Raw genomic sequence first — 72089 nt, 5'->3', positions numbered from 1 at the left:
CAAGAAACATTGAACTTCAATCTTAATACAGTAACTCATAAATTAATTTTGTCATCAAGGTAGTTGTCTGCATTTCTATAATGAAAATATACCTTTAGTGCACAATTAATTGATTGGAGCCTGTAGTTATGATAATTAATCAAATTCATCTGTACAGTACAGATTCCTGAGCCATAACAAATCATCTAGTTGCCTAACAGAAACTCTCAGCCTGCCCTCATATATGTTCCAACTCCTTAATCACCTTACAGTGGCTCTTTGCTGAACTCGCTCCACAGTGTTCATAGTTTTCTTGTCCAAAATGCCCAGAACTGTTCACAAATATCCCTGATGTGGTCTCATCAATGCTGAGTAGAGCATCAGCTCCCTTCACCTTCTGGCAACATTTTCATTGATGCAGTCTGGATGCTGTTGGTCTTCTTTGCTACAAGGGCACATTGCTGGATCATGTCCCACTTGCTGGTCACCAGGATTCCCAGGAATGTTTCTACCAAGCTGCTTTCCAGCTGGCCAGCCTCCTGTGTGCTGTGGAGCAGGGGGCCTTTGCCAGGTGCAGGACTTTGCATTTCCTTTTCTGGCATTTCACAAGGTTCCTCTTTGCCTATTCCTTTGGTTAATCAACATTCCTGTGAACGGCAGCACAACCATCTGGTCTAGCAACCTTTCCCTTCACTTTTGCATCCTTGGTGAATACACTGAGGGTGAACAATAGGACTAGACCCAGCATCAACCCTCGGGATACTGGCCTACAGCTGTACTCTGTGATGCATCTGGCACAGCAGTTTGGCCAGTTTTCACTTCACCTCTACTGCACGCTTATCCAGCTCACACTTCATCAGTTTGTCTATAAGCAAGTAATAAAAAACAGTGATGAAATCCTTAAGCTGAGGTAGACAAAATGCACTGCTTTCCCCTCATCTACGAAGGTAGTCATCTCATCATAGAGGGTTATCAGGTTGGTTAAGCACAACTTCCCCTTCATATATCCATGATGACTATAAACAACTTCTTGCTCTTGATGCATCTGGAGATTGTTTGCAGGAAGATCTGCTCCCAGGGTTACCTTCCCAGAGTTTGAGGTGAAACTGTCCAAGCCTAGAGCTCCTCACGTCCTCCCTGCCCTTTCTACAGGCAGGAGTGAACTTGCTTTCTTCCCCTCCTCTTCACAGTCATCAGCATCCCTTTGCAATACCTAACCCTATCCTCCTCCATCAAGCGCAACTCTTCCTTGCTCTGGACTTTACGACTGATCTCAGGGACCTGGCATTCCTGCAGGCTCACCTTGCCAGTAAAGACCGAGACAAAGAAAACCATAGGCTATTTAGTGTCATTTGCCATCAGGTTTCCTGCCTCATTCAGCAGCAGGCTCTCATTTTCACCAGTCTTCCTCTCCTGCTGATGTAGCTCAAGAAGCTTTCTGGCTGCCCATCACAAAACTCACCAGGATCAACTCCTGATAGGCTCTGGCTTTTCTAACCCCACTGTGCTTGTATAAGGTGATCTTTGATAAGGTGGAGCTTGGATAAGGTGATCCTTGAAAGTCAAGCAGCTCTCCTGGACTCTCCTTTTCTCCAGATCCACGGCCCATGAGATTCTTCCAAGTAGACTGCCTGTACCCTCACGTGTTTTCTCTTCTAAAGGTACCAGGGTGATTAAAGTTGCTCATACACGCCAGGCCTGTGAAGAAGACTCCCAGCTGTACAAAGAAGGCTTCACTGACTACTTCAGCCTGATGAGGCAGTGTGCAGCAGGCACCCACATCATCACCTGTGTCAGGCTCTCTGTACAATGCCCTCCAGCGCCCACAGGCTGCTCTCACCTGGCTCACTATCCATTCCAGGTAGAGCTCCATCCAATCCAATTAACACTCTCACATAAAGGGCAACTCCTGCTCCTCACCTTCCTGTACCTGTCCCCCACAGCACACCTGCTGTGCTGTGGGAGCCTTCCTGCTGTGTCTCTGTGACTCCAGTAGGGTAGAAGCCAGGTAACTGCACACAGGTTTCTAATGAGTAAGACAGAAAGTCTGTTTACAAGCACTGGAATCAACAATTTGCCTCAGAAGCCTGGTGGGGGTACAGGAAGGAGGGGGGGAGTCTGAGCAGATGCTGTAAAATTGTTAGAGCCTCCACTTTCCTCACTCTCACTTTTCCAACTATAGCATTTTAACTTCAAAGCATTTTAATTTTGCATTTTCCAAGTCTTTTAGAAATTACACATGATATAATGGACTAGTTAAGACTGATTTCATCTATTTTTGATCTCTCCTTTTAATATTACAGCCCTATCTTGTGATTTATGCTTTAACTTTCTATGCTGGTTTTGCATTAATTGACTTCTGGTGAGGAGGGAAAGAAGTCATTCTCTGTGAGGAGCTGCTAGCAGCTTTCTCCGTGCCTGGCACAAGCACCTGCTGGCTGGCTCTGAGAACTGGCACACTGCTAAGCCAATTAGAGAAGCTAGCAATGCCTCTGTGGTAACATATTTCAGAAAGAAGAAACCATGGGAAACTCTCTTTCTGCCCTTGGAGGGGTGGCCAGTGGTGAAGCCAAACCCCTTCCCAAGGATCTCTGGGGGGACATCCTGGGGCCACGAGCACCCATGCGGCCTAGACCATGCGAGCAACAGCAAGAGGCAAAGCAAGTCTGATGAAATCAACTTTTCATCAATCTTTTCAATTGACAGAACTTGGGAACAAATGAACCTATGAGCCCCAATTCTCTCCCGAGTCAGGAAAAAGAAAGAAGTGAGGAGAACAACATGGTAACACTCAGGTCTGTGAAAAAGAGGGAGGGAGAGGAGGAGGAGCTTTGAGAGTCAGAGCTGAGATTCTTCTGCGAGCCATGGTGAGGGCTATAATACAACAAACTGTTCCCCTGTAATTCATGAAGTGCATGGGGGGATGCAGCATTCACCCACAGCCCATGAGAAAAGGCACTCGTGCTGGAGTGTGTGGATGCTGAAAAGCTGTGATCTGGTGAGAGGCTTGCACAGAGAGAGAGAGAGAGAACCCCTGCTTTGAGAAATAGAGAAAGAGGACCCTTGCTTTTATACTCTAGAACAGCTCATCCTTAAAAACTGCACCCCATGAACCAAGAGGCCCATGAAAAGCAGTTGTGGGAGGACTGCAGGTCGTGGGAAGGACTTCATGTTGCAGATTTCGGGAGGACTGCTACTCGTGACAATTAAACCATGTTGGAAAAGCTCACTGAGAACTGTCTCCTGTGAGAAGTACTCCGTGGCACAGCAAAAGAGACTCCTCTCCCTATGTGAACTGATGAAAGACATTAAAAGGTGGCAAACTGACTAAAAATCATTTTGTCTCCCTGTGCTGTCGGTGGGAAGGAAAAAAGGCTGGGGTGGGGTGAGAGGTGTTCTAAAAGTTTATTTTAGTTCTCATTATCATCTTTTAATTATGTTAATGATTTTTTTTCTTTATATCTTTTGAAGTTTTGAGCTCACTTTGCCCTCAAAGTGTTTTCCCCTAATCTTTATCTCAACCCATGAGTTTTCCTTCCCCCCTACTTTCCTTAACTATAGCAGAAGAAGGTGAATGAACAATTTCTTATGGGTGAGCTGGCATTTGGCCAGCTTCAACCTGTCACACTTTCTAAATCCACCTGTACCAAGAAGTTTGGTTCACTTTGGTTCACAAAGTGCACTTAAATTGTTTGTCTAATTCTTACAATCTCCCTGTGCTACTCAGTTTTTGTTTAAATCATGCTGCATCTAGAGTAAACTCATAATTACCAACCATTTTGTAGCTCAGGCTAAAGTGTAACAAAACCCAAAAATCCAAAAAAGCTTGAAAATAAAGAAATGCTGATATTTCCTGGATTTGTTACAGAAGAACATGTTTAATTATACAAGCACATTAAATATTTTTTAACTAAGGAAAGAAAACTTAATAAAATGCACAGGTAACTCATTATAAACTACAGGAAACTAAACACCACAGAGGTTATATTAGATGCATAATGGAAGTTAAATTATCATGAAATCTATAGGTGCAGGTGGCAGACACAATATCAAAAAACAGAGGGTGCAAAAGCAACATGGTTCAATAGTCAACTGGTATTTCTTACCTGGCAAAGAAGAATTTATACAACCCCACACTTCTCTCTGGAAAGTAAAAACACAATTAAGCAAAAGCAAGTCTACAGAATTAGAGTTTCTAGCAGACTCAAACCAGCAATTTCAGCATTTTTTCACTGGGTTTTAAACAGCTGATTGGAAGAATTCTTATGCTTAAACATCTTTTAAAGAAGTGCTATGATAGAAGCTGAGTACCATTTCCTTCAATGAGAGGGCTGCTATGCACAGACTATGGAATCAATAGCAGCCATTTTTGCAGATGCAGAACATAATGTAGTTATCTAGAATACACAAGCTACTCAACTCTCTCTATCAGTGTTCACAGAACTAAACTGCAACTTAGACAAAAAACAAGATTTGCCTAGGACTAAGGTATGTGGAGAAGCTTATTGCCCTGGCATTCCTTCCCACCAGCTTAAAAATACCTTAAACACACATAACCACACAGAAAACAAATTTTATAAAGGGTTTCAATCACACTGACACAGCAAACCATACTGTCACACAATAACACATCTATCTATCATCACAGGAATCGATGACTTTCCAAAGTTGCAATGGATATGTATTTAATGATCTAACACTGTCCTCTGTATCTGTGGAAATTTTCTATTTGGACAAGAGGGAAAGCAAGATCCAAAGAAGATGGTAAAGAGCTGCTACTTCTATGAGTTCCATCCCTTTGATTCAGTTGACTTCCTTTATTTCATAAGGAGATTAATGGTTGGACTCAATGACCTTTAGGGCCTTTTCCAACCTAAATGCATCTATGAGTCCATGAAAAAAATCACCTCTTGTGTTGACAGTTGTTTTTTAAATTAATATCAGGCAATACCCTTTCTATCATATTTCTTGAAGGAACATGCACAACACAATGTCTGTAACCAGTGCTCAAGAATATTGACTGTCTGATTAAATTTAAACCTGTCTGCTCATCTGTGAAACGGCACCAGAACACCTGTCCAGCAACAGAAGAGATATCTGAGAACAGCAAATATGGTATTGAGCTGAACAGTTAACTATTTTATATATCTAGATATTGTCAGTTCAGTGATATTAATTCAAGATCCACACTGGACAGATGACTTGTCATTTATAAATAGTTATAAAAATCATCGGGTCATTTTTCGCCTTTCAGATAATCTCCAATCCTGTCTTATCAGAAGCACTTCTATACAGATAAGATTCTACTTGTCTTATCAGGGAATGAAAGATAAAGAAAACCAGTATCAAACCAAATGCTATTCATCACTTCAATAGGTTTTCATGACAGATTTTACTCATACTAGGAGCTGTCTCTAACTTTCTGAGACCTCACAGCTATTGACTCACAGAAACAAAAAACTGAAGGAACTTTGACACACTGAAGGAAAGGATCTATAAGGGAACACAATCTTGTTGCTTATTAAATGTTATTCCCAGATTTACTACTCCTACTCATTGCCCGCTTGAGCTGAGCATGTGTTTTAGGCTTGCTGCAAACAGTACTGATACTGTTCAGAAGTAACAGAAATTACCAGAAGAAAGCAGGCTTTTCTGACTGCAAAAGGGTGCCAAGAGATAAGACTCTAAAAAATTTACGATCTGAATGACCATATTTATCTATTCCCTGATTAGATCATCCTTAGAAGAGGGAGCAGATTACACTCTTTTTAGTGAAACTAAAGAACTTTAGTGACACTACAGAACTTTCAGGAAACCATAATCTTACTTATCCAATAAAAGCATTACTTCATTTTCTCAGATAAGGCCATAAAGAATTTGGTGCAGCTATCAGGGCCTTCCTGTCTTAGCCCAAGACCTCATGGCTTTGTGCCATATACATGTTGGAATGTATGATCTAATTTAAGTCACTACCATTAACATCCAAGTGATAGTCACCCAGTACAGGTTTTTACAACATAGATATGATTTTCATTGCATTACATAGCTTCTACATGCCACCTTATTGCAAGTAATATAATTTATGATGGCTTTACAAAAAAAAAATAATCCTACTTTGAAGTTCAAGTCTCATTTGAAGAGCTTTTCTAGCTAGCCTTACCATTGATTCTGGACAATATTCAGGTGCTCGCTGCAGTAAGTGCTTCAAACGGGAGTCACTCTTAGATGACAAAATCTGTTAGAAACAAAACACACCTTAAAACATAGAATGTAATGGCACATCAAATACTTATTTAAATTGATTTCACTGTTTTTAGTTTCTCTAATATCTACTCTTTGACAAATTTGCCTAACAGTATGTACAGAATTAAAATCTAAGGTTTCTTTTTATGCATTTGTAGTTTTAAAAATATGTTTCACCTTTTACAGAGAAGCAATTTTTTCTGTTTAGAAGAGAATGAGAATTTCCTCCTCGAATATTTCAATCAGAAAGTTTCTACTGAATGTGGAAAGGCAATGTTAACTAGAGGATTTCTGCTGCACATATCAAAATACTATACAACTTAATTTACTTAACTAACCTTCTGCTACATATTACATGACCATAAGCAATTAAACTTAAAAAAACCCCTGAAACAAGTAATTTCTGTGGAACAAGGTAGAATAAAACCAAGACTAGTTAAAGAGACAGTCAAAAACAACAGGGGAATGCATAGTACCCACAGGTAAACTGAACAGCCAAGAGCTTGCTAGACCAGATGGAATACAACTGAAGATATTGAGGATGGTGTTCCTTTAGCATCCAATAAAGTTTTACTTCTAAATTAAAATAAGAAACTCAACGAGAGGAATGGAAACAGATCTATTAATGTGTGAAATGAAACTGGACAGGATATAACTGAAACAGATGAATTTCAGAAGGAAAAGTACATTACAGTTCTATTCTAAATTTCTTCTACTCTAACATGATGTCAGTTCTATTCTAACATGCTAAACTTATTGAAAGAAAATCAAGAGAACAACAGTGCTTGTTTCAGAAATGAGAGCAAAAAAAAGAACTGCATTAGAATTTTGACTCCTCTGAGATCACAGAATAATAAAATAATGCAGGTTGAAAGGGATCTCAGAAGATTATTTATTTCAACCTCATACTCAAAGAAGGGTCAAATATGAGACCAGACCATGGTGTCCATCTGTTATTCTTTCCATCTGTCCAGGTCATTAACAAAGACATTAAACAGGACAGGTCTCAGGGCAGACCCCTTTGGTATTCCACTTCTAGAGGAAAAGTAGGACCCTAACCTCTATCTCTCAGGCTGATTTTACAACTGTTTTTTTATTCATCTAATTGGCCATTCCTCAAACTCACCTGATCCTAAATGGAGACAAATACACTGAGGGAATTAATTTTTAGAAACTTGCTACACACAACACAAATGACATCCACGCCTTTCCCCTCATCCAGAAATCCAGCCTTATTATTAATCCAGGTCGGGCAGGAATGATTTATTGACACTAAATCACATGCTGCCTTCAGCAATAGCTTCACATTTTTTCTTCTTCAGTCTTTAACTACTACCATAAAATGTCTTGTTGGCCTTGACATCCTCTAGGAGTCTCAATTCCAGATGAGCTTTGTCTTTCCCTATATAATCTTACTTGGCTTGACAAAAGGTCTAAATTCTTCTTGAAAAACATTTCCCTGCTTCTACACTCTCTACACCGTATCTCTTCTGCATCAAAGCTTGTTCATGACTTCTCTGTTTATCTGAATCAGATTCTTAGAACATTAAGGTGTTTTTCCAGGAGCAGGGATGGACTGTCCTTATCCTTGGAAGAGGGTATGGATAGAGTTCTCTGGAATGGTACACAGATGAATGCTGCCAGGGAACTTATCACTGTGGAACTTCTCAGAAATGAATTTAGGGAAAAAAAGTCAATTAAAGAGAGGCCAAATTATTCCTTGCTACAGTATCTGATAGGCTTAATCAAATTAATAATGAAAAGGAGATGATACTAAAGCTAAGAGTGGAGTAATACTAAGAATGCAAAATAATTAGGTGTTTGAATCATGTTAGTTGACAAACAAGTCTGTAATTCACATTTTCTTTTTCAAAGGTCTCACAGTAGCTGATTTACTGGTTAGTAGAATTCCTTACCCTTAATCAAGCCTTTTTCTTTAACTGGCAGGATACAGGGCAACATCACTGGGTGTCCTGTGCCTTTCACCCTAGTCCCTGGGCTCCCATGCAAGGCCTCCCACAACACTATCACTGGTGTCCATATGGATGAGCAGACAATGGTTAACAGACAGAGGATCAAAAACCCTTGTGATTCCTCCAACATCCTAGATCTGAGTCCCTGAAAACCAAAATTACCTCAGCCAGAAAGCCTCATCTGCAGATGAGTGCCTCCATGCCCTGCAGAAGGGAGTGTTTCTCCTGGTATTGTTTATAATCTGTTGGTTAGGCCAAGATGGCTTCTCAACAAACCTCGTTCCTCCTCATCTGCTCTAAGGCCCCAAATCCAATCTGCAAGTGCATATCCAAAAACAAGGCCAAGAAACCTCTCCCTCCTGTCAGCTGCACAAAGTAGTTAAGTTACAGAAGATGAAAATCAGTAAAATAATAGCAGACAGCTCCTCCAGTCAGCCTGGTGGACCATATCAAAGGATCACACAGAAAATTATGCTACCAGCCTGATGTGTGGTAGCTAAGCTAGCTCCTTATAGAATACTTTGAGGGGCACCAGTCCTCCTTCAGACTTGTTCTAGACCTCTCACCACTAAGATTCTGGGAATGCTGATTATCCAAATGGAGAGAGATCATCCAGATGAGGCCAGATCAGAGTATCTTGCAAAACCCACAGAAAATTACGTAATAATTAGAACCAGTATAGCAGAATTGGGATGGAATTTGACAGTAAAAAGCTGGAGGCCTTTTATGAAGAGCCAATAAGAATTCACATGATAAGCTGGAAACTTCAAATCAATGAAACACAATAAAGAAATGGAGAGATGATTCCAAATGCCGTATCAATGCAGCTACTAAATTCACATTTTTTTAATATATATAAAGGAATGGCTATCTTTCTCTTATATCCAAGTTCAAACACGATTTTTAAGACTGTCACACTTTTTATAATGCCACGTATAGTTTTGCTTACCTGTATTCAAAGAGATAAACTTATGTTGCAAGAGCTGCAAGAATTATTATAGGAATTGCAAAGAGACTGTAAGACTTTTCCTTGATTGGCCTAACAGTATGAAAGCTGAAAGAAGATTTGGTTGTATTGTCTAGAAATATCAGGGAGGGAAAAGTGCAATTTAAAGTGAAAGTTTTGTTAGTACAATCAGATATAAACTTTATCATAACCAGGTTTATTGCTTGAACAGCTCCAGAGTGAGCAATGGAAACAAGAAAAGAGGGCAGGTATGACCTAAGAACGTAAATATAAAAATTGTATCTACATCTGTGTTTTACTGATGTAAAATTCTTACATAGATAAAGAAATGTAACTACACACACACAAAGCTGTACAAATTACTACCCACAGGTATAAATCTAATCACAGTTATGGAAAAAATACTTTCCAAGCTTGAATTCAGGACAAACAGCCTTATGAGTAGAATAAGTGAGCAGATTTTTGCTGCATTCACAAAGCCATTTATCATAATGAGATGTTAGTGGACAAACAAGAACTGGAAGGAAGAAAAAAAAACAGCATCTTGTTCTTCAGTTTGAACTCCCCTGTACTTAGAAACACAACATTCATAAATTCTGTAAAATACCTTCACCTCTCATTTCCCAATGTGCTTATCACTTCTTGACCAAATTGTGGCCTCAGGTTGGTATTTCTATTTCTCCTCAATTTCAGCAGAACCCACTTTCCACTACAAAAGGAAAGAGAACTATGGTTTTAAAACTCATAAGTTCTCATTTCCATACTCTTACATCTCACAATTCTCACATAGCCTCCAGACAGAGGATCATTAGCTTACAAACTTAATGTGGCTACATCATTGTCTAAAGGCACAATTTCAACTCTGCCGGAGTTAAATTTAAAACAAGCTTACCTGTTCACAGACATCACGGCACATTAAATTGTCCTTTGCATGGTAACAACAAGACAAACCTATGGAAAAGCAGGGAGAAGGAAAATATTTAAAGATTTATATTAAAAATATTTAAAAGATTTGAAACATTTAACCATCACTTCTGAACACAAGTACACACTTGACGTTCCATCAGGACAATTTTCTGGCCCACAGATAACCGTGGGAAATTTTCCTTCCCAAAAGGTCAAAAAAAAAACCAAGAGAAAGTTTTGTTCTGAAAACAAAGATCTTTACCAGAAGTCTCACAGACACACCTGAACACTCACTGCCACCAAAATGAGATCTCACTCCTTCTGCCTCTAGTCACATATCTGCTACTTGCACTAGCTTGGCACATGGCAAATTCTTTCATGAGATAATGCAATTTATTAACTCAGGGGAAACTTAAAAAAGAATAAATATGAAAAAGTAAACAAAAACTCCACCAAAAATCTCTGTAGAGAATATATGCCTTTGTAAATTGAATCATCTCACAAAATCTGAAAAGTGCAAGAATCAATTAGGAACAGGTGGCGAAGGAAATCAGAGCAGGGGCCTCTTTTCACAAAGCTGCTCATTGAACATTGAATTCTAAAAGCCTTGGAAAGAAACTGTAAATTGTTTCACTAGTGGTGGATGATTAAGACTGGATTTGTCTTAACTTACTTAACTTACTGGATGGAAGTCATAGAGCAAACACAGATATGAGCACATCAGGAGTTAAAAAAAAGAAAGAAAAAAGAACAAAAGAAAACAACCTGAAGCACCGAGAAGTCACAAAACACAGAAGCTTAAAGCAGCATTTTTAGCATTATACTCTGCTGTGCTTTGCACCTCCTACCATTCAAATATTTTGCTCATTCGTGGTTAAGTTTTGCAAATATAAAATGAATTGAACAGTGCCTTAGTATCCATTTTCATCACTTTCCTGTGTTTGGACCAGTGCTTTAGAAAACAGAGTTGTCCTTCAAAGCTTTTACTTCCACACACAGGATCATTTTATCATTACAGATTTCTGCTGAGCTGCATTTGAACTATGTATGAGACCGGGACAACAACAAAAGAAGTCTTTTTCACAACACCTTACTAAACAGATTTTGACTGAACCATCAAGAAGGAACTTGGGCACTGACTCCTTACAATATTAGTAGGTTTATCAATGATAAGCTGAGCCAGAGTGTGTCATATTTTATTCCACTAATTTTTACTGACTCTCTCCTGAAACTAAGCCTCAACAGAAAGCAGAACTATAGACGAACAGTGAAATGTCCATAAATACCTTAGTGACTGCAGTCTTCTGCTTAAAAGTATTACATGTTTTGTGGTTTCCATTCCTGTGACAACAATGCCATCTATGTATTAAAAGGTGTTTTCCAATATCTGTTTTGAGCTGCCTTCTTTTTCCACCACTATTTTTTGGTCTTGTCAGGAAGTTACAGACATAGATTCCTCAAATCGTTTGGGTTGGAAGAGACCTTAAAGATCATCTAGCTCCAAACCCCCTGCCATGGGGAGGGAGGGGCACCTTCCACTAGACCAGACTGCTTAGAGCCCCATCTAGCCTGGTTCGGACAAATCCAGGGATGGAGCATCCATCCTCTGGGAAACCTGGACATGACTGGCATTCTGGAATGCAAGCACACATGACCAAGACATCTGCTATCACAGCTTTAACGCAGGGAGCTATTTTACCACTATCCTCCTCGTTATTAAACGTCTTGCCCTCACATTTTAAAATTACTTTGTTCGATACCACTCTTCTACTGAAAACAAGGAATACGAGCCCTGGAGCACACAGCCTGTTCTGACACTGCGTATGGCAACCCAGGTGTCAGATTTTACCCATTTGGACTATTTCAAGCCACAATCCTGGGAATTCATCCGCCGGCAGCGTGACAGCCGAAGGCACACATCCCGGCCCCGAGCCACGGGACGCGCTGGGGCAGAGGAGGAGGTCCGTGCCCGTCCCGCTGCCGGAGATCCGGCCGCAGTGAGAGCTACGGCAGTGCCTCTGCCCGGCTCCGCTCCTGGCCGCCGGGACTGCGGCGGGCGCTCTCCCTCCCCGGGGAGCCCGCGCAGGCATCAGCCCCGACCGGCACCGGGACGGCGCCACTGCCGCTCCCCGGGCGCGGGGCAGGTGCGGGGCGGCGTCGCCCCTCACCCCGGCTCCCGCATCCCGCCCCGACGGCGGCCGGACAGGAGAGCCCCGCGGCGCCGCATCCCCGCGGGCGACGCCGCCCCTGCGCCATGTTGTAGAGAGGGACCCGCGGAGCCGCCTCCCCCCACTCCCTTCCCCGCGGTCGCTACTCACCGGCCGCCGCGGGGCACAACAGCGGGGCCAGGCACAGCAGGGCCCAGGGCCACCGAGCGGCCGCCGCCGCCGCCATGGCCGGGTCTCGAACCCGCGCCGACCCCGCCCCGCGACCCCCGCCCGCCGCACGGACGGACGGACGGAGGGACGGGCGGGACCTGCCGCCGGCAGCGCCCCCTCCCGTCGGCCCCGCGCCGCCGCCCGCCGCTCCCATTGGCTGAGCCGCCCCGCCAGGCCACGCCCCATTGGCTGAGTCGCCCCGCCAGGCCACGCCCCCGCCCGGCCGCCGTGGACATTCCAGCGGGCGCTGAGTGTTCCGGGCCCGCTTCCTCCTCATACTCCTCCTCATCTTCATCCTCACCTTCATCTTCATCCTCCTCATCTTCATCCTCATCCTCCTCCTCGGCCCGCTACCGGGCCCGCCCGCGGGCGCCTGTTCTGTGCTGCCAGGGCCGCAGGCACCCCGCAGCCTTCCCTTTCCCCCGGCACATGGAAAACGGCCAGGTCTGAAAAGAGGACTAAGGAGAGGAGAAGGGGGCACAGACTCGGTTGAATTCGTTTATTTCTATTAATATAGAGTATCTGAATTATTAACATAATTCTAGGTATCACATCTGGAGCACTGGTTGCAGCCTTACAGTACTTAAGGGGGGCTTACGAAGAGGAGGGAGAGTGTCTTCTTACCCAGGCAAATAGCGGCAGCACAAAGGGGGATAGTTTTTTAACTGAAAGAGGAAATATTTAGATGAGATATTCGGTAGAAATTCTATACTCAGAGGGTGGTGCATAACTGGAAGAGTTGCCCAGAGAAGCTGTGGATGCCCCATCCCTGGCAGTGTTGAAGGCCAGGTTGGCTCTCAGCAACTTGGTCTAGTGTAAGGTGGCCCTGCCCATGGCAGGGGGTTTGGAACTAGATGATCTCTAAGGTCCTTTCCAAACCAAACCATTCTGTGTTTTCTATGACTGCAAGACAACTTTATAGCGATGTTTTCTGCTTGAAATTACTTTGTGTATCCAGTGACTGCGAGGGAGAAATGGCCTCACTGGCCCCAAGCATGGGCTAATGAAGGGGAATGACCCCTGGGCTGGGAGGACAGAGGTGAGGAGGCTGTCGTGGCTACACATTGATGCTGATCCATCATCAGTGTCAGATTCAGCCCACAGGGTGTACAGTTAAAGAGTCTGTAACTGAAAAAACTTCTGTACAGGAGGGCCCCACCACTGCAGTTTACTTTCCATGTAGAAATCAAGCTGCCTTCCCCCCACTTTTTTTTTCTTTTTATTTTTCTTTTTTTTTCTTTTTTTTTTTTTGGTAAGAATTAAAGGGAATTGAAATGTAAGCTGTCCCATGGAGTTAAAATGAATTTAAATTACTGCTCATTTCACACTGGTCATGTGACCATTTTGCCTTGGTTGTTCCAAGGTGAATGGATCAGCTTCTGGCAACTCCAGGCTTTTTGGAGGAGCACCTTAGCATCCCACTATCAGATTTTCTGTCAATAGTAAAACAGGAAAAATTTTAAGAACCTATGGAATTCAGTGTCCCACAAACTGTTTTTCCTTTTTCCAACATAATATCCCAGCAATCTCCTTCTCCAAATACAAGCTACCAAGTTGTTAATGACTGCGTGGTCTTTTATAGCCTGAAGAATCTGTCAAAACCCTTTAATTCCAGTATCAAGTTATAAATGGTCCAAAACAGAAATCACAAAACAAACCAAGGCAATACAGGAGAACAGTAAATTGAAAAGTTTCCTCTCTCTCTTTCCACCAGTACAGAGTGATTAAAGTGCATTACTTCTTTGTCGACCAAAGCTGTAAAAAATAACAGTACATTTAGTTGTATTTTAATTTGAAGTCTTTTATTGCTATCATTGTGAATTCAAGAAAGTGAAAAGTCTCAACTGTAACCTTTACAATAGATAAATTGTTAAAGATGTTAAATTACACAAAACAATTTTCACACTGGACAAGAAATGATGCTGCTATGTAAGTGAGGTTATAAATCAATTAAATAGCTGGGCTTTCCCCCCACAATTAATTTCTTCTAATTTTTTTCTTGGGACTTAAAATTCAGGGCGAGCCCACGAGGCGGCAGCAGATCCCAAAGGAAAATAAACCGAATTTGTGGGCTGGTTTAGTTTCTCTGAAAATACCAGGGACCTGAACAGTTCAGATGCATTTTTCCCAGTAATGCTGAGTGGTTTAATCTGGCTTGATTTTGAATGAGGCTGAACTGCTGTGCATCCCACTTCCCCTGGGTGCAACTTATGTGCCAAGCCATTATCAGCAGTAATTTGTCCCCAGAGCAAACAGGCAGGGAAACAATGCGGGTAGTTCTGACAATTCAAAGGTAGTTCATTGTCACTCTGAGTCACCTCTTCAGTTCCAGATGAAATATTTGAGACCACTGAAAGTATTTCCTTCACTTTAAAGCAGCAAACTGAACCTTGAAATAATATAAGCTTCTAAAATTTGGCTTTCTGTAGGGGTGGTATGAAGTTTAAACTAATTGTTCTATAAAACAAAGACTGATGTCCAGATGCTGAATCTGCAGGCTACTGTTTTCTAGTTAAACCATGTGTATTGGCCTTTTCAAAGCAGCATCCATTTGAAATTGATTCCTACCCAGTATTTAAGAATGAGAAGTGAAATTCTGGGACTTGAAATCATTAAATGCCTCAGTGTAAAGCAGTTTGCTGCAAATATGCTGACAGCATAATTTCAAAGTCTGGTGGTAAGACAGAAATTGTTCTTCAAGAGCTATGTTGTTTTTTGCTGCTCCTGTCAACTGCTAAGGAATACTTTATTCTGTATGCTGTATTTCCTGTTGCCTAGAATATAATAATATCTGCTCATTCAGCTACACTTTTTGTATTACCTTGAATAATTAGTTCATTATATTTTGTGCTGAGTAGCATCCGATCCTGCCTTCTTAGCCTAAAAATTGCTGAATGTTACTCCATAATTTATGTTGAAGTCTCCCTTTGCAATAGGCAAAGAATCTAATATAGTCACTGTCTATAGTGATTATAGACACTGTTACTGGTCCAAAAACACATTCTGCCACATTCTACTGAAAGAGATCTGTCATGATCAGGGTCCCCTCAGAAAGTAAAATGTCACATTTTTCTCAAATCCAAATTGTCAATGTGGCAAATCTCTGTGTGTTTCAGCAGAGTACTTTGTGGACTGAAAAGGGTGTCCTATATTTGAAAGTTACACCTTGTATCTCATTTGAGATGTGCAGTGTTGCTTTGCTGCAATTCTCAGGATATCTGCACTTTGCAATTGGAAAGTTGCTTACAACACCTGTGAACTTATCCTCATTAGCATTAATTTGCCTAATCTGTGTATCAGCAACTAGATACCTGCATGATAAGCCAGTGCCAGATTCCTAGAGTGAATTGAATCGTTTTCCTGTGCTGGGGCTTGTTCGGTTTCATCTCCAGGTTGGAACCAAGGCAGAGGATTGCAGCTGCCTCAGGGCAAACTGAGAGGAACTGTGGGACCAGTCCTGGGGCTCTCCCTAACAAGCTGCTAGCTAGTAGGTGAGGATGTTGCCTGTTTCTTCGGGCTAAGCATGGATTTCCACAAAAGCCTCTTTCAAAGAGATTTTTTTCTTAAACAGGCAAGCCTTCTTGTTCAGGCAAAGCTTAAGGACTTTATATTTTCTCTGTTAAATCTGAGCCAGCATTTTCCACCTGACTTTCCAAATAACTAATATGAATAAGAAAGATTATTTTCAAATTACTTTTTTTTTTTTTTTAAACCCAGAAAGCTAGATTTTTTATTAAAAGGAAAAACGTTAATACGAAAGGTGAGTTTGGTGAGTGCTATTACACACATCAGAAGCAGTGTGCATTTATGCTGATAAAGAATGCTGTATATAAAGCAACACAGATGTGAAATTAAAGCAAATTAAAGCTCTACATTAATGCCAAATACAATGTCTGCAATTAATTTTGAGCAAGTTGAACATGTGGTACATATTAGATTCATAAAATCTTGCCATAGGCAAATAATTAATGTTGCATACATCAAGTCTGGAAGGATAGCCAACTGAAAGTGATTAAATAATTGAAGAATATATAATTAATTAAAATCTGCTGTGAAGGTAATAAAGAAGTAAATAAGATTCTGTCATCATCAGTGAACTCAAGAAACTATTCTATTGTTTTGGAAAGGAATTTGAAAGGGATCTCATGTTTGCTCAGAGACAGCTTTGATGTTCACAAAGGTACTATAAGAAATCTGGCTCTGCTTCACTTTGCATAACTTTTCTCAGCAGAGCAAACCACCTGAAGCTAAAGTTACCTGTCAGTCTAAATTTTAAGCTCCTGAAATCAGTTACAGGGTTAGAGCCGTGTCTGCTTCTCTTCAAATGAGAATGCTGAGTGAAGTAAAATACACTTCTTGGTAACAGAACTAATGAAAGGGATAATTTAAAACCAGGCTGTGCACTGATGGGAGTATCAAGACCATTCATTCTCTTTGTCAGAGAAGAACTTCATTGGTGAAGTGTAATTCCTATGTCCTTCCATGCTAAAGAAGGTGATGCTTAAAAATAATGCCAAAGAAATCACTAAGATAACATATCTGCTATTTGGCCAGATGCTTCTTCCTCTCTATGCAGCTTTGTATGCTCTGCAGTTACTGTGCTGTGTACTCTTTATAATGGAAATATGTATTAATGGATCTGTATCAATTTGCTGTCTTCAAGACCACTGCATGAGGGCCAGGGTTGCTAGAAATGTCTGAAGCACCTTCATGTAAAAGACCCTCTAATTGGATAGATCATTTCAAAATTATTTATAAAATAATATCGAGGGATTGATAGAAGAAAAAAAGAAGTTAAATGAGAGAAATTACACTGGCAGATCCTGGAGTTTGAGACGGTGGGAAAAGTGTATTTCAAACAGAGCCATGTTCAGCTTGGTCCAATCCTTCAACCATCCTAATGATCTAAATCTGAATCTAAACTCAAGCCTGGCACACCTGTACCATAGCAGAGATGGGCTGTGCTTATGCCAGTTGAAATCCTATCTTCTTGCTGGCCTTGGCTCACCATCCAAGAGGACAAATAACAGCATTTAGCTGGTGATGACACATCCATGTGTCATCTGTGTCTTTGGATACAGATAAAATGGATATTCATTTTGCTTTTCAACTCGGGCTTCTGTAGCAGCAGTGCATCTGCCAGCATTTCATAAGCATGGGCTGGAGATAGAAAAGGATGTGTTGAAGAACACTGAGAATGCCATATGGAAATTCTTCTGTGGATTATCCCACTGAATCATCTAGTTGTGTATAGGATTAGTTACTTCTCCATATGGTGTTTAAGGACCAAATTGCTGCTGGAATGTTTTCCAAAGGTTATTTTTATGTTTTTCTGTACTATGGAATTGTGTTCAAAATTACATCATAACCTGCACCTACAGTGAGATATTTTAAAGAATCCAAAGCTCCTTATTCATTTCCTTCCACGTTTTAGCAGCTATAATTCTCTCTCAATTAGTAATCTTTGAAGGACTGTATGTAATTCATTCACTGCTATACATTTATTTCCGTATGAACACAGTCTGCAAGCTTTGCAGAAAGGGGTGTGGGCGGTATGAAATCATTTATGCTGCTAATTGACAATTGTGCAGTTGCTTCTACTTTCAAACAGAAAAAAAAATCAATGTAGACTGGCAGGTTAAATAAAAAAGGAAGGGGAAGGCATAAAATTCCATTTTTTGCAACCAGTTTGTGTCATACTATTTAAATCAGTCTTAGTGAAACTTGCTAAAACTAATCAGTTTAGCTACAATGAAATTGTTTTATTCTTGTTACTCCATAAATTAGCTATCAAGTTCTGTCAAGATGACATTATAATTACATGAATTACAGATCAGTGCCTATTCCCTTTTGTACCTACGCTTGAGTGACATGAGTGAATTAGGGTAGAACTTTGGTAGTATGCATTAATCCTGAATACTTCTCAAAATGGTTTAATAAAAGTGTTGAGAGGTGCCTTATTTATCCCACCTTATGTAGCTATTCGTAATAAAATTATATATAGATATGCATAATTTGCATAGTAAAAGCAAGGGGAGTTATTTAGAGAACTCTGATGTCTTTGCTAGGGAAGGAGAAGCAACATGTGTCTGAGGAGAGTGCAGAGAGGGAGTCGTGGATGAGGACAAGGCAGTGGTGTAGTGAAAGCATGAGCTGTATAGAGAAACATAAAATTCAAATTGAAATTTGAAAACTGCTTGGAGGCACTGCGCACACCTCATGTTCAGCTGCATGAATTCCTTCACCAGACATTTCTTCCTAGATCCTTTGCTGTGCTGGTGGATTGCCATCCTCCAAAGCTCAGCTCCTCCAGTGGAACAGAGGCAGATGTGGCTATCGACATCCCAGACAAGAGCTGTGAGCTCCTCACCCTTCTGCATGGCCACGCTCTTCTCATGGAAAGCCTGAGAACAAGCAGCCTCTCAAAAATATAATGAAGGCCATCACATAGCATCTGAAAAGGACAAAATTAAAGAGTAGCTTGGTTTAAAAATGTTCTTACTAGTGCCAAAAAGGAAAATCAAGTAATAATTTACTGATGCCAAATGTTAAATAAGTGATGTCCTTTATGCATACCTGTATACCTTACATGCACTATTTGTTCTGTTTTAATTCAGTAGGCAGCAGATATGGAAGGCACATTAATGAAATGAAACCTGGGAAAGGGGGAATGTTATTAAGTGTGCTTTATCAAGCTGGACTTACACCTTGTACATTTAGAAGTTACAGAACATTTTAGAAAACAGAACCAAAATTTTATCTTTAAAACAACTTCCAGGGTCTGAAAGCCCTGTGTTTTTTGCTGTTCTGTACTTCCTAGATTTGAAGGTATGGGGAAAAAAATGAAGCACAGTCCTAAGAGGTAGTTTGAATTCTTCTGTGATTCCTAAAGAAAAAGCTGTTTTTAACTGGAAGTGTATTTATAGTAGTTAGAAATGGAGTAGAACAGAACAGAATGTGTGAGTGCAGCAGAGGGTGCAGCCTTAATGCGATGGCCAAAGCATAATGACCTTACGTGTACCGGCAGCCACTTGTTCGCACACAAGCAGCCACTTTTATCCCCTTTCCCCTGTCTTTTCCTATGCTTGTTTCTTCCCTTCCTCCCTTTCCACACCTTTGTTTCCTCCCCTAAGTGTGCTGTGGCAAGTCCAGCCACAGGCCAGATGCAGAGAGCCTCTCCAGCAGCAGGACCATCAGAAGGGACTCACTGCTGGACAGCGAGGCTGGTGGCTTTTCCAGGGCAGCTTTGGGACAAGGGCTTCATTCCTCTTACTGGGATGCAGGGATTCCCCATCCTGCCTCTGTGCCTCTTGTATTTGTGGGGATGAGCTGTTCCTCACATCAGCCAACATTGAACCAAATAATATAACCCACCCTTTGATCTCCCAGATCTGCAGGCTCAAGGAAACCAGGACACATAACCAGGTAGCTGTCTCTGGTTCACCAGCCTTGTGGTAACCAGACTGAGGTCCTCCTCTTTGTAAAGGATGTGGAGTATTTCATAGTAATGCTAGGAAACCAAAATGGGGAAAAAAAAAATTATCATACCTATTAAAAGCTGTTCAGAATATAACTTGAAGAACATATACAACAATGGAAGCAAAACAAGTTGAGAAGATACTCAACCAACAGAAAAAAAAACAGCTGAAAGCAGACCAAATGTCTAGAGCTAGTACACTTGCAGGGATTTTGTATTCCTTAACCTTCCTCTTGTATTCCCTGAATATTCCTCTAAGGAGCATATTCACAGTCATATATTCCTGTGAAGCATATGCAGCTTCTGAATATCTTACCTATGAGGAAAACAAGATGTTTAAAAGAACAGTGTGAGATTTTGAAGGTAATAATTCCACAAAAGGCCTAAACACTCCATTTGCTCCTAAAAAGATGCAAAAGTGGCAAACAAAGCAAACTCATTCTTTCCAAAAGGCACCTAGGGCATGCTTCCAGGTGCAGTGCAGGTAAGGGAACAGAACACTGGATTTTCTGGCTGCTGAAGTTAATGTTTGTTATTTTTATCCTGTTTATTATTGTGACAAAACGGTTTTTGTATTAGTAGTGCAATTCTAGTATTGCTAGTTAGTCACTAGAGCACTGACTCATTGGCAAGGCATCCCTAGTTCAACTTACAGATTTAGAAAAATTTTCTTTTTTCTTTTTGACTCATCATTACTAAATCTTCTTGTTACTGCTCTTAGAATAAAAGCAAATGCTCACATGTCAATGTGCTCATGTGCATCAAAGCCAAAATTTGAGCTGTCCAGAAGTTTTTCCATGTACCATTTTGTGCCAAGTCTAGGACTGTTTCCAACACCTGGTCAGTTCTTTGTCCAGGAATGTGTAAATGCAAGGCCTAAAATTAAGGTAAGAGTACTTCAAAATGAAAGTTTAATTCATATACATTTGAAGTTAGCATTGTCACATTCAATTGATCAGTATTATCTATTTAATATCAAATCAGGAACATAGAAAGGCTGAAGTGCTGCAGCAAAGCAGAAATGCTCTCACAGGAAATGGCAGATTATTTCATCTGTGTTAATTAAACCTTGACATTATCACAGAATGGCTTGGGTTGAAAAGGACCATAAGGATTATCTAGCTCCAACTCCCAAATTACTAGAAGTAATTAATTCCAAACTGTTGAAAGTAATTAATTCCAAACTTCTAGAAGCTGATAACTACCTGACTGTATCACTCAGTGAGAAAAGGTGAGACAAGTAGGATATTGCCTTCAGATTAGTTCAAGGTGGGTCGCTCATCACAGGAATCAAAAAAACCAGCTGAAGCAATGTCGGGACTTGGTGTTATTTTGGCAGCTTGTGAAGGATTTGGAATGTAGTGAAAGATTGGGATGGTGGGCAGTGATTCTTTTGAATAGGAGCAAAGGAAAGAAATAAGAATTTTTATACCAATCATTTTATTTTGATTGTTTGGGGGAAAAAAATCCACCCTGAATGAGTCATCCAACATTATTTTTGAGTACCACCACGACAGCAAGCAAGAGTCAACAAGTATTTTGTCACAAACCGGTTGTGGAAAACATAGGTTATTTTCCTTCATAAGAACAGAGGCAAGAAAAATTTGGGTTGGACATAAAAAACCTTTCTAAAGATAAGGCTAGTGAAGTACTGGAATGTATTGCCTAGGGAAGTTGTAGAATATCCACCAGAAACAGTCTGGCAAATCTTGCAGAAATAGGCTATGCAAATATTCACCAAGCACATGGATATGGCTTATCTCCCTTGGGAGGAGTCTGAAAGCTTTGATGATTTCCAGAACCTTTTTCAAGCCTTTTTTTCCCCTGAATCTCCACACAGTCCTACAGGCTTTATATGGAGCCTTCACAGACAGGGCAGAGGCTGCTGTAAGGGGCTTTTTTGGGCATCTGAAGTGCTCATGGACAAACCTGGAGAAGCCGGAAGCACCCTTCTTCTGGCTGGTCCTTTGCCAGTGACCACCTGTAAGTGTGTGCTGGAAGAGAAACCTAACAAATGGAGCTGGTAAGATTTTTCAGCCTTTCTGGGGATTAAAACCAGAAAGATTAATTTTCAATCTCAGAATAATACCTGAACCCCTCAAAAGACAGCACAAACAAAACTGTTTTGTCTCTTAAGAAATGGTCTTCCTTTGAGAGAATTTTCTAAATGTCAAGACTCATCTCCCATGTTCAAAACCTCCTAATTTTCATCCTTTCTAGCACAAAGTTAAAACTCCTTATTGCCTATCCAATTTTCTGTGTGACAGCTTCCTGTATTTTAAGGTATAGTAGAAATAAACTGGGATTACATATCATAGGTGTTATGGCCTCAAACACTCCCAAGGAGACAGAAATTGAGGTTGTTTTTTACTTCACTTACCAGATGTTTGCAGGAGGTTTTGCTGTTTGCTCTTGCCTTGGGCAGGGTCCCCATATGCTGTAGTGCTGCATCCACAACCACTGCAGCAACCTCCTGACAGCACCACTCTGCTCCATAAGGGTTTTTCCTCAAGAAGAGCTAATGAAAACAGTCTGTTCTAGTACTCAGACTCAGAAGAATTAGAGATACTCTGAAAGAAGTGAGAAATAACAGGAATTAATTCCAAGAAAATTAGTTATGTATCTGTTCCTTTATCTGTTGCTACTACAGATGCTCGAGTGTATGACTGATGGCAGTAAGTCTTGGCAAAATCTGTGCTTTGAGTAAAGTACAGTTACAGAACTGTTTTCTTCAGAAGAACATATAACAGAGGTCTGGGAAAGCACAGTGTGGAAAATATATAGCTAAATAAAATTACCTCAGTCCCAGAAAACATAATATAATTAGCTTTCCACACTTATCCAGTAGTTTATGTGGTTTAATGTAGGATATTACAAAATTAAATAATATTCCATTCGCAACTTATATTACTTATTTTAAACAACCGTTAAATTGTTTAAATTAAATTATTAAAATACTTTTGGAACAATTTACATTATTCTTAAAATGATTGTTCAATTATTTTATTATGTAATTTTAAATTCCAAGAGGGGAAAATCAGGAAGGTTTTAAAAAACCATGAATAAAGCCATTTAGATGAAGAATATTTTCTAGTAATATTTATTATTTACTGAGAAGTTATCCTTGCTAAGTTTCTGCCTTGTTTCTGCACCATAAGGTGTTATAATCACCTCAGCCATCAGCACCTGTAATTAAAAAAACCTACATTCATTTGGGAAGTACAATGCAATAGAACAGATATTAAGGATTTCATCACAGTCTTCTTATCCTGTTTGGCCTTTTCTATGTACAAGTGAATGAATCATGAGCCACATCTTATCAATTGTGAGGTATTAGAGTTAAGGCAGTAGGACTTTTGATGAGATTGCTCTGTTATTCCTGAAACTAAACACCATAGATTGTTTTGTACGCAACATGAGATGTCCAATAAATGCTATGTATTCTTCACAGCAGATTTATTAACTTTGAGAAGAACAGGTTATTTTTAATTCAAGAATTTTTCATTTAAGGGATTATTTTTCAAATAATGAACATTCCTTACTGAGGTCAGCAATGCAGTGGCACAACTAACGAAGATTTAAAGATTTTTTTTTTTTAATGCCTATGTCCTGTTGCTGGCTTATCCTCTGATCCAAATATTTTAATATGTGGATATACAAGACCACTTGCCACAAAAAGTAAAAAATTTAAAGAGCTATAAATTATCAACTGCATGTAGTTCAACAGTGGCTCATTTTCATAGTAAGGCTGAATTTCTACTGCAATTTCTTGATGTCATTTCTGATGCAATGAAACATGAAAGAAAAAGGAAATTCTTCTTATTAACTTGTGTTATTATGCTTGCACTTGAAAATAATTTGATATAGCAGATGTGTATCAGTAAATCTATCAGTAGAGCTACTAATTCCAGTGTTTGTTTTAAGAAAAAAAAAAAGAAAACACATTCCTTGTTCCTTGTTAAATAATCCTTTTTGTGCCAATGACTATGAACTCACTGTTCAGTAAGAGTTGTATTCTCTGAAATCAGTTCCTTCTGGGTCTTACTGTAAAGAGCCCTTCTTTGTTTCACCAGCTGTCTTGGTTTAGCCCCAGCCAGCAGCCAGGCCCTACGCAGCCACTTTATCACTCCTCCTCCAGCAGAACTGGGAGAGATTTGGAAGGGTAAAAGCTGGAAAACTCGTGGGTTGAAATGAAGACAGTTTAAGCAAAACGAGGTATTGATTCACTGCTTCCCATGGGCAGGCAGGTGTTCAGCCATCCCCAGGACAAAGGGCCCCATCACACATAACATGTTGGGAAGACAAACACCATCACTCCAAATGTTCCTCCTTCCTCCCCCCACTTTATTTGACATGATGTCTTGTAGTCTGGAATATCCCTTGGTCATTTGGGGTCACTTGTCCTGGCTGGGTCTCCTCCCAAGCATTCCCCCCATTTCTTGCCAGCGTGGCAATATGGAAAGCAGAAAGGGCCTTGGCTCTGTGCAAGTCCTGCTCAGCAATAACAAAAATATCTCTAAATTATCAAGCCTGTGCTCAGCACAAATCCAAAATTGCCACATACCAGCCACTGTGAAGAAAATGAACTCTATCCCAGCCAAAATAAGCACAACAATTTATTAGGTAAAACTGGGCTTGATTACGATTTAAGTAAATGAATAAACTATGTAAATAATATTAGATAGATTTGTAATGGACATTCTTTTCCAGTTCCGTAACATATAAGGTAATCTGAATGTTTGTTGTTTTAATTTGAAAAAAGGAAATTAAAAGCCTCTGTATCATATCACATATTCTTTTCTAACCTCTCATTAAGCAATAGCAAGGAAAACCAGAGATAACTATCTGAAAAGTTACAGGCTTGTAAGAAAAAAAAATGTTTCAAAGCCATATAATTCAGATACTTCAAAAGTTCCAAGTGAATTATAAACCTGAACAAAAATGAAGTACAACTTAACTCCCTTTCTCCCCAGAAAGAACTTTAAAAGGACATGCCTGAGATTTTCTCATTAAGAGATAAATATCTGAAAAATCAGCCCTTTTAACTTGGAACTAATGATACCAGGATACAATCATGTTGAAGTACTATGACACTAAAAATACCAGCTTCTTTAAATTATGAATTTTTGAATCTCTTGTAGAAAAGAATCTCACAGCAACATTCTTCACTTGCCACTGAGCTTCCCAGATTCTGCATTCCAGCTTCTTCTTAAAAGAAAAAAAAAAAAGGGGAAAAAAAGTGTTTAATAATGTTCTATACTTCTTTTCAGGCCTGGGCACATTTTAAGTAGATGTGTATAAAGGACTTTGGTTATTATTGTCTACAGTTTTTTAGCATTTATAACAAGATTAAAGGCAGGAGATATTGTCAGCATTTTGAAGTGAGTGTTCTGGACAGTAGATCATCTGGCTGCAAAATTGCAATGGGTTTTTGTCAACAAATACACTGCTGCTCAGTTCTTAAGAAACAATGTCTCTCTGATGCCTAAAGCAGAAATGTTTTGTTTTGGGGAAGAATAAGACTCATAAGAAGTATAGTTCCACTCTCAGCTAAAAGATTTATTGCTATCTGGTGTCTTTGATCATCAGCAAGGAAAGTAGAACTGGCAACTGTTTTTTCTCATTCTCTCTTCCAACAGCGCTGATCTTATCCAAAATATTTAATCTAATTGAAGCAGAATAATTAATTAAAGTTGCAGGAAATATTCTTTTCATAGGTCTGAAAGGGAAGCTCAAAGAGTTGAGTGGTTCCCTAAACTGACTCATAAGACTGAAAAAATTAAATATGGTATTTGTTATTGAGAAAAGCAAGCAAAGAACCTGACAGTCCAACAGAAAAGCTTTTTCATTTATACTGTGTGTGAAGCACAGTATCACTCAGACTAGGGCCACCTTCTACCTCCATGAATTAAGTACAATAATGCAATCACATAATTATGGCCAGGCAATATGGAAAACAAGGGACCTTACAGTACCTGAAGGGAGCCTGCAAGAAAAAGTTCCTCCCTGGCAAGGGACTTTTTACAAGAGCATCTAGCGACAGGACAAGGGGGAGATGGCTTTAAAGTGAAAAAGAACAGGTTTAGTTCAGGTATTGGGAAAAAAATACTCTCTGTGAGGGTGGGGAGGCACTGGCCAAGGCTGTCTAGAGAAGCTTGTCCAGGATGCTCCATCCCTGGAAGTGTTCAAGGCCAGGCTGGGTGGGGCTCTGAGCAAACCTGGCCTGGTGCAAGGTATCTGTGCCCATGGCAGGGGTTGAAACAAGGTGATCCTTAAGGTTCCTTCCAACCCAAGCCGTTCTGACTCTCACTACAATTGCATATAAGTCTGTACCAGCATGGTTGTTTTGGTACCACACATAGGCAGATCACTAAAACCAGCTGAGTAACTATTAAATCCTGTCTTCCTTTCAGCAAAGTATCAAAGTATCTAAAGGCACAATGATCTCACGTAACAAGATTTGTAAAACTTATAAATTCAGGTGTGAATGCTTCAGAACTATAATGTAAGTTTTGACAAAGTGTTTTGATTTAATGCTTTTACATTTTTTCTGTAGGACATGATTAACTCTCAACCTACCTACCTCTACTAGCGTTTTGGTGTAAAAATAGCAGTGCTGAGCCACTTCCTGAGGTGCAAAAACAGTCTTACAATTCCTACACGTGGGGGGAGATTTTCTCCCCCAGTTAAAACAAAAAAATCATTGAAATAAGGAGCAGCCTTTAAAAATTCTTGACTGGCAGCTCTTAAAATTGCTCTCTCCTCCCATCCCAGTATTAAGAAAATATTATTTTCCAAAAATCAGCTAGATTTTGCAGTGAGTATTAAATGCAACATTTAGAAAAGAAATACCTTATTTTAGATGTTCAGCATTAATGTGTACATATAATTGATGCATTTGAGATTGATCCATGTTGTGACAGGCTTTGACAGTAAAAAATGACAGAATTAGCAGTGCTACAATAGGCTTACGACAAATATGAAAAGTATCAGTAGAGGATTGTATTGTATCACACACAGAAATAAAAGGAAGCATATGGTCCATTTCCAAACCTGCTTTTACTTTACCTAACTTAAATTTCCTCCAGGTCCATAGAGGTACTGACGTTTGTAGAAGCTTGAGGATTTACTGCAAAGAAACTAATTGCCTCTGGTTGCAGCTTACCATGAAGCAGCCACATAAAATGGAGACAGACATAATTTATAGCAGCCTGTCTTGTTTCTTCCAGGTACCTGGAAGAATCTACCTATGTGACTGTCAAGCTCATGACTTTGAAACCAAGGAAACAGAAAAAATGAGGACAGAGACAACGAATAAACATTGCCTGAACATGGCAGTCAAAGAAGAATATGTAAATTGTGCCAATTCTCTTTGTACATTGACAGAAAATCCCAGGTATTGCAGCCAGGAGAATAAAAGAGAAAGGAAGGGAAGGGAAGGGAGGGAAGAAGGAAAGGAAAGGAAAGGAAAAGGAAAGGAAAGGAAAAGGAAAGGAAAAGGAAAAGGAAAAGGAAAAGGAAAAGAGAAAAAGGAAAAAGGAATCAACCCACAACCTGATTTCTTGATCTGTTCAGTGAGTCCTCCTTCTCTATAAACCTTTTAATATATCAGTAAATAAGACACATACAAAACCAAGTGTGGGAGATGCCAAACTTCAAGCTTGTATAGTGCAATAAAGAACTAGGCTGAGACTAATAAAAATATTTTACAAGAAATGAATGCTTGTTATCACCTGCACAGACATCTACTGTGTCTTTGTAGATAAGAGGATTTTTTGGCAAGGAAATATCCCATTTAGATCTAAATAGCAGTTATATAAATAGTCAGTTGTAATAAAACCAGAATTGAAATACTGAAAAACCTCAAGAGCATGAAGACAGTAAATCATATGGCAGCCATGCCAAAATGCTTGCTGTATCCAGACAGATTTGTAATTACACCACAAACAAATGGAAAGTAGTTTCATATTTATTAGTCTGTTTATTCATTACATTAGCAAGAAGAATAGAAATTAAAACACCTGTATCTTGAAAACAGGGGCTTTTCACTGTTCTTCTGATTATGGAGATGGCCATAACAAAATGCAACAACCTATGGAGAATGCAGTCCTGCACGTCATTTCTCCTCTGGGCTCCTGGAACAAGATAGGAGAGGACTGTGCTGTAAACCCAGGGAAAACACCACTAGAGGCAGAACAAGCTTCTTCTTCCCAAGAGATTCAAGTGTAGCTCTGCTAATTGCAGCCATGGTATGACCATGCATGTACAAAAACACATCTGAATGGAAATCCATATTTTCCAGCCAGGAACACACAAATGTTGCAGTGGGACATCTGGAATCATTAGCAATGCTGGAGTTTTCCTGACTGCAGAAAATCTTTGTCCTACCTACAGGGAAAGTCCTCGCATTCCCTGATACACTTACTTGGCTACGCTTCCACTGTGCATTTGTCCCACATTAATTAATATGGTCCTTTCCTGAGTAACTGCAGGGCTAATCAGAGCATGCAGTGGGAGGCTAAAACACAGACTGTGTCTGCAGACAGAAAGATTAAAGCTGCCCAGCATTACTTACTACAAGATAAAGTTATCTGTGTTTTGCTGTGAAAGCAAGGGAAGAAACCTCGTCACAGACCAAAGCTCACTGATTTTTCTGGCTCCCATAAGCCATCAGCAAGATGCCTTCCACAGAATGGAATAATCTGGGATAACTTTTCCCCCACATTCACAGCAGAAATGCAGTCTACTACATCAGTCTCTTCCAGCTTGTTCTATGTCCTTTCACTGTAGATGTCTGATATATAAAAAGAGTCATGGCTTTCCTCCTAGATACGAGGCATGTTCTTCAGTGGCTGTGGTTTCACTCTTCTTTTCTGTACTTGAGAGCTGTATTTTCTCTGTATCTCGGTGTTCCAGCTGCCCAGATAACAAGCAGCCATGCTTTCACGTGGTTTTGTTGCTGTAGTTTGAAGCCCGTATGAAAACAAACTGATTCTGGGTTGATTTTCTGTATGAACGATGAAAAATTACAGTACAGACAATGCACCATTTATGTTAGCTTCAACATCACTTTCAAAATAGGATGTGTCAGCAAAATTCTGTCTAGCACCTCCTCGTATGCACAGATGGCATGAGAACTGGAGTGATACAGCTTTGTTTCTTTCTTTCTCACTTTCTTAGCCTTGAATTTTCATCCTTGGTTTGTCATATCCATGTCTTTTGAATTTTTATTGCATCAGATTGTGTTTGTGTACTTGCACAGCCATTTCTTTATTAGACCTTTAAAAATACCTGTCTTACATTCCCTGCTATGATGATTTTCTCTCTATAATTATTTTTATCTTGTCAGATGACTCCCAAGCCTTCCTTAAGGAAGATAGTTGAGTCCTTTTCTCATGGTGTGTGTTTCACTGTCTCACCTGTGAATAGATAGATATTTGTCTACTTAAGTGGAGGTACTTAGCCAGATAAAAAGTTATCAATCCACACTAAATTGTGACTAAGCAACACCAAGTAATGGAAAACTATCTCACCTCCTATCTTCTCTGTGATCACCTCCGACTTCAGATAAACCTTGCTTGCCTTTTAGGAAAATTCCCAATGTATTTCTTTGAGAAGGGCCTGACATGAAAATCTTTGCTTAAGAATCAGCTTTGGTTTCTTTCCTCAATCCTGCAAAGTTTGAGAAAACTTTGAGAAAACTGAAATGAGCAATGTCCCTTCAGTCTGATCACTTTTTTCAGGCCCACAATCACATACTCTGCAAGGACTTGTAGCTCCTTCTTCCCAAATGTCAGGATTCATCTAGCGAGACAGTCTGAAAGAGGCTGACAGGGAGCCAGAAAAAGCACACAGGTCTGTATTTGAGGGATTGATTCATAACCTAATCAGTCACTCATAAGTAAAACATCTGTAATAATTTATAAAGTTCCTGCACTCCAGCTTAGACACAGTAAACAGGTCACTGGAGAGATGACACCTTTCTGAACTTTGGCCTATATACATCACCTCCAATTGTGCTCAAGACTTTAAGAAAAAACAACTGCATGAAAACACATGACCCCTCCCAGTGACCAGACCCCTGCCTGAGCAGTTCTGCCTCAGGAATCTGTCACACAGAGCTAGTCTTGGAAGCACTGCTGCTTCAGAAATGTGTCTTTGCCTAGAGCAGACCATCTGATTTTTCCAATACCACTTAGATAAGGCATGTGGCTGCAACTAAAGCCCTCCAATAGGAATCTTCAGGAGCTCAGTCACCATGTGTAAGTACTGTAACCTATGACTGTATTAACCTCTAAATGAGAAATTCAAACCAATCCAGATCTATAAATACTAGAATTTCTCATAAATTTTATATTTATTCCAGGGTGTAGCTGCCTTAATAATCATGTCTAACAGATGGACACTGAAGGAAACATGTTGGTAAACATTGAAGCTAACGAGCTTCCAAGTTACATCACTGGTCTTTTGGTTTGATTATATTTTTACCTCTGTCTTTTTAGTTTTCCTAAGGGCTATCGTAAACAAAGAATTCTTTAAAGCATAGATTTGAAGAATTCCAACCAGAACAGCTTTCTATCCTTTTACAGTTAAAATAGGGATAACATGATAATGATCCTTTCACCTCAGATAACACCGAATGATCTCTAGTCTTCTCCTTCCTTCCTTTTCCACCTGCAACAACAGTAAGAGTAGCAAAGCATCCACCTCTCCTTCTCAAGCATCTTCTTAATTGAAGAAAGAGAAGAGCTGGACTTCAGGAGAGAGGCGGTGAGCATTCCGCACGTACTGACAAAACAGCCTGAAGAAGTTAAAAAAGTAATGTTGCAATATGTTTTTCTTTGCAATATTCCCTTCTCCTTCTTGAAGTTCACAGAATCACAGAATTGATAGGGTGGAAAGGGACCTCTGAAGATCTCCTAATCCAAACCCCCTGCCAAGGCAGGGTCACCTTGAGCAGGTTACACAGGAATGTGTCCAGCTGGGTTTCGTGTGTCTCCAGCAAAGGAGAAGTTCAAAACTGTTCAGAGGGTTTTGAGAAAGGGCCCTGCTTACCTGCTCTACCAGCAATGACACAAGGCTTAGGAGGCTGCATGCCCCTGATGACGTGAGCCTCAGCACAAGGAGCCTTGGCAAGAGATGAAAATTAACAATTCAACGATATTGCTGCAGTGAAGAGACCAACAGTCCTGGATAGAAGGAAATGAGGATCCCTGTAAGGGCTCAGGTCTCCCAAAGTAAAAATTAAAAGCATTCTATCATCTAGCATGGGAAAGAGTTACCTTTGCAAAAGAAAAAAAAAAAAGCATAGGCAAAGCAGTTTGCTGAACAAAAGTATAGAAAAGGTAGCTTGCTTTCATGAAGAATTGTCCAGAACTGACTGGATTCAGGGAACTGAATCTTGCTGACCCTTCTGGTAACAGCAACAAAAATCTCTCTTCAGGGAAGGAGATGTAGGTCAGAGAGTCCAAGCCACAGGAGGGCAATAATGAAAGAAAGCACAGCTTGATTCCACTCTTTGGAAACACAAAAGAATTAGAGAGCAACTGTGGTATCACAGAATTCTTGCCATTCTTTACCCCATTCCTGTACTAATTAAGAGTTTGAACAGTGGGACTACACACACATATTTCCCATGCCCATAGAATAGAAGGGAATAGGAAAATTGAATGCAAATTAGCATCCAAAGATGTCCAGAGCAATAGATAAGCTATGACATCACAGAGTCAACTTGGAATTTATCACAAACTCATCTTACAACATTTTTCTTAAGACTGTTACTTATTACCTTTGCTTTCTAGGTTTTTAGATATTTAATTTAATATCACAATAATGTGGATGTTTTCTAGTCCCTATGGGTAGATGACCAATGTCAAGAATCAAGAGTGACACACAGTTCTGGATGTAAATGCTTCTATTGCCCAAGCTACAAGAGCCAGACAAGCAATCTCAGTAACTGCACTGGGCCACAAATCCCCAAGGAAAAGAAGTCCACGTTAGCAGGTAACACAGAGCCACCAGAACACAAGGACAGATCAGAACAGCCAGCACTAAGGACAACCACATTTTCAGAGACACAGGTGCACACTCTGCGAGCAGCTGCCCCAATCCCAGTCTGGCCAGCTGCTGGTACTGGAGCTGGGTTCCCACTCCAGCCTCTGGACCCACACTCCAGCACTATGGACACCCATGACCCTTGGTCACACTCCAGCTGCTGACACCTGGGTCTGCTCACTCTGGTCTTTCCCATTGCTTCACCACAGACTCACAAGACCTCCCCACTGTGGTCTGGCCCGAGCTGCTGTGCTCAGACATCCCTGCATCTCCAGAACAAAGTCCCTCAGGTAGGAAGGGATTTAAAAGTAAAGGAAGAGGCTGTGCTGGGCACACACAGATCTGGCACACTGACTGGTCTGCTATTTATATATGACCCACCCTTTTTATCTCCTTAGTCCTCTGTTTTTCCATGTTTACTCCTCTTGTGGTTACCTAAACCGCTCCCTTTGGCTGTCCTTGTTTCCTTCACTATACAGCCCCTTAAGTCCTGCTTGGATTTAAAGGGGTATTCCTAAATCCTCCATCCCTCATTTAAAAACATACATAAATATATTTGACATTATATAAAATTGAGTATCACATGCCTGATTCCTTAACTGCTTACACAGACTTTCTGGTACTGGCAGGTGGGAGAGCTCTTCTCATTTTCCCAGTTGAGTTAATTAGAAACACATCTTTGACAATGTCAACTCTTCATCTCCAGTTAGAATTCTTTTAATACCAATAAACACTACAATCTTGCATAGAAACCTAGCAGTAGAGTTTGCTCTGGCTTTTTTATTTTTTCTTCTCAGAAGAGGTAATGATTAAAGGTACCATTTCATCTCATAGACTGGGGATTTAAATCTTATTTTCAAGAAACTCTGAGGAAGACTTAAGGGTGGTGGGTTTCTTGAGCACCACTGGATTTTATTTGCAGTCCAGGCAAGCTGACAAAGGAAATGCTGTGTCAAGGTTTCTTTTTTTCAACTTAGAAGATTTGGGAACAACTCCAGCCACACCAAGGTAGAACTATGAGACTCAGAACCCCAGCAGCCCATGATGTCGGTAAGGGGGTATGCAGTGTGAGGTTCCAGTAATCCTTCAGCAGCAAAACAATGAACACTTTAGCTCCAGTTAAAACATTATGGCTTGACTGGATAGATGAAAAACACTATGAAGAGCACTGAGTGACAAATTTGGAATTTACAATTTCCTATTTAAAATGAATCTATTTTCTTATGCTATACTACAGTTACTGGGTACATCACTGTACATCAGTTACCAATGTCACACCAATTGATAAAAGGAAAATTGTAGTACTTACTTGGTACTGCACAGAAGTGGTTTGCTTATACACTCATGTTATTCTGCACCTACAGAAAGTACTCATTACTTGGCTGCAGTGGGTATTGAAATGAATCCCTTTCAACAGCCGCACACTTTAAAAATTAAAAAAATAATTATGCTGGGCAAAACAGCCAGCTCAAAGTCTGCCACTCTTTGTGCTGACTTGCAATCCAAAGCAGCACGCACATCTCCCAAATTCAGTCTCCTCTAAAATCATCCTAAAACATCCTCACCTATTTCAGTTACTTGTGGTGATTGGTTGCAGTTTATGAATTTTCAGTTGATAGGCTCAGGCCCTCAAACCATGAAACAAAGAAAACTACATGAAAACTGAAGTTTGGTGGACAGCAACAGTGCTATGCTAGTTCCAGGCCACACATTTCCTCTACTAGTAACTGCAGTAGAAAGATTCAGGATTTTACTGTGTTTTGGTTGCTTGCAGGGGTAGCAAAGGCTTTCCTTTAGCTGCTCATGGGAGAGGGAAGTGTTCTCATCCATAATCATCACAGCTCCTCTAAAAGCACTTGAAGGGAATGCAGTGTTTTGACATACATAACCATAGGTTTTCTCTGGACACCTTATGGCTTCCCATTGTGGAGAAAGTTTGCTGGAAGAAGTAATTTTTGGTAATTGTCTGAGCCAAAACTGGAGGATAAACCTAAATTTATGTGAGGGCAAGATGTCCTATTTTTGTTGTGTCTAAATCTCCACTTTCCTTCAGAAGTGTAACACCAGCCTGAAACTGAGGTTTGCACAAAAACAATCCACTCCAACAGAAGCTGATTTTACTTTCAGTTCTGGGATGCACTGAAGTGTTGAGCTGCTTAAACAGACTAAAATAGACTAAATGTTATTTCTATACAAATGTAAATGTAGAGAGGGAACAATTTGTCATTACTAATTTTGTCCAGGAGATGAGAGACAGCAGCAATGTTCTTATACTAACATTACTGTAGGAGGCAAGGAAGAGCAGGCACTTTATCATTATGTACACAGCACAGATGAGGTGGATTGCCTTGGCAGTAGCAAATCCTTTTAGCATTTCTGTACTAGAAGCTACTCCTTGTGAGGAAAGGAATTCACAGGAAACCCACATTTTAGCAGGTAGGAACACCACACACAAACCCATATCTACCTGCAACTTCTTGTTCTAAAAGACAACTCATGCATTTTGAAAAAAGTTATTTATTTTCACTGCTTTAATCTCTCTACTGTAGTGTTAGCACTTAACATAAGCATCCACTCTTCTACTATCCTATTTACAATCCATTGAAATGTATACTCTACAAATAACAATACATATTTTCAGAAATGTAAGGGAAATGCACAATTTGGTAAGGTTTAAAAAAGTGACACTCATCTGTACAGGATCCTCAAATCATCCAGAAAGTAAAATTTACAAGGCAGTATCCACACAGCTATGTAAGGGCAGGTGCTACAGTGACAAAGCAGCAAACTTGCTAATACAATAAAATACAGAAAATAGTGTTTTGGGGCACCAGATAATACACTTAGTACCACTGAAGTTGTAAATTTAGTAATACCCATATTTCTAGAAACATGTAACTGCAAACCTTGAGAACATTCTGAAAAATATTAAACATTATATACATATGAGGTAAATGTACCTTGGTCTTTTAAGAGGTAATTTGAGTTTAAAGCAATGGATACGGTGAAGGGTTTTTTTTTTTTTGTTTGCTTGTTTTTTTAAACAGAAAATGATTAACACCTTGCAATCATTTCAATGGCACAATATAAACAAGGAACTAACTAAAAGGTGAATTTCATGGCAATCACACGCAGAGCCATTACTGAAAAAATAAAATAGCCTCTTACTTCATTTGACACCTTCATGTCCCCATACAGTCAATCCCAATGTCTTTACTTATATACAAAGTCTTTCTCAGGATTACAAGCAGAACCATTGGAGGGTGACAGTGTGTCATACTTGGAGAGTCTGCTTGAGAAACATCCCAGAATTCCAGCTTTTAAGGTTGGAAGGTCCCTGAAGAATTCCAGCATTTCAAAAATGATATTTCAGGCTTTTCAGCATCAGACCATTTCCAATGCTCCTTGTTCTCCATGTCCATATCCATCCGATCACAAGTCTGTAAACCAAACTGAGGCTTCAATGCTACTAAAATATAAAGTTGATTAAATCCACAAAACTTAGGTGAATGTATAACGTATGTAATATTTACAATAAACATTTGCATCAGTAATAATCAGAAACTGTTTTGGTATATACTTGAAATGATACAAAATTAATATTTTGAATGCTAAAATATTTTGGTCCCCCTGGATTTCCAAGAGCAGATCTGGTGATATTACAATCTTAATTTAAAAAATACTTATGTGTACCTGTGTCCATATATATAAGATATGATCTTACACAGGTAACATTTAAAGTTACATAATATATACAGACACAGCCTTTGTAAAAGGTGTTCAGTTCATATAATGGAAAAGAAGAACAAAGCTTTAAGTCATGGTGTCAGAACTGAGGATACATATAGCTCTATTCAGAATTTTCCTGTTCTGCAGCCTAGCAGGAATGATGAAGTTGTTCTAAAATACTGTTCCTTATGTCATACAGTGTGTCAAGCATCCTTCTGTGCTTTGTTTTTGCAAGCTTCTACTACAAAGCTATATTTTGAACAAAGCAAGAACAGTTGCTAGCAAGTCAGGAGAACAAAGCATCATCTGTGTGCCATGATGCGGTTCAGCTGCTGTATATCCTCTTTAAAATGCAACAGAGCTGTTTGGTATATCTTAGGAAATTAAATGTTCTGCTGATAAGGTTTTGTGGGTGCTAAAAAAGCCACTAAAAATTATTTGATGAATTATACTGCAAGCTCTCTTGTTACCACCAAAATTACTACAGATACCTGAAGCAATCCAGTATCCTGGTATTTCTGAAGTAGGAGCTGTACCATTTGTATCTATGGTAAGGACCCTAGGACACTTAAAAAATTGAAATGTAACAAAGTTACAAAATAAAAATTGTTAAATTGCAAACTAGGAAGTCTTTGAAATATGCACGGAGAGCCTGACCTATTTTCATGATGACCTGTTTTCTTCAAGTATCTGTATGGATATATAGAACTTGCTAGAAAGGCTGCCAAGTAGATAGGCTTGGGAGTCACGTTACAGTCAAACATTTTTTTTGAACAGTCAATTGAAAAACTGTGGTGTACAACTGTCCACATGCACAAAGGCAGAGTTTATTTAAAATACCTACATGAGGTAATTTTTAATCCAGCTTTGACTGACAGAGGCCTGAAGGACATAAACCTGACTTGTCAGATAACACCAAACAAACACAAGCATGACAGCTGTACATATGTTTAAGCCTAATTATTTTCTAAGAACTTCTCTTATTTTTCCCTTTTCTCCTGGATACTGTCTTCCAGTATGAATAAACTCATCCATTTTGTTGTTGACAAAAGCATTTAGTTATTTGCAGTTTGACCTCAGAGGACCTGTAATTCTGACATCATTTATCTGCAAGCAAGCGTATGGAAATATGGAAATTATGGAAATATGGAAAAGCAAGAATATGGAAATAAATTATGTGTTAAGGCTTTTGTTGGATAAGGCTTGTGTCACCTATGTAGCCTCCTCTTCCTGGGCCTCACTCCTCTTCCTGCTTTAGCTGCCACACATCACAGACCATGGCACAGAACCTTGATTGTGCTCTGCCAGCAACCACCCTGCCACTGCTACCATCTTGGTAACAAAAGTGGGCTCTATGCCGAGGGATGAAAAGGAAGCCAAGGTAAAGTGTTGCGTAATGGGATGGGTACTGATGTGTTCTGAAGAGTGGCAGGGTAGGCAGCATATTAATTACCAGGTATATTGACATACTGAAATACTGTTTTGGACATCAATGAAACCACAGGTCAACCAGACTCTTCCTAAAATTGCAATGAAAAAACTATCATGGTAACAGCAGGTTTTTGCTGTACATTTGGGCAGGAAGCAATTTGATTTCTAAACAAATTTATCAAAATATTATGATACTTTTAAAAACTCAGGGAAATCTTGACTAAAGCCATGCATATTCTTCTGTGTTCTTATGACAACACAAGTCACCATAAGCTTTGTTCTTCTAAAATGAAAAGGATTGCTGGAATCCCCTGATATTTGTATCCAAAGACCTGCAGGTCACCACCTTCTCTAGCTCACCACTTTGTGTATGAGGCACACACAACATACATGCACATAAAATTTATAAGCAGCTTTGAACTGTCTAGTACAAAAGCCCAAATAACTTTTCTCTAATGACAGGTGCATTTAATCCTTGTGTAATTGCAAATATTGTTCTTTGAGTCTTAAGGCTCAGCAGAACTGCACAAAAATATGCTTTTCATACTTATTTAATGAAGCAAAATCTCAACATTTTACTTTTCTTGCTACTTTTCTGAAGTAGATAGGTACTTCAAGCATTTTGGAAGTACCACTTGATAAAAAAAAATCTTCTACATAATTATGACTCATAACTTGACAATTACAAAATATGACAGCAAATTTACTAGCTTACATTATTTAAAACTCCTACAGTGGTTTCAAGAGTCAGATTTCGGTAAAATTGAAGATATTCTATCAATTATGTACTCACTGTTGCAAGGAGTGAGATTTAGATCTTAGCTAGGCAAAGGAAGAACTTTTAACTTGTATTTTTGAAACCAAAAGTACCATAGGCTTTGTACATCCCTACTATTTTTGCATTAAAAGACTCAAAAGTGGCACTTACTGGTGTAATACAATCTATTTTGAAGGCAATGTAATGTTCTGAAAAAGTGGAAAAACACCCAGTAATCATGTATAAAGTATAGTTGCATAAGTTATATTCCCACAACTGAATGAGGTCAATTTGTAAGTCAAGGTAAGAGTCCAAAAGATGCACTGCCTTAATAGCTAGCAAGTATACTCCAGTAGTACATTCACAATCTGAATCAAGGAATTGAGACAGTGGTTCAGAGTAGTCAATGTACCAGGCAGGAATAAAGTTGCTTTAAGAACCATCAATGCACTGTAGAACAATATAGTGAACCAGTTTCATTTTAGAAGTGACCTCCTACTTTTAAGCACAGTTAACTAGCAAAGACCAGCTATCAGCTTCCCAAATAAAAAATTACAGATTAACGAAACTAGAGTACATGATGTTTAGTAAGTAACCTGGGAAAGAGGTTCATAGTGCACAGAAAGACCCAACACAACTGTTTAGCACATCCACAAAAATCCTAATAAGTGACGTTCCTATGAAGTACTAAAAGGCAGCAATATCCTTCTGTTCCCCCAGTGAGGTAGAACAATTAACCTTCTTAACACGCCACTCTGGTGCAGATAGGGATTTTTACAGTGTTCTTCAATAACAAATCCAGGATTACATCTTGATCCCCTCCTGTTGGCTAAGTTGTGATAATGTTTTCTTAATGCGCAAAGCTGTCAGCCGAGCGGCTCCGTTGGCATACCAGCATTCCCGCATAATTTTTGCCATCACTCGTAATGCCTGCAAAGGAAACACAACTCATTATATCCACTGCTGTTCCTGTGTAGCCCATGTAACTGCTGCTCTGCCTTCGCCTCTTCAGGCATTTCTGAAGTCCACTACTAGTACTGCAGCTGCATGGGAGAGTGTGCTGTTAAAATAAAAATTAATAATAAAAAAAAATCTTACTTTAGTCACAGAAAAGTAAAGCTCTCTAAACATTGTAGAGCAAAACTGATATTTTTCAGTAGACTTTTGGTCCATGGAAAAATATTTAAATGAAAAGTAGTAGCTTGTCTGTAACTGTTTTCTGAATTTTCACATCAGACAAAAATACACACTTTTTAATTGTACTTGCAGTTAAGGAGTTACTTCAATGCATAGCAATTAAGTTTATGAGCTGTCTTCCTCATATTGAAGCTCTGCAAGGATAAGTTTTTATCCTTCAAACAGCTATTCTTTGAAATCTGAGTGCTTCTGTGTGTTATTTGTAACAAAGCAAATAACAAAAATGGCAGATTAAATAAAGTAACAGCTCTACATTCCAAAATACCACAAAAGCTGTATTACATTAGTCATTTCAATCCCAATAACTTCCTGTCTCACAGTTTGTTGGTGCACTTTTCATCACCTTTCTCTCCTTCCTGTGCACTCTTGCCCAACTCATCTCAGCCATGCATTCATTCCCCACATGCCACAACCCAGGTTCCCCCTCCTGTTTCCAAAGCACCTCATCCTTATCAGTGCCTCCCTGCTCCTGCAGCCCACTGCAGCTGTTTCCCTCAAGCTGTGAGTCAGGGCACACTGGCTGCAGCCCTTGCTGGGCTCCCAGAGCAATGCTGTGGAGTATTCCCTCTGCCCAGTTTGGGTCAGCTGTCCCTGCTCTGCTCCCTCTCACACTCTTGTCCACCCCCAAACGACTTGAGAAATGGAGAATGCCTTGAAGCTGTGCAAGCACTGCTCAGCAACAGCTAAACATCAGCATGCTATCAGACTGTTTTGGTTACAACATTGTGGAGCTCACTATGAAGGATGTTGACTCAATCCCAGCCAGACACAGCACAATTTATTTGCAATGATGCTTCCTACATAATGTAATTCAGACTAGCTCTAATTTATATTAGCATCATCTGTGCTTCACAGGAAAGGATTCTAGAATCCCCCATGCAGAGTTAGCTATTAACTTCTCTGAAATTACATTTAAATACTTATGTATAATTAAGGAACAATGCTTTTAATAAAACCATAATGATTAGAAGGAAATTAATTAAGTTCTCCTAAAAGCAGCTCTTCTCCCTTCAACAATAGACATGGTTTTTAAGCCTCTGAAATCACTAAAAGCTCTAGTGTCCATTAAAGCAGCTTTAGCAAGGTTAGTTAATACCTCACAGCTCTGCCATCTGTTTGGAATATTGGGCCTTAACTTCTGTTCACACACAACTTTCCTCATTTCTTCAACAGAAGGGTCTGAAGGAACGAGGTCATAGTATGGCAACTGATAATCTTCATGGATTCCTGTAACAGGTTGAAAATAGATTTATTTTAGCTAACACTGGATTACATATTCTTCACTTCTTACTGTGTTCCTTATCAGTACCCTACCAGTTTTTGGTTTTTCATTTTTAAAAATTACATCAAAACGACTGACAAATAAATAAACAAAAATCCTTAACCACACCTTAGGAGTGTTTACATTACCCTTGAAGGATCTAAAACTTATAAAATTAGAAGAGATATAAACTACATCAAATCTTTCATATCCTATACTTAAAACATGCTTCTTCAGAGTACATGATTTATAACAGCATGCTTCATTTTAAATAAGGTACAGATTGATCTGAACACATTATAGCCAGGTCTTGTTGTGTTTGCCCCTTACTCTCAAGAGTACAAGTTTTACCCTTTCCTCCCCTCTATGTAAATATTTAGAAAGAAAAATTAAAATAGACAATATTTCCTATTTTCTTCAACAAGTATGGTTTGTCAATCTAGAAAGAGGTTGAATAGACCAGTTATCATTTACAGGATTAACTAGATTAATTAGTTAACAAGCATTAATTAGAAAGCCTGAGAGAAACTGGCTATTACTTCTCATTGCTTTTTGAGCAAACTGTTTTCAGAACCTCAGTAAGTTTAAATTACTTATAATTCCTTAATATGTCCTATTTTGTAAAGATTGCCACGTACCACCAATTGAACACCGCCGAGCTATTTCCCAAAATACTAATCCCATTGCATAGATGTCTGCTCGTTTGAATGACTCAAAATGTTTCATATTTATGGAATCATCTAGAACTTCAGGAGCCATGTACCTGTATGAAAAAAAAATAAATTCATGAACACTTAAAGAGTAGAAAAAGTTCAGCACTACTGATCAGCTCAAATACAAAATAATAAATTTTTGTGGAAAAGGAGATAAAGAAAAATCTGCTTCATTAAGGTCATCCTGTCAGAGACAATTCAATGTAAAGGGCTAAGTAAAACAGAGAAACAAGCAGAGAAATAGGGGGAATAAGTAAAATGTGAAACAATAAACAAGTAGAGCCATAAGCCTGATAGACAAGGCAAAACTGAGATGGCGACAAAGACCAAAAGTCTCTAGTTCCTCACTGAAAGGCTATTAAGAAACTTCAGGCATAACTTTATAGAGGTGCATGCAGTCTGGACTTGGTGACTGTGAATAAGTGGGAAACAAGAACACTAGGATTGAGGATATTGAAGGAAGGCCTGTGCAACTATGCAATGCTAATGCTTATCAAGGAATGTTCAGGAGAAAGGGAAAAGAAGTGAGGCAACAGATAGAAAAGGGTAGCAAAGGGGCTAGTTGCCTAAGAGGTTGCCAGTCTGCACATGCTCACCACCAGTGCATCCTATTTTATCAAATCCTAACTATTCTGTGCAATCTCACTCTCAAGCCCACATGCATGTGCTCTCTAAGAACGTGTCAGCATCAGGAGGCAGGCATGAGTCTGTTCAGGTCTAGCAAGTGGAGCAGCACCAGGGATGAAGCTGAAACTAGAGAGAAGAAGGGGCTCAACTCCAGGTCCTAGGAGCACATCTGCAGTGGCAAGAGCAGCTATCTGGAGTTACTGTGGGAGACTACACAGTGGTCATTCTTGAATGAATTCTGGCCCAGCAGCTGTAGTCTGACAGAAGGAGAAGGAAACCCTGGTGCCAGCAACTGGAGTAAATGAGTAGGTCTGTTTCAGCTACTGAAATAAGACCATGAATCACAGGCCTCAACGTCACAGCTTACGTGTACCAACTACAGAGGAGAAAGGGGATGAGAACAACAGAGTAAGGGTCTCAGCACCAGCAGCTGAAGTGGAGTCACAGGGTGTAAGGTCTGTGTGCCTGGGTGCCAGGTGCTGGGCTGGGCCAGAAGGTTTGCATTTCTCCCAACACACAGCTGGTGTGCATGGCTGTAATTCACTAACAACGTTCAAGGTGGTCTAACCAGCACCCAGGCAGGGAAATTTGCCAGGGGAAGGGCCCATGCTGATATTTGAAAGAATCCATACACAGAGGCATGCATATGAATACATTAGCTGTTTACTGCTGTGCATTAACCCAGCTGAGGAGTATGAGATCCATGGAGCACAGGAAAGGGCATTAAACACAGCAAGCCTTGGATGGATGGTTGAGGGGCTCATAAACGTGCATGGAGTTGTGAGGCTACAGAAGGGAGTACATACTTTCACTAATGAAGTTCAATCCTGATCAGCTGAAGACAAGGAAGGAGACTTGGCTGTCTATAGCTGTGTTTTATTCAAGTTCTGACAGTGTTTTATGTGGGTGTTGAAGGCAGCACACGGTGCATAGCAATCTGTATAATCAGCCCTGTCAGTACTGTATATGTCTGTGCATGACTGTGTGTGTGACTCCAAGGAAGAAAGCAGCAGCCACATCCATAGGCCTCGGATGAACAGAGCCCCAGCCCTTTGGAACACACCAGCTGGGCTCCAGAGGTCAGACAAGAGGAAGCCCCAACTCCTGTAACCTGACAAATTACAGCAGCCACTTAAAACATCCCCTAACAAGCAAAAAGCAGGAATAGACATGAAGTGCTGGCTAAGAAACCAGTGCTGTTAAAAAATTATTGATAACAAAGGCCTACTATCATTTAGTATCTGATGCTTCATCCTATAGTCTGCAAGTCCCACCCTAAATCCTGCTTTTGTTAAAATTAGTATATCATATGTGGGTTACAAATTAACAACTGCACTTATGAATTTGCTTTATACCACATGTCCTGCAAGGAGAAAAATCTGTAACTTTCCCCTAAGAAAAAAGGCCTGAAAGCTGGTCATGGCATCCAAGTGGTGGTTACATTGTTTGATGCCACTAAGTGTGACGTGGGAGCATCAAGCAAAATGTCAGTGTGGACTTTACTACAAGAGCTACTGACAGCAGTATCCCTACTGACTACTGGAAAGAATGAATGTTATTTACTGCACCAAGTCAGCATCAGTGGTAGTAGCACTGCTCTCTCATTCTGATAGGGTTCTGATACCTAAATCCAGTGTGTGCTGTTTAGCAGAGTTCAATGTGTTTCTCCACATCATCACCCCAGCAGTCTCAAGCTGACATATCAATGAAGCAGGCCAACAGTGGCACCTGGGCTTTGAAGAAAGGTGTTGCCTGGTAAAAAAGCAACATGTGCAGATTACTGGTGTGGAATGCAGTGCCAGGCAATAGCTCTACCTCCGGAACAGCCACAGAAGCCTAGACATTGCTTCCTTTCATCAATAACATAGTAGGATTTTCTCTTCTAGTATCAGGGATGGTAGGGAGAATACAAGACCTACTACTTAAAACAAATTTCAGGACTATCACACCTTTCAGAGCTCCCTCAGCACTCCTGTGTCTTACAGATATTACACGGAGGCAAGGAAGCAACAGCTATCAAGGTAAGCAAAAAAAAATGCAGCAGGACTTGCATTTGTTCTGAACTATGCAGAACTTCAACAAAGTTTGCTGAGATGAGAGTTCTCTAAGGTATACAAAAATTCTCACAAGTAATAAACACAGCACAAACATAGGACAACCATGTGAAGTTGAGTGCAAGGTTTACTTTGACCGTATTTATTGAAGTGGAATATTAAGCACTGTTGAAATCTTTGATATGGACAAGGCTCTCAAATCGTTCCAGTCGACCCATATAAAAAAATGTTTTAATCAAGAATGTAAGATTGTGGTGAATGCTCTCCAAGGATTCTGCATTACTAGATACTCCTATGATACTTCATGTGCTTGACACTGTAAGTGATTATCTTGGAGCCCAGCAGAAAGAATATTTGATCTATCTTAAGCTGACATGAGGATGAAAAGAGTGATGGAGAAAAGACAACGAACTAGAAACTCCAACATTGGTGCAAGACATCAGCTTTGACAAAAAACACTAAACAAGCCATAAATGAAATTGTCCTGACTTTTGTGAACCATCCAAAGAGCAAGGCTTTTAACTGGAGAGACCGCAGGAGGCCTGAATGTGGCAAAAAAATCCTCCCCCCACCATGTGAGTTCCACTAGCAAATTGACCTCTTACCATGGTCCTCCATCAATGCATTTAGATTGGGTTTGGCTTCCATGACACAAAATGGTGAATAACTGCAGAGAGATTATTGCTGGAACAAGAGAGGCAAAAGGCAAGGAGGCCATATAGTGAGGCCAGCAGCTCAGCCATTTCATGGCTGTGAGACAAAAGGGACAGAAGTAGGAATCTCCATGTCAGCTTATGTGTTGGAAATGCATTGCTTGGCAGAAGCAGTATCTTTAATTCTTGAGAGAGCAACTCTATTACATAGAGCAACTCCGACCTTCTAAGCAAGGTCTGCAGCTCAATATCATCCAAGAACAAAGGGATAACTCTACAAAGAAGGGTACAAAGTATATTGAGCTTGGTCTTGCCAAACTTTGGGTGCCTGCTGATCTCTTTCTCCCATCTTAGTCCAAAGGCTCAGTACTAGTTGTCTAAATTTCTTGTACAACCTATAGGGAGCTTCATGTCATCAAACAGACCTGTACACAACGTGTTGTGTGGTGTCTCCCTTCATCAAGCCTATACTCTATAAGGTACAATTCTGCCCATAATTTGTTTAGGTAAACTTCAGAGAAGTTTAGCCATGGTAAGAATTTGATGCCAAACTTCTTTTAAAGCACAACTACTTGAACTATCAAAAGTAACAGCTGGGCCACACATCAAAAAAAAAACTAGAAGGAGAATGAGGATTTTTTTTTACTTGCCTCAGGGAGTGAGAGAGGGATTCTATTTCCTTCTCAGTTTAAAGCTCATGTTCCCTGCTTTATGTTGCAGGCTGAGCTGTGAAAGCACACAAAGTTCACCCCTCTGGTAAAGCTAAGCCTCTGAATGGAAAAGAAATAAAGTCAGAAAATTCAGTCAGAAAGAGGGATCATCAGTTTGACTCAACGCCTTGATCACTCACACAGGAGTAAGTCTGCTTGCTCCCTAGACATACGTTTTTACATCAATCATTAGAAAAACACAGAGTTCATCAAATCTCCCAGAACTTGTACACAGAGCTTCCATGTGCAGAAGAGGTACCAGCAGTGGCAATCAGTGGGAGTTAAAACTGTCACTGAACAGGTAAGACTTGAACTGTACTATGAAAAATTAATCAGAGGTGCAGTTACTTATCTAAGAATGAACAAGAGGAAGAAGAAGGGTCTAAGCCTCTTACAAGAATGAACAATTTTCAGAGAGATAGAAATAACTGATGTCTTTAAAGGGGGAAACAGATTTAGTCCTCCTGCTGCCCACTGCAGCAAGCAAGGGTTTCTACAGCTTTACCCTTGTGAAGAAGCGTAAGGCAGATTAACAAGCAATTTAATAATGCCTATACAAGAAAAGATCTGGGAAGTGGGATCTGCAAACACAGCTGAAAGGATGCTTTTTCCAATGACTAGACTAAAGAAAGTAACTGATTTGAACATCATTTTTCTTTGCACGTAGGTGTAGTAGAAAAATCAAAATCACACATGGCATGTGTGCCCTGCACACAGTTAAATTTGCAAAGACAAATTTCTAAGTAAGCCTCCTGTTTACTGGAGACTTTGAGAAGAAATAATTCTCAGTACCTTATAATTGTGGAGTAGTTCAGAAAATAACTCTTATCTGACCATTTGTGTGGTATTTTTAAAATTGGCAAAGGACTAGTACAGCAAAGCTTTAGCACAAAATAACTTCAGCAATGTGTCAGTAAAACAAATTTTCAGTACATATTCTGAAAGCTGTAGTTAATTGAACCTTAAAATAATATTTAAGGGTTTTTTCCCTTCCAGAAAGACACAGCCCAAGGAGCATCCTAGTTCACTGTAATACCCCAATCAACCCCCCACCCCACAATATTGGTTACTAAAATGATATTAAAGTATTTTTGACACATAAACTGAAGACTGGACAACAACACAATTTTCTCCAACACTGCTAAGCTACATGGGCTTGGCTGTCACACATCTCTCTAGGAGTAGTGTCCAAACTCCAGTTTGACATAGCACTGAACCTATAGGCATGAGAAGAAAGAAAAGTTGCCCACATCCAGAATGCTTGCTGTGGTTCAATTAGTGCTATCTCTGTATGCATGAATTTCTAAGGGAAATTTATTTATAGCTTCCAGTTACTACTGCCTGAAGGTTCACTGATGATAAATTACTGACAGTAAGTTTTATTGCACTTGTGCTGACTGAGTTAAACAGCTCTGAATTCTTCTGAGGGCAAGAAAAACCTGTATTTCCAAATTCAGAAAAAGCTTTTAAGAGAGACTGTATTGACTCATCCACTTAAGATTCTATTTATGCATTAGATGACAAAGATGACTGTTTTAACTTCTTGCATTTCTCTCAAAAATGTGATTCCAAGACAGCCCGTGTCCAAGACTCTGCATCTTCTATGTTCTACCACACAGGCTTCACAGTGAAACCACAGCTTTTACTGTCACTGTCAATAATCCTGTCTTAAACTCCTGATTGGGCTGCAAGTAACATTTCCATGCAACACATGGCAAGGAGAAGAAAGAAAGAGCACTGAAGTCTGTAAAATCATCAGTCATCAAGTCTCTTGTTTTAATCCATATTTGTGCCCTACAATACTTAGCAAGTTTGCAGTATTTTACACATGCCAACATTGAACGTGCTTTTAAAGCACCTACCGTCTAGCTAAAATACCAGCTGGCAAGGAAGTGCCTAAGAACTCTACCTTTACATTTTCCTGCTGCTTATACTTCTACCAACACAAATTTATACAGGACATGAAAAACCAAAGCATATTATTATAAAAGTTGCCTTACACATCGCAAAAATGATTTTACCTTTTTGTTCCCACTCTGTGATTTGGGGCAATGTCAATTGTGTCTGTAGCTGAATCGTGCCTAACCGCCAGTCCCAGGTCTGCAATGCAGCACGTTCCATTCTTTTTCACCAATATGTTTTTTGATTTTAAATCTCTGTGGGCAATCGCTGGTTTGCCTGTAAGGGAAAAAAACAGAAGCTGTAGAAAAACCCCAAACCAACCTGCTTTCATTCTAAGCCTGGTGCAAAATTTTATTTGAAGTTACAGAATTCCTTCCATTTCTGACACTTGATGTGCACCAGGGTACCTCCTGAAATCATTCATTGTAGATTGTCCAGCTGTCTAGGAAAGTGTCTTTTGTGTTTACTGTATTACACCACTCTTGCTCCTTTCCCTCTTCCTGCAAGTATTTATTGCACACACATCCTCCTCAAACTTTGTATCAACTCCAAGTTAAGAAGATGCTACATGCACCATGACGTGGTGCCTTTTAACATCGTTTTTTGTAGGAAGGACTGTTGCATCACCACACCAGAGAAAGGAAGGCAAAAAACCTTTCAAATTAAGAAGTCCTATTAACTTGGAAATCATCACAGTATAGAATGAGCTACTTATGTGTCATTAAAAAAACCCAAAAAAACCAACCAGTTTTATCCACATGAAAAGCAAAGTAATTGAAAGATTACCTTGTGTGCCAACAATTTCCATGTGCAGATGAGCAAGACCGCTGGCAGTGGACAAAGCTAACTTTATCATTCCTTCCACTGTTACTGTATACCTGTTCAGGTAATCAAAGAGTGATCCATGCTCATGATAGTCTGACACTAGCCACAGCTGAGTCCAAGTACCATTGTCTGCAGAATAAAACTGGCATGAGTACCACACATACACACACAAACAACAAATGAACAGTATGTTCCACTTTTATACAATACTTGAAGTACAAATTACAGTCTGCAAGTAATCTCTGTAAATTAGACTTACTGTTAGACTCTAAGACTCTTCCTGTAACACTTAAATGCCTCTTTTTAGAAAAAATAAAATAATCCACCAAAATTAAAAGGCCTCCAATTACTTCAGAGTAGGAAAAAGACTAATATCAGTTCAAACAGTTTCCACAAAGGAAACAGAACTGTAGCTTGCTACATTTACAGAATAGTCTCAACTAAGCTGTTTAAACATGCAAAAAAATTTAAAAACATCAGTCACGTACTCCAACCTGTACAAGACTGGTAAAATGCTACTACAGCTGCAGAAAGAGTCTTATGTCCACTAAATGGATGCCTAAGTTTTGTTTTTTGAAAAAGGAATAAGGAAAGATTTTTTTCTTTTAAAAAATCTTAAATTATTTTTTAGTTAGAACTGCTGCATCTCTTGCTACATGGCAATATCCAAGCACAAACTCCTAGAACTCAGCATTGTATTATAAATGTGACTTTTTCCAAAGAGAATTATGGTCTCTGTAGAATCAATCCAACAGTATTGCCTTCACTAAACCACTCTTAGAGAACCATTAGAAACAGGTATGAGCTCACAGGCACAGAAAAGATGCTCTTAAATACACATAGCCAGAGAGCTCCAAAGAGTTGCACAAGTTCCAAGTAAACTAACCATATCACATGAGAATATTTTCTTCACTCAGTTTTACTCTACTGGCTCATTAGTTATGATCCCACATTGCCTGAAATAATCCTCTCCTGGGCATTAACATTATACACACTCATTGCTTGGTCCTGTATTTAATTTCTTCTCCTGTTTCTTAGGAGTGGGATACCTTAGCAGGTATCTGTACTAGACACCTGTAAGGAGGGAAATAAAACTAATTTTAATTAGTCTACCAGACCTATTGTGTTTTAACAGCTCTATAAAAGATGTCAGTTTCTGAAGAACTATCACAGCTTTGATTCAAGACTATGGTGCCTTTGTACAAAGCTTCTCCCTTTTTAGCACTACATTTCCTCCTAAGAGGGGAATATGTTGCTGGTTACAAACCCTTCTATTCAGTTTTACCTTGTGTATTACCTGCAAGTTTTAATATTCAAGCTCTACCTTCCTTCCAAATAAGAAATATAAGCTTTGCTTACCATCCAGTCTGAGAAACCACGATTCTTCCCTATTACATGCTATATTTGTGCCCATTCAACCAGATTTTAAGAAGAGACAATGCTATATCCAAATCTACATGAATAATATTAATTACAGGCAAGCTGAAATGCAGCAATAGGTCCAGTGTCCAGCTATCAGAAGAGACCTACTATGTTTTCCTTGCCTTGCCATATTTGACAAGCTATACATTTGTTTAGCACTCCAAGTAGAATGTTAGGATAAATGTAAGTCTTCTTAATCTGTTGACAGTAGTTGATTATTACCAAGTAATAATTAACCTGACCCTGAGTATTTTTGGCTGCACGGTAAACAGCATCTGCCGTGAAACTTTCCATCACAGGATTTGCATCATCAGGTAGGAAAAAGTAACTACACTGAATAGTCATTACATACAGTAGCCCAGCTTTCCATGATTAGGTAAACTAATTTAGTTTACATGCACACAATGATCAAGAATCTCAAATGATTTCAGAATATTAAAAAAAAAAAATTACATGTGTTATTGGAAATATATTTAAGAGATTAATTATTGTTATTTCAGCTATTTCAAGAGACTTGAAAGTATTTTATACCACCAAGATCATTCAGAAGTAAAAGATTTTATTTTTTAACTACAAAAAATATTGAAATTCTGAGAAAAGAAGCTTTCAGATTTGTTATCAGGAGACAGATTACAGTTTGGGAAACACACTACTGATATTCAAGCAAAATCCATCTCAGTAGAGCTGACTCGTGAAAAAAGGAATTTATACAACTGCTATATCAATTATATAATGAAGTTTCAATTAAAATTCAATTGACTGGAATCACTTAAGTGAAAAATGTTTTATTTTTTTTTCCCTCATCAACACCAACAAAACACCATTTTTTTTGTGTGGTGTTATGTTGCAAAGTGTTCCAAAGCAGAGATTTAGCCTTTTTCGGCACACAGATAGTGTAATATTAGGGAAAAAAAAACAGGAAAAAGCAATGAAAATATAATATTCAGATGGGATCTACAACTAGAAATCTCTTAGAAATGAGATATTCAGGGAGACTTTTGTCAGTGACTAGGGCATGACTGGTGCCTTGTTAGCATAACAGCTTGACTCTATCACATTGACACAGTCATTTGACTAAACAATGAAAAGCACTTGAGCTGTGCAGATTCCTTCTTCTTAGGCTAAACCCAGAACTTTAAAAAGGATAAATGGCTGAAATATTACTTCTCAAGAGGCAGGAATTCTGCTCATTTCTTTGCAGCATATTGTTTAACATCAATTTTGGGGATCTAATTACCATGAACGGTACTCTGACTGAACCAAACTATCATATAGTGAAGTGCAGCTTTCAGTTAAGGGGAAGGAATGGAGAAGTCAAGGTATTTTAGTGCATAAAGTTATCTGTACGTGTGCAGTGCAAGACCTCACCTTATTTTAATTTGCCTACAGACAGCTATGATTACAGCCAGCTACTGCAGAGAAACCTTTAGTACTGTAAACTGCAGTTGCTGACACTACTCTTGTTACTAGAATAGTACATAAGATAAGCTGTCTCTGATACAGTTTACCTTGAAGTAACTGGTAACAAAACATGCACAAAACAAACTGTGTGTTTAGATGGTTTAAAACAAGACAACACATGGCCCTGAAAGTAACTTCCCTGACCTAGCAGTATTTGCAAGTTAGCACATACTTGCTATGCAAAGAGCCACCCAGAATACAAAAGTGCTTGTCAGGCAGACCACAACTGCAGTTTAAAATCATTCATTGCTTCTCAGACCTCAAGCTGCCTTAAATGCAGCACCTATTTCCCAGTAGATTACAGGATGGGAAGCAGACAGGTTGGACCAGCTCCTGTAGCCTTCTGAACATGATACAGGTCTGGGGAAGTAGAAGGGTAGAATGTGCCATTAAGGCACATGGGCTGTCTGAACAGCGTAGTAGAAAAGCGGTTCAGTCACAAGCTCTTATCTAAACACACACCCTCCTACCCAAAAGAATCCCTTCCAATTTTACAGTAAATAGCCAGGAAGATGTTCCTCAGCAGTTGTGAAAAACTGCATTTGTGGTAAGAGGAAAGACATTATTAATGCCTCCAGCAGCAGTGAAGCCATTGGTTCTACAGCTCTTTTACTAGTCCTTCATTAATTTTAAAATTACTACCATTCCTGTATCTCTGCAGTACCTCAGACACACAGATTCTTGCAGTCTAATGATTTGTGCATTTCAGCTAGGTGGTGTTAACTCCTGAATACATTCAAGAGTATTGTTCTATATGCAGTATTCTCTACAGAGAAATGGATGCAAACCCTCCACAGATATTCCTGTTGTGAGCAAATACGTAATTTTGCACCTGGCACTACATAAACATTTATGAGTTAGCACCAGCATCTATAATGAAGGACTGTTCCTTAAGCCATTGGAACACTTAGGTGTTCTTAAGCCATTGGTCTCTAATGCCATGTTGTGATACACCACCTCCTTTCAGAGCACCATGATAGTGCACCTGCTAAACTGGGATGACTACCTCCATAATGGTTCCTTTATGTTCTCCTGTTTAATGGGATACAGGTGGCCTGAAGTATTCTAAACAAGAACTGAAGTATTGACCCTCTTCAATATTCAGGACTGAATTCTTAGCCCAGGGAGTGAACAGTGTGTGTATACTTCCTCACTGAAGAGAATAAAAAAGGTTATACTAGGAATTAATTCTGCACTGATGGTTTAAAAATAACACAATTTCTACATCTGCTCAGACACAGTCATGAATAGTGGCATTTTCAAAACACATTATCCATTTTTCAAAAACCAGACACCAACTAGTTCTCAAAGTAGAAGAGCCTTACCCTGAAGGCTTAAAACCTCAAATAATGCCATGACCTATCAGTTAAGGATTTATTCTTTGTATGTAAAGCATATTAACAGAAAAACAGAAAGAACAATTTCATACCACATTATATTATATTACAAGGAAACTAAAGATGACCAAGTCAAATGCTATAGCATCTGGAACACAACTCAGCAAGCAAGAAATTATTTTTAAAACCCACCCATTTAGGAAACCTGTCTCATACCTCCTCTTCACAGCAGTCAAATGTATTTTTGGGACCAACTACCTGGAAGCTTCAAGCAAAATGAGACACCAGTATACTTAACCACAGATGGATTTTGTGAAAGTTACAACTAATATATCCTTGCAATATATCCTTTATGCTCTTAAATAGAAGCTACAGCTTCTGCAGAGCTGGCTCTTCATTTATGGCTTTAATGCAGCTGGATCTAATTTTAAACCTAGGCTCCAGATACTCCCCATGGCCAACCAGAGCAAACTCCAGCTCTCGCAGGTGCTGGTAATATCAAATACAGCTCTAGGCATGAAAATAAGACAGTTTCTAAGGATAGGCATATGAAACTGCTGGAAAAAGTTGCCTGGTATGGTGTTGATCTGCAAGCTCTTGGATGATAAGAAGTGGCACAAACATCTGTTAGGAGCAAGTTAACTTAGACAACCCATTTCTGGAGGGGTGTTCTGCACAATCTCTTGGATTCTATTCCAATTCCACAGATTTATATAGGAACTTGAAATTCATCTAATGGTAATTAAAAAGAACTTTACACAACTTGACCCTCACTAAACCTAAACTCCTAAAACCATTTAGGAATTTCCCACAAAACTGAGAGCCTTTTAAAAATTCAGCATGTGTATAAATTATTGACTCCTCCCTAATTTGACAATTTTCTGTTAATGCCTTCTTCACAAAAGTCAAATGCCATTTGTGGTGAAAGATGCAATTTCAGATGAAAGATAACTGAATGGAACAGCATCTTAATACTTCAGCTCCCCTTAATGAAAGAAATTAAAACTTTTTTTTCAGATTCTTGCATCTTTACTGGAATTGCAGGAAAATCCAAGAAACTTTAATCTGACCAAAATCAAAACAAATCAAAGGTTCCTCTTACTGGATGGTTAAAGGCTTATCAGGAGAGCTTACCACTGGAAACAAATCATTAATTCAATTTTTGCACTATATTTTCTAACCAGACTTCTCAAAGAATAACGTCTCATAACTCAGCCTTAAGAACAAATCCGCTACCTCCTACTTTATATCAGGACAACAGGATTAGACATGATCTCTTTCAGGCCCACACATCTATATTATTAGGTTATGAGGTAATGACAGGTACAAGTATTCAGCAGATGTGTGGGCTCACGGGATAAAGCATCTCCTTTTTGATACCAAAGCATTTTAAACAAATTTAAAAAAAAGACAATGTACTTTTTCATTAAACCTATGAAAAGCGTGCCAAACCCTGAACTGCTTCAGTAACAAAACTATTTTTTGCTACTCTTAAATGGATCCTCGCAACTTTTTTCTCCCCTTCATGTATTATCTATTCTGACCAGGTGCAAATCAGCAAAATGAATTTGTAGTGTCACCAACCTTTGTTGTCTGCAGCTATAAATCCAAGAATGTTTTCATGGCGTAGCATAACTGTCTGATAGATTTCTGCTTCTCGAAACCATGACCGTTCCTCTCTTGAAGAGAAGATCTTCACAGCAACTTCTTCTCCTCTCCACTTCCCCCGCCAGACTTCTCCAAAGCGACCCTTACCAATGCTCTCTTGAAGTACTATAGTTCTTGCAATTGTTCTTTGCACAAGTAAAGGTAAACCTAAAAAGAAGATTTTACATTAACCTTAAATATCACTCTACAGAATTAGCACTTATCCCACATACTGAATATGAGATACCATTTCTGTTAGGGTATTTCTCTTACAATGCACATAACTCCCTAGGATTTTTAAGTGCTTGTTGAGAACTGCTAGCAAGCACATAGGCGAGATCCTGCCTTCACCCTTAAAATGCCAACTTAACAAGTACTCAAGGAGATTATGCTACAAACTACTTCTATGGTTGTTAAAAGCACAACACAAACTTGCTTTCAGTTAGGAATGTCGTCACTTGCTGAACCATAAAGTTTCATTTAAATGAAAAAAAAGAAGCAGTAATAATGAGGCAGTCAGGACCAGGTTTAGGGATTTTTTTGGTTGCTTGTTAGTGATGAATGTGAGTTTTTCCTTTATTTTTGGAAAAAGGATCTGCCCATGACTTTCCTGGCAAAGCAGTCTAAGAGCACTTTTGCTACTAACTAACTTACTTGGCTTATCACTAGATAGTCCATTTCTAACTTAGTTAAACCACACTTATCAGCATCACTGACTGCTGAAAATCCACACTCATGCCCAAGTGTGCCAATAGCCTCTTAGTAGTAATCTTGAGTCACTGTAAAATAGGAAAACATCCTTGTAATGCAAACTTCCTGCTTTACAGGCCATTCTTGTGCACCTCACTGTAATTATAATTGAGAAAAATGTAGTTCTTGAAGGTTTTATAGCTTTGGAACATTTACATGCTTTCAACACAAAGCACCTCTTCAGTATGCTTCAGTAATTTTTATTACTTACAATAAGCTGCACTGGAATCCTGCAACCAGGCTGGGTTTTTTGCTTATTTTAAATCTTTCCTGTTCTAACTGCAGGGCTTGTCAATGGACTCCACACTGATACTACACTGCAGGATGAAAGCATCAGCCAGGTTATCTGCTTACGATAAGCTCTTTTGGTATAGGATTATTTCACTTAAACCAAACACTTTACAAAGTAATCTATTATTCTGTAATCACTCCTCCAATAGCTGACAGAACACCTGCATTTCCTTATGTTATAGAAAATAAATCCCAACTAATAGCTCAGATAATTAATTCTTGTCCACCTCTGGACATTCTTTGCTAACAGCAGCACCAGAAGGACATCTATCTGGTTGGCAGCATTGTCATGCTTGTGTCTCAGTCTGAGAAGAGCAAAGTGTTCACAAGAACTCCTCAAAAATTCTAGACCTACAGGAATTTTCTGCATGATCGGTGCTGACAACATACCTACATCAAAACAGGAAGGAAAAAAATGTACACCATACCAGCAATTTAATCATTGTCAGGTGCTGTAGTAATTTCTACTGAGAAAGTTAAAGCTTTTGCTTTAATACTCCTCAGGTGAATTGTGCTGCATGCCCAAACTGTAGAGGCTCTTCTATGAAGCCTAACCTTCATTCTTTATGGACAGACATTTGATATGCCAAAAAGGCCAGATTAGAACCACATGACCAAACTCAACCCTGAAAATGAAAAATTTAACTTCATTGGTCAGAGAACGTTTCTTCCTTAGAATTTACACACTACTGCAAAATCTATGAGCAAATGTCAAATACAAGATGATTTTGGAGTACCTGAAATGGGTGATAGGCCATACAGTTGTATCAGTAAACTGTTCATATATTCCCACTTTCAGATGCACTGCTCTCAACTTGCTGCACCTTTTATAGACATCTCTCCTTGTTTAAAATGTATATGTCCAAGGATATCAGCTATCTGCTAAACATAACTAGCCTCTAAACCTTCTAGACAGAAAGCATTTCAGTTTCACATTACAAACTCCCATTCATCACATTAATGTCACTGTAGGATAAAAACCCTACTGTGATCTATCCACTTACTTCTATATTTATTTCTACAGTATTTACAAGATTCAACTTGTTTCCATTTGTCTGAAACTAATCTTTCTCTTACTACTGCTGCTTCCAGGAGACTGGAATCCATATTTATCTTGCATTCACAGCAATTCATTACAGATTTTCAGTTGAAACTGAGCAGTTTCCTCATTTTGCTTAGAAGAAACATAGCTCTGTATCACCAGGAACTTGAGCAACTGCTGTGCTGTAAAGCAGACTGCCTGAAAAGCATCTCACAGGAGACAGCTACAGCCTCAGCCTTTCACATACACATGTGCTTTTCACACAGAACTGTACACCAAGCTTTTGGGTACACCTTCACTTAAAGATGATAGCCAGTTTGCCAAATAGGAGAATAAGAAAATTTGAGCCCATATTAAATTCAACAACAGCTCCACGTTTGACACCTTGTATTAGCCATGGCCATCCAATTTATTTCTAAAACCATCATCGTTTTCTTATATCATAAAGTATCCTCAAGCCTTCTGAAAGTCTAACAAAAAAAGAAGGGATATCTTAAGTGTACTGTGATTAATTTAGTGACTTTCCAATGCATAAGGAGTTTGTAACTGAAGTGGGTACTTCAGGAATTAAGTTCTACGGCACTACAGGTAGTCAACCAAAGCAGCTACTAGAATTTTGTTCTTGTTCATAAGTCTCTGCCCAGAAGACTTCCTCTGCTGAGTAATAAAAAATCCCCAAAACATTCTATATTGTGTGAAAAATCATCTTCCCTTCAAGCTTCTAAGAACTGCAAAATAGTTTTTAAGGAACTTCAACTGACTCAACTTTGCACTGATTTCTGTGACCCTTTAGATTTCTAAACAGCTTAAGTTCCTGCTGGAAGTCGCCTACCAATACTATCCAAAGCTTCTCCCCTGTTGTAGGCAATTCTTCCTACTCCCTTGTAACTAAGTGACTTCGTCATTTGTGAGTTAAGACAGTAACAGATGGGCGTCCCCATCTGTCTATACAATATGTAGTTGATATTTAGAGATCTGCATCATGATCTGAAAATCGTTCTCAGCTCCAAGAGTCTTTGAAATCCTTCTCTTAGAAGCTGTAGCTTCATCAGAAGGATCTATTTTAGCTGTTCCATTAATTCCTTTCATGGAGTAACTCCTTTTTTCAGGTCTTTTTCGTCATGGAACAACATGGCAATACTAACGTAAGTCAAGACTGAATAAATTAATAGCAGCTTACTATTCACCATTGCAGCAAATGAATCCTATTCCCTTTTGGTCTGAATAGGAAGCTCATTTTTAGAGTTCTGATTATTTCTCTGTTTTAGACACTTATCAGAGATACTGAATTATGAAAATTAGTAGAATCCTTTTAATTTTACTATGAGCTCTTCTGGTCTCAGCATGAATGTAAGAGCAGAACATGGCTTTTGGGTTACCAAACTAAACAATTCCTTAGTTATGCCTCTTGGGTCTGGATTATTTTGCCTTTTCTGTACATTTCCATTGTGTTTTGGCAACATCTTGTCTCAACACCACTCCTTTCAGACAGTTCAGTTTCTGACAGGGTAAAGCACTAGGTTTTAACTAGCAGCTCTAACTTTTCTCTCTTTGGAGACCCTTTTCTCTACCCCCAATTTATTCCATAAAGGTACAGTCCTCTCAACTTTAAATGTGCTGTACCCAAACCTGCATTAAAATACACATTTCAGTGAGATGCAAATGCTGCAGGCATACTTCAGGACACACAAAAGTTATCAATTCAAGTGCTAGGGCACTGTGAATTTGTGTAGTCACTGACTGACTGATTTTGAGACCAAATGATACAAGTCATTGTAAATACACACACTGCCAACAGTACAGAAAGTAAGTACCTGAAGCATTTCCTGTTCCACTGTCATAATCAAAGTGAAGTAGAGAACACTAAATAAGGCTAATACTTGTCTTACAAACAGCTCAACAACATGGAACTCACTGCAGCTGAAGTCATAAGATCCCTTTTAAGGAAACATTCAGCCTTGTTTTACAGCCTTTCAAGCATAAAAGCAAATTAGTGAAGAGGCTTCCTTAGGGATAAGTCAAATTTAACCACATTTGTTGGTTTTGTTCCTTGGATGCATTCACCAGTAGCCAATGCTCAGATACCATAGTAGGTCAGGCGCTCTGGGAGTCTAGACCAGCCCGAGTGCCCTGAATTCAGCTGTGAAAGCTTAGCAATTCCCTAGCATGCTCCTTTTACTTAAAGTCTAATTTGCAAATAGGAAAGGGAAGAGGCAGGAGTTTCTACTCATGTGCTGCAAAGGAAGAAATATAAGTTTCTTCTAACTTGGATTTTCTGTTTTTCAAGAACTTATTTTGAAGGAGTACTTCCAGAGTTTTCAAACAAAAAAGAGAGGTTTTAGAATCAACACAGGTAAGAAGGCCAGAAGAAAAATGAAGGAATATTCCTGATAAGGAATGAAAAATCAATTGACAACTAAGTTTGAATATTAATTAGAATTTTTTTTCAGCCTTCCTTAGGAAAAGTCTAGATATGCAGACATTAAGTGAAGAGTTTTACACTTCTAATAGTGTAGTAACTATATATATCAAATCTTTCTGCATTCCAAGATATGTAAATCTCTAACTCCTCCATATTATCTGTATCCCTGAGTACTGCATACCCCTCCTAGAACAAACATAACTGGAGGCCTAACTCTAGCATTTGCATTTATCAAACTCTAGCCCAATATATTGGAAGTTCTATTAATCACTTCCATTATCTGACTTAGTTACTCTTGTTAGTAAATGAGAAAATTGATAGGAACACAAATTACTAAACCCCAGTTCTAACCAGAGAACAACTTATCAGGATCAAATCTTATTGGACACACAAGAGCTTTCTCAGCTGAAACATAGTGACCTACACAACTAGTGCAAGCTCACCTTCTTTAGGGAGGATATGACTAAAATGAATTTTTGATCTAGATTTTAAACATGTTCAACACGTTACAATAATTTTATTTGACAAAGCAATGGACTATAAAAGTTTTACCAGTTACTGCCCTTGGAAAAGAAATACAACCTAGATGCTTGGGTTTTGATATTTTGACTTTTTCCAGTTTTGGGAAAATAAAAGATAATGTAGTTGAGAATCAAAGACCAGTATTTCTTTGTAGAAAGTGCTCTGAAAGGGCATGGATGTTTCAACACAAATGTTTGCAAGTAGTAGCAATAATTTTCAGTATTAAATTATTTAAATTTTATACAGCAGAAGTTTGGTAAAAGGTTGTGGTAAAGAATTTGATGTCTCCCTCCTTAACACAGACCAAATATCAATTAATTTATACAGTGATTTACCTGGCACATCATTCCCTAATAACACCTATTAAGCCACATTTCTATGACACACCACCATAATCCTATAAGCAATTACAGGTCAGAGTTACAATAGAGACTATATGCAGTGAACAGACTAATGCCTCATCTTCTTAGAGCAACACCTCTTCAAGTCAGAATTAAACCAAAAAAATACAACGTCAAGGGACAGACATTCATCAGACATGGTCTGCATACTGCATCCATTCTATACACAGAAATGGCTGTTTGCAACTGAAAAATATCTTCTATAAGAAAAGAACTGGCCAAAATATTAACTCAGAATTAATTTTCAACTTAAAGCTAAAAAATTCCTTTCACAAAATTATCTAAAAAACACAGATGGTTGTTTAGATAGGCTGTACAGAACAAAAGGTAAATGACAGCCTTACAGAACACAAAATATTTACAATAGATGACTGTGATATTCCCTGCATTATATAATTTATATAAATCAGGCTACTTTGAGAATGGTAAGGAACAGCAGCAGCAATTCAGTGTTTCTTTTATTTAACTTATTTTCTTACACTGTATCTTCACTGATGTTGACTGAATGCACACAGAATTTGCTTTTCAAGTATTTTCTCCAGTTAATTTAAGTTTAAACAGATTTGACAATACTAAAAAAAAAAAAAAAGATGTCTTACAAGGCTCTTAAGCACAGAGTAATTACTACCAGAAATGCCACATTACCTGACCCAGAACCTGAAGTTGTCATATCATAAATTAAATCCTTTAAAGTGGTTCCTTCTGATATAAAGGGACGATCCAATGAAGGGTCTTCTTCGCTTGGCACACGATGATGAATTACAGTACGATTATGACAAAGGTACAGAATCAACATCAGTGAAATGCAGACAAAGCAGACAGGCCCAGCAATGACAGCAGCCAGTTCCACAGGTCCTAGGTTAGAAGCTGGTTTTCCAGGAGTAGGGACTGAGAGTTAAAATATAAGAAAATGGTAAAACCTAATTTCCTTTTATTCTACTAAACTTGTGGTATACCACAGTAATATTCAAATTATTTTAATGCATTTGTTAAAACTTTTACATAGTAACATTTTGAGTATCAAAGTAAATACTACAAAGGACAAAAGAAATGTGCTTATTTACACTTTTTATTTAAGTCTTCAAAACTGTCCCTAACATCCCTATCCAGAAGATTACAACTCTTGTCTTAACAGAATCTAAGGTGTACTTTAGGCCTTCACATTTATCTACAACTTCCACTTTCACTGAATTTTGTTTTAAAAAACGAAAAAAAGAATCAAACAAACCAAAGAGCAAAAATCCCAACCCCCTTACCTGGTGTTGGAATTGGAAGTTCTATTTTATTGCAGAGAGGTGTGTTACAGCAATAAGACACAGTATGGACTCCATCTCTGGTGGAGGGGGAGCAAATAAACGGTCTGTCTTGGGGAATCAGATCAATTTCTGCTATACACATACTATTGCGCATTATTTTGTCTGCAGTTCGTGTTACTGAGGCAAAACATACTCCATCTGTCACACACGTAAAGTTGTCTTTTGTACATAGCTGGCAGTAGCACTCTAATTCTGTATTGAGAAAAAAACATTAACGTTAGTGTTGGTACATGTTCTGAGTTGAGAAACAATTTGAATGACTAAAGAAATATAAATTCAAAACACTAGGATGCCCTTTTGGTTACATAAACACAGAAGAGATACATGAAGAAATAACACTACAAGGCTTTTTAGGGGGACAAAAAAATTAGGAGATGAGCAGAACAAACTTAGATCTGAAGTCATCTCTTCTTACACAAAGTATTAAAAAGGCAAAAATCCTAGCTGTTCTTCCAGCTAAAGAAGCACCACTACAGCACTTCCTACAAAAGATCTAGACACTGCATGCAAGTCTGCTATTTTCAAAACAAACACAAATAATGCCATTTTCTCCAAAAATAACCACATGTATTACTTGAGTAAGTGACAAATCGGATGCTGTTGGTTACCCAAGATTAATATGTTATGCATTACTTAATGGTTTCCATTTTGTGCCAAAAGGGCAAATATCAGCTTAATCCTCATTAAAAACCAAACCCTGCATGATCCCTTCACAGACGAAGAATATGGTTTAAACTTGTTATTTATGAAGCCACGGGAAAATGCTATCTTGCATTACTCAAGGTGGTGATTTACTAAAGCTATCAACTGCAGTAGAAAAGGAGAAGGCATGGGGAGGGAAGCAGGAATGACAGGCTAATCACCCCAAGGTGATCAGGTTTCATTCTTTACATTGCAGAAGTCCTTTGAGAGGGAAGACTACTACTTTCTTTCTGCACTCCTTCCAATATTTACAGCACGAAAGCCATGCAGAAAATGGTGCAGGAGCAACAATAGAAGTATCAATACATCTTGAGTCCACATGTTAAACTGCAAAGAGCAAAAGCTGGCCTAGAACTTGTGCATGTACACACAGAAACATTAAAATATAGAATCTTAAGACAAATTTAAAAAAAAACCCACCAAAACCAAACAAACACACACCCACAAAAAACCAAATGACATAAACATTTATGATCAAAGCACTAAAAAATGTCCTGAGCCATAAAAAGTCTCTTTCAAGGCTACATACAAAAGCTCACACCAAAAGGATGAAAACTATCCGCTCACAATCAAATGGCTCCCAAAATCTAAAATCTGGTATTTCACTTAAAATCAAGAGTTTAATATGGATTGCCTTGGATTTTACACCCTTCTCTGTCACTGGATATAATGGATTTAAATAAATGGCAATCTGATGTCAAATATATACGTATGTCATCTCAAAGTTTGAATCCTGAGAAACATTATCTTAAAACACTCCTTTTCCCCACAATTTTGAATCAAACCAAGTCATTGCCAATTATCTTCTACTGTTACTGGAGAGATTTTATCAAATTCTTAGGACCCATTATAGAAAGATAACCCTTTTTCAGAGAGATTCACCAGCACACACACTAGTCAGAAAAAGGGACAAAGAAAAGTCTACAAATGGGATTACAAAATTGTTTTTTATGATGAAGATTATTGAAAAAAATAATTAGAAGGTAGATGAAATGAAAACTGGCACTCAGGAAGGTAAATCTTGAAAGATTTTTGCACATCTTTTCCTGTCTCATAAGGGAAGTAAGGCAAGTCTTATTCAAAGTTTAACTACAACAAAATTTAACATTTATTTTCATGTTGCTGTCCCTCTGGTAATTTATGCCTGAATAAATTATTTTTTAATCTATCCAAACCATTAACTTCCTAAAATATTTACACACACTATTTCTTTCAACTTTTTCAAGTGAGCACACCTTTATCTCACTTGCTTCATCCATGACTTTTTTTCTATTTAAACAGTAATTGTGGCTCATCACAACTACATATCTGAATCTGAATGCCTACAGCAAGAGACATATTCCACGAGATATATTTACATTGAGTCACTGTGCAGAGGCCAAGTTACCTGAAGTGAAAAATTACATTTGGGTTGCACTTGTTACTCTTTTTCATCTTCCTGGTCTTGTGAAGCTGTAGAGACACACTGTTCCAACCATGATTAAATGAAGCATTTTGTTTCACTTTGTTCCCACCTCTCTTTTGCTACAGAATTTCCACTTAGTGCAATTTGATAAAATTTACACTTTTGTTCTGGCTTGATGCCACTATTTTCTTGTCTCCTGCCAAGACACAGCTTGCTGCCACACTCAACGGAATGATTTCTTCGGTGCAAATAAATCACTGCTTCCTTCTGAAGCTGCTCTCACCCTTCCATAAGACGAGAAAACAATGTCTAAGCAGCTGAATGGCAAAGCCTCTAGGAATACAGGTTTTTGCTGCTCTCTAGTGGATACACTTCAAAAAACCTCGTTAAAAATGCTTCAGCCCCCTTCCTACTCTGGCTGCTTAACAGTTCTTCATGCCTTCCAACTTGAGCAGGTAACAGTAGAATTTCCATGTTTTACAAACCGGAAAACTAATTCAGCATCTTCAGCAACAATCCAAACCAGGAGGTGACAAATATGGACTCAGGATTTCCTTAACCATGTCTCATTCTCTCTGTGCATAAAGAGCATAAACTACAACTACATTAACACATCATAGATGAGATTTAACATCAGCATGAGAAGATGCCATTGAACAACTGTAGTTGTATCACTTCATTCCTACAAGGAAGTGTTTTCACTTATAACTGATATAAAAATAAATAATAATAAAAAAATCCCCCATACTGTTGTCCTCTTGGAGATAGGATTTTTTGCTTTTTGTCCAAGTAGTCTCTGTTCCTCTCAAAGAAATGTTACAGTAATTTTAAAAACTCAGACATAAACCAAGCAGATCTCCAAGCTCACTTCAATGAATACACACATTGCTACTATGGATTGATAACAGAAAGGGATGAGAAATTGACAACTCTGATCTAAGCTGATCTTCCAGGGCCAGTAACCTTTCAGGTAAAATGCATTTCAATGCATTTGGTGAACACTGTTTAAATCTACTACCACAAAAAGCACTTTCAAACCTGCTGAAGAACAGAAAAAACCTGAACTTTCAGTCAAGTCTGTCCATGACAGAATTATTTTAAAAAAAAAAAAATTATTACAGAAGTTTTTGGATGGAACCACTACCATGAAAGCTCCACCATCAACAAATGAAAATTCATGTCTGTTTTAAGTGATACAAGGTTGGGGAAATGACAGGACAAACAGCTAAACAAATGCACTGAAAGTCATACAGACAATCGGGGACATAGCCAAGAGCAGAAATTGGGTCAACACAGCAATGTAGTCCCATGTGCATTGCATTTTGTCATTGCAGCATTATCATTCTACACAGTCATTCCTGCTTTTTGAGACTGCCTACCACAAAAGAAACAGTGAGACAACGCTGTTGTGAAAGTGGGAGTGTGTGCATTATGACATTATCATGTCATACAAGTTACCAACAGCGTATCTCTCATATCTCATACCACAAGATTAACTTCTTATGTTGAATATCATTACTTGTGTAATTGCTCAGACTCCGAGTTTGACAGTTTTGCCTTTCCTTTACCAAGTCTCTCTTGCATGAATGTTGCAGCCTGGAAAGTTCCCTGTGAGAGTAAAGCAAGCTGGCAGCACAAATGAAACCCTGAAATTATTGCAGCTTGACAAGACTCAAAATTAGCTGGCTCCCAGGAGCTTAGATATTAATACAATATGCAAAATGTGAACAGAAAATTAAGTACACTCTAGCTACTTATCTTTTACAAGACTGCATCAAAACCAGACTGTTACCTTCTGAAATAGTCTTTTTTGTATCTGCTGTCTTTCTAAAGAAAGAAAATTACAGAAAGACTGGGTTTTTAGTTACATAAAACCCTATGAATCACTATGGAACATTTGTTTACATCCTGCATCACTACTTCAACCAGACAGTTAAGTACAGAACACCACCTTCGGCCAAAGAATTTTAAGCTGTAAATTGTAAATTGAGACACTGTCTTCCAAAGGATGGTAACAAGCAGCAGTACAGAAGATAAAACTAGTGAGGTGCTCTAAAAAAACCTCAAACTCACATCTTATTACAAGCAATTAACAATTTCACATTATTAATACTTTATTTAATAATATACCTTTGCTTTACAAATTTAAAAAAAGAGATATAGTCTCAGCCTTCCAAAAGCATTTTGCTGAAGAAATCACTTCTTTTGTGGTATTTTAACTCCTCTTCCAGTGAAAATACAAATTTTGAAACAAAAATTTCACCAGAAAGTAGAACTTCATCAGAAGAGCAATCACAATTCTTAGTTGAGAGGTTCAAGGAATGAAAGAGCAAGGCAATGATGTGCAAGAGACAGTAACAGTTTTTCAGGGATGTGTGCAAGAGGACTGCAACTCTCACTGGTAGTTTTTTTTCCCTGTTCTATAAAACCTGCCAAAGGGGAAAAAAGTATAATACATAACAGTGCAAACGTCAACTTCTGAGACTGTAATTCAGATGAACACCTCGAACAATACACCTGACTCATCTCTGAGCTCTTTTAGCTCAAGATACATAAAGGTTCAGGTCTTAAAATATCTGGGACAGAGGTACAGTTTTCAAAACCACAATAGTTCATGACCTTTACTAACACATTCTTCTCACTAAGGCACTAATTAAGTTTTGCTACTGTAAATTAACAGTATTGGGTATCAAGTTTTCAGGAAAACTTTCATATATATTTCATCCATCTTCATTAAGCAAAACTTCCAGTGCAAACAGATCTTGTCAAACAAAGTAATGCACTCAAGAAAACAGAGAAACTACTTTATTATGGCCCAGCCCACAACTTGCAAGTGTAAAATCCCAACTTCAAAAAAGTGCTGTTATATTTTCTGCAATGTAGATGCCAAATGGCACTTGTAGTTTTTTGCCCTCTATCCAAAACACTACTCAGAGATATGTTCATGCCTCTTAGAGCATGATACAGTAACAATTTGCTTCTGCTATCTTTGGTAGAAGAATATGATTTTTTTAAAAAAAACCCCAAACTAACTGAAGAAAGCTAAAATTAAAAGCCCATATAATAATTTTACAAGCATTATGAAAACAAAGATCTTTACTTGTACTTCTAAATTCATTCCACCATGCTATCTTTATTTGTAGTTAGAAGCAATTGTCTGAATACAAGAGTTTCCAAGTGGTGACTCCCCAGAACTTTGGAAAACTAAAGACTATGGGCCTACACAGCGAAAACCAGAAAGCTTATTTTCAGATTCTGTCTTAAAAATTAAGGCTGTTTGACTGTTCAGCTAGCTGCTGGTATTCATTACATGCCTGACCTCTGTATAAACTATATTGCAAGACAACTCACCCACACAGTAACATCAGCATACTGCAGAACAGCCCCAGCAGAGGCAATCAGAAAATGGCCAACTTCTGTCAACCCACAATAAGAACTCCAAGTACCACTAGCCAAATCACACCTTCAACTACATAATCAAATTAGACCACAATGTTCAGGCAAATTAACTGCCTCACCTGTACCAGGCCCTCTGGATGAGTTATGGATCAGGAACCCTAGATTCCTCCCCATTCCACTGAACTGAGAGGATTTATCTTTTTTTAAGCAAAAGGTAGCATGCCATCACTTTTTCCCATAAGGTTTTGTAGGGAAGTCTGTTGCCTTGCTTTCACACAAAGCTTTTAAACCTTAATTTAATGTCTTAGATTGAGGGAAAACTGTTGATTGATGGGAGGCATTAAAAGGGAAAAAGTTCAAAGCTCAAATTGAGCTAAAATTTCCTTCAACATCTAAATTGAATGCATTACGTAATAAAGCTTTAAATTATTAAAGCCTGCTGCACACCTTTTTGAGAACACAAGAACAATCCATGGGTAGCTTATTTCACTGTTTCAACATCAGAGATCTTGCATTGCCTTCAGTAAGATTATGGGTGATTAACACTACATTTTAGTATAGCAAGTTGTGCTTTAAGCAACGTTTGTTTTTTTTTTTTTGAGCACAAGTACCATTTTAGATTGAATTATGAACAGCATGGTATAGTTCCAGACTGAGAGATGTCTCAAAGCTGTAACTGAAGAAGTTATGGTGCTTCTCCACTTCCTCTTTAAAACCCAAAGAAATTCACAATATAACTACAAGAGAGCTTAAGAAGGGAACTAATTATAAAATGCAGATTTCACCATATAACTTAGCATAGATGAAACTGAAGCCCTCATCAGTTCGGGTAGGGTAATACCGGTATATCCCATTAGGCCATACGTCCCAAACTGCTAACCACAGGACAATATGTATATATAATAATAAAAAAACCCAAAAAAAACCAAAAAGGAAGAAAGAAAACTACCCATATCTTGCTTTTATGAATGCTGTTAAGCACTCCTGTTCCATGCATTAGCTCTGTAACAGCACAGCTCCGATATCAAATCTCTCTCGCAAGAAAGCACAGTTACAGAAGGCTGGAGGAACAAAACCATTTCGCTGTACAACATTCACCTAAAGATTTAACTTCCACACGTCTCAGTCCTCGCCGAGCACACAGGAGAAGGCGCGTTGGACCGAAAGTTCACCTGTCCCCCCACCACCGCGACAGGAGCAGACGGTGCAGCGGCGTGCAGCAGAGCGGGGGCAGCCCCTCGCCACCTCCGCGACGTGGGACATTCAACACGTCTCCGCACGGGCCGCTCCTCCCGGGCACCGCTACGAGCGCCCTGCGGCGGCCCGGGGGCTGCCGCTGCCGGCGCACCCCGCCCGGGAGCCGCGGGGCTCTCAGGGGCTCCCGGGAGTGGCGGACGGATGGACGGGGGAGCTCCGCCAGCGGCAGCTAAGTTGCCTTCTCGGGCCACGGCCACACGCACCCACCCGGGCGGACAAAGTTAGCCCGGGCAGACACCGCCCGAAGCGCTGCTCGGCGGGGCCGAGGAATTAACGGCGGGGCCGAGGGGAGCCCCCGCCGCGCCCCTCCCGCGGAGAGAGCCGCCGCCGCTCTCGGCCAACAAAGGGCCGAGCGGTCCCCGCCGGGCTCGGACACCGGGGGTGGGGGGGAGGTGACTCCGCCCCAGCCGGCCCCTCCGCCATGTTGTTGAAAGGAACCGGCGGGGACCCGCCGCCCCCCGCCGCTCTTCTCACCCCCCCCCACACCCCCAGCCCGGGCGCCGGCGCCGCGCCCGCTGCCTCCCTCCGCTCCCGCGGCCCCCGGACCCGCGCGCACTCACCGCCCGCCGCGGGGCAAAGCAGAGCGGCCGCAGCCAGGCACAGGAGGGCCCAGGGACTTCGCCGCGGCCGCCGAGCGGCCGCCGCCATGTCCCGGCCGCAACTCCCCGGAGCCGGGATCCGCCTCGCGACGCGCGCCCGCTCCGCCCGCCCGGGGACCGGCGCGGCGCTCGCGCTGCGTGCGCCCTCCCGGCCCGCTCTGGCCGCGAATGCCACCGACGCGGCGGCGGCGGCGCCGCCTGATTGGTCGCCGCGCCCCGGCCCCGCCCCCCGGCGGCCGCGGGAGCCCCGACAACAACAGGCGGCGGGAGCGGGGCGCGACCCGCGCGGCCGCGGGGCGGGGCGGCGGCGCCCCCTCCCGGCGGGGCGGGACCCGCTGGCCGGACGGGAGAGCGGCCGCTTCCTCCCTTCGGCGCGGGTCCCGAGGGGCCTGGGGTGGTGGGCTTGGAGCTTCCCTACGTCCGGGCGCTGCGAGAGCGCTCGGCGAGCGGCTGAGGCGCTGCCAGCGGCAGGGAGGGACAGGCAGCACTGCGGTGCGGCGCCCCGGGGGCACCGGCGCTGCTGGAGGGCAGGTGCGGGTGCATGTGGGCAGCGCTCGCGTTGCCTCGGGAGAGGAGGAAAAGAGCAGTAGCTGAGGAATTGCTCCTCTCGGGAGGCGCTGCGGGTGGGCAGGGGGAGCGTGCGGAGCCCCGGGCCGGTCCCCGCGGGGCAGCGGCAGCTCCCGGCCCGCGCTCCCGCTCCTTCCCCGCGCACATGCCGGCTGCCGGGGGCACGGGACAGGCCGGCGTTCCCGCGGGCAGCCCTCCGGCCGCTCCGCCATCCCGCAGCGGACGGCTTGCCCTTCCGCAGCAGCGGGAGCCCGCAGCGCTGAGCACACAGGCTTTGTCCCCGTGCGAGGGAAGAGCGGTGCCAGGCGTAGCTGCCAGCCTATTGCACAGTCTGCATGTAACCTCGGGGCTGACTGGGAATCGGACTCGCTTGAATCGGAACTCGCTCAGTCCAGAAACGCGTCTGAGGTACGCCTTGAATCTTAAAACCTGGGGCAACTAGGATGCGCCTCGCGAAGAAAATGACCGTGACTGAGGTTATTGTTTGTATCCACAGCTTTATTAGCTTTGCATGGGTGGCAGAGCAGGAGGAGAGGCTCTCCTCTTCCCTCTTGGGATCCACTCTCCCAGCAGTTACCTGCTTGCTCCCGGAATCCACCCACCCCCAGCTCCAATATCTAACTGTTGTGTCCAGATCCTGAATCAGCTCAGAGTCTCTCAGCACATGCTCTTATATACTCCCTTTGCTGCTTGTTTTGCCTTCAGTGTGACCCTCCCATCGTAGGCCAAGTCACGAAATCACAGGTGTTTTTCCACGTTACTTGCAGTCGCTCTTGCGAGCCCCTTGCACTGTCTCTGGCAGATGGTGCCTCCCCAGCCAGCTGACAGTGTCCAGGACAGCACCCTCCACCCTCCCCAGCACCACATGCACTGCCAGGGCACTCTGATCTCCTGCCTGCTTTTACTAGCACTTGTTCAGCCAACGCTGCTTCTATAAAAAAATCTTGTTTCTCCTACAGTACACCTCACCTGGATAAGAATCTTGATAATATAATAGTTCAAAGTGAGGTAAATATTTATGAATGCGTTCTCTTTCCCTTTCTCTCTGAACAGAGATCAGTGTCATACATAAACACATCCTAGTTATATTTTCTCTCACAAAATAACATTTTAATGACATGCAGTTCATGACAGATGTTGAACCAAATGTCTGGATTTGATATAGATTCATGCTGTAATGAACTACTGAAGCTGACAACACCAGGCAAACATGTTCTTACTCATCCATACATAGAAATACTTAGAGGGCTAACCCTCAAATAAATATATTAGCATTAGAAAGAAACACTGAAGCACTCAGTTAAATTGCTCAAATCCTGAGACACCTTTTAAGTTCATATAGGGTATTGAAACTATAAATTAAGAAAGTTATATGCTCAGGAGGAAAAAAAAATCCACTATTCATTTCCCCATCACAGATTTCCTGAGTTTAGGGATGGGCTCAATGATCTTGAAGGTCTCTTCCAGCCTAGTGATTCTGTGAAGGATGGGTCACAGACTATAGCTCTGAAGGAAGGCAAGGAGCAGTAAGCAGAGCATGGTGAAGGATTTTTTTACAGGGCTCCAAGTTCAACCCTATGGGGAATATTTTGAGTTAACATCCTGAATGACATTTGGCTGACAGACACAGAAAAATTAAAACAAACCAATAACTTACAGGTAGCAACTCACCAGCTAAGATGGATTCCGGTCACTTCCAAGTAGTGCCACTACAAAGGAAATATTTTTTTACCAGGCCTTACTCTTCTTTTGTATCATGCATGAGGTAAAGACCACTACAGAAGAAATACCTAAAATTATGTCATCCCCTGTCCTGATCACTGGGTACCTCTCTCTGATCTTGTGTATGCTAGGTTTAAAAGCCAGAGTAAACATGGGCCAGAAGCAAAGCTACTGATATGGGTTCTGCATGTCCAGAATCTCCCCTTTTCTTGCTGTGATTCTATGTGTCCAGATTCTTAGGGCTGCAGCTTCTGGTCTTGATTAAGGTGCGGTCTAAGAACTTCTAATTATGGTACAGACGCTTGATATTCAATGGGCTCTGGTAGACATTTGTGTCTTGTTCTTGTTGGCACCTTCCCCCATTAGCTTCCCCCTTATCACTTAAGATTCATCCTGGGGTTTTTCATCATCTTTCTTCCACTTCTACTTCTGCCAACAATTCCCCCTTTCCAACATTTAGGTCTTCCCCTTCCTTCTTATGAGATTTATAACTGCTTTTGGTGCAGCAGGGGGTTTGCTCACCTGGGCAGTACCTGGCATCTTTAGGAGGGCTGTGGGAGAGGTACTTAGAGTCACTGGTTGAGATGCAAAGTAATTCATGTTTCATGTCCTGTTTGGTAACAATGAAATCTGTCTTTGTTTTGCTATACAAAATGGAGCAGTTAAATAAAAACTACAAAATAAAAATGATGGCTTGAAAAGATTTAAATCGTTGGTTCCTCCCTGTGTCTGCAAACAAATTGAATGCCAATCAAGAAAAAAAAAAAAAGAGATCTTGATGCCTGCATCTAGTTATCTTCATCCTTAAACATGCTAATTAGTCAAGTGAGGCTAAGTCAGACAATGACGCAGTCAGTAAAACAGTTTCCAAGATATGCCTTTCTGTAAAGGGACATTTAGTTTAAGAATAAAATAACTATTCTGTGATCACAGATTCTTCAAAATTACAATAATTGCTTGGCCTTTGCCTGCCAAAATTGCATGAAAAAATAGTTTCACTGTACAAATTTGCCAAGTTCAATAGAAAACAATGCATGACAATGCATGGTTATGACATTTTAACTGGATGAATTAAATATAATTTTTCAGTATTTACTGTAAAGGAATCCTTAAAAACACTCCTTATCTATTTCAATCCTCAGTGCTTATTGAGAATGGAAATAATGTCATCAGTGGTCATAAATTTAGAGGAACAGGCAAACCCCCCATTTTGCCTAGCCTCATTTTTCTAATAAAGTAATGAATCTATGACATAATTATATTCCAATTATAGAACTATGCAACAGAAGTCATCGTTATTTTTAATGCAAGGTAGAACACAAAGCAAGATGACACAGAAAACCCAAATGATCTGGATTTATGAGTTTTGTTTAAAGCATCAAAGTGATTGGACAGATTTGAAAAATCCTTGCTCTTTAGACTGAGTAAATCAGGTTATTGTATAGGGAATATCTGCAATTTAAACACTGATTAATTTCTTTCTTCTGTACTAGAATGTGGCAGTCATACACGTGTGCAGCACCCACAGGGAGAGAGGAAGAAATAATTAATCTTTACCTAGTGCTACTTTTATTTTATGCAAGAATTATTGTCAGTGTATGAACACTACTTACGCTCATCTTCTCTGGAAGACGGAAAACAAAAGAATTGCAACTGCATGAAAGCTTTAAATGGAACTCTGTACTGCAAAACCTGCACAAAATAAGAAATTACATAGGGCATTGAAATAAAAGATACTTTGGAAAAGGACAAGTGGTGAGATAGACAATTATACAAACCAATTTGTTCTATAGGTTAGTCTTTGAAAAAGAGCTAGGATATGAATGTTCTTGCACTGTAAGCTGATTTAGTTCCAAAAATGGGCACAAATAAGTACTTTTTTCTTTAGGTTTTAAAGTAAAAATATGTGAGTGGTGTGATCAGAAATAGTATTAATGATGATGACTAAAACTTTTACTAGTCTTTCAGTGTAAGAGGTACTGCATCAGAGT

General features: G+C 39.7%; 2 protein-coding genes across 4 annotated transcripts in view; both read right to left on the bottom strand.

Moving 5' to 3' along the window:
• The window catches only part of RECK (reversion inducing cysteine rich protein with kazal motifs), a 46174-nt gene extending 33682 nt beyond the window's left edge, over positions 1 to 12492 (bottom strand). For both annotated transcript variants that reach the window (XM_015619093.3, XM_015619092.2), the window contains exons 1-4: positions 12387 to 12492; positions 10055 to 10113; positions 6140 to 6214; positions 4086 to 4122 (exon numbers count right to left, since the gene is read on the bottom strand). In XM_015619093.3, the coding sequence (XP_015474579.1) occupies positions 4086 to 4122; positions 6140 to 6214; positions 10055 to 10113; positions 12387 to 12462 (247 nt within the window). In that variant the 5' untranslated portion in view covers positions 12463 to 12492. The remainder of the gene's footprint in view (positions 1 to 4085; positions 4123 to 6139; positions 6215 to 10054; positions 10114 to 12386) is intronic.
• Positions 12493 to 34474: 21982 nt separating this feature from the next.
• TGFBR1 (transforming growth factor beta receptor 1) lies at positions 34475 to 67913 on the bottom strand. Of its 2 annotated transcripts, none has more exons than XM_015619244.3 (9): positions 67771 to 67913; positions 60388 to 60639; positions 59777 to 60019; positions 53641 to 53871; positions 47798 to 47965; positions 47131 to 47287; positions 40991 to 41115; positions 40188 to 40318; positions 34475 to 38824 (listed from the first exon to the last, which is right to left on the bottom strand). In XM_015619244.3, the coding sequence occupies exons 1-9, from the start codon at positions 67856 to 67858 to the stop codon at positions 38699 to 38701; spliced, it is 1521 nt and encodes a 506-aa protein (XP_015474730.1). In that variant the 5' UTR covers positions 67859 to 67913; the 3' UTR covers positions 34475 to 38698. The 2 variants fall into 2 exon arrangements, with proteins under 2 accessions (XP_015474730.1, XP_015474731.1); XM_015619245.3 differs by having other exon boundaries at positions 38490 to 38824; positions 59777 to 59998.
• Between the last annotated feature and the right edge of the window lie 4176 nt (positions 67914 to 72089).

Source organism: Parus major, chromosome 2 (assembly GCF_001522545.3).
Source record: "Parus major isolate Abel chromosome 2, Parus_major1.1, whole genome shotgun sequence".
NCBI lineage: Eukaryota > Metazoa > Chordata > Aves > Passeriformes > Paridae > Parus > Parus major.
Note: the sequence above shows the minus strand (reverse complement) of the source record. Positions and strands in the feature narration are given on the sequence as shown.

Excerpts from the sequence above, each read along its gene's own strand:
- TGFBR1 (XM_015619244.3), bottom strand. The coding sequence starts at position 67,858 with ATGGCGGCGGCCGCTCGGCGGCCGCGGCGAAGTCCCTGGGCCCTCCTG. Across the intron at positions 53,872-59,776 it reads AACTTCAGGTTCTGGGTCAG|GTTTACCTTTACTTGTGCAA; the intron begins GTAATGTGGCAT and ends TCTTCTTTTTAG. Across the intron at positions 47,966-53,640 it reads TATAGCTGCAGACAACAAAG|ACAATGGTACTTGGACTCAG; the intron begins GTTGGTGACACT and ends TTTATTCTGCAG.